The 72,089-nt window shown below is 45.2% G+C and overlaps 2 protein-coding genes and 2 pseudogenes across 2 annotated transcripts; all 4 read right to left on the reverse strand.

Annotated features, from left to right (window-relative positions):
• Positions 1-20,588: 20,588 nt before the first annotated feature.
• Positions 20,589-22,854, reverse strand: LOC136501379 (serine/threonine-protein kinase D6PK-like; annotated as a pseudogene).
• A 4,265-nt stretch (positions 22,855-27,119) lies between these two features.
• On the reverse strand, positions 27,120-44,793 carry LOC136500288 (uncharacterized; annotated as a pseudogene).
• Positions 44,794-65,823: 21,030 nt separating this feature from the next.
• On the reverse strand, positions 65,824-66,546 carry LOC136500998 (histone H2B.1-like). The gene has a single exon (XM_066496488.1). The coding sequence runs from the start codon at positions 66,457-66,459 to the stop codon at positions 66,022-66,024; it is 438 nt and encodes a 145-aa protein (XP_066352585.1). The 5' UTR covers positions 66,460-66,546; the 3' UTR covers positions 65,824-66,021.
• Positions 66,547-68,086: 1,540 nt separating this feature from the next.
• Positions 68,087-68,908, reverse strand: LOC136498983 (uncharacterized). Its single transcript, XM_066494679.1, has one exon. It carries the CDS (start codon positions 68,855-68,857, stop codon positions 68,357-68,359), a length of 501 nt encoding a protein of 166 aa, XP_066350776.1. The 5' UTR covers positions 68,858-68,908; the 3' UTR covers positions 68,087-68,356.
• Positions 68,909-72,089: the final 3,181 nt, after the last annotated feature.

The following is a 72,089-nucleotide window of genomic DNA, read 5'->3' on the forward strand; positions in this document are numbered from 1 at the left end:
TGAAACATGACTATGAAACAAAAGTATCATTTCAATTGTTTTTCATCATTTCAGTACATTCAGTGCTTGATTCTTGTATGACCAATGTGTGGTATGGCTAAATATATTGTTAAACATCTTAGCTATGCTTAGAAAGTCATTAGGAACAATGTTCCTGTTGATCATTTTGCCTAATTAAGTTTCCAAGTCGTGGGTTGACTTGTTTTGACCCTAGGACTCTTTGGTTTGACTGTTCAAAAAGTACCACTTAGAATGTTTGCATGTCTAGGTAACCTAAAACAAAGTTGTAGAAAATTATATAAGGAACAAAAGTTATTTTGTAACCAAGTCATGAAAATGTGCACAACATGCTCTAAATGGTCCCACAAGTCAGAAATTTGGTTGGGTTCAACACTTAGAAATTTTCTAAGTACAAACTCCACTTTTTAGTTTCTTGAACACGATTTTGGTATGATTTTACTCTTTGTCCTTTGCGAATTAGACAGTGATCTCTAAATGAGTTTTGTAGCTGGTATGTAGGTGTACAACTTTTGTTTTGATTTCTTTCGCTAACGATCAACGGATTAAGGGATAGAGCATCATCATTTGGCGCTGTCAGTCAGCCCTTTTGTTCTCTGAATCGCAGCTACAGTACCCGACCGGTTCAGAAGAACACCGCTGCATGGATGCCGCGCGTCGCCGGTCTTCTGCTCATGCAGGCCACACGCCGCGGCCGTTCTGGCACCGCTGGCCTCGCCTTAATCCCCTGCGCGCCTGCCCGACCAGTTCACCCGCTCGTTTTTCGTTTTCATTCGCCTTCTCCACTCGCTTGTAGCTCTGTAGCAGCAGCCGCAGCAACTCTGGCGAGCTCGCTCTTGCTCGCCGTTGCAAAATCGCTCACTACATCTTCATCGTAGTGCCACCGTGTTCTCTTCTACCTCCTCCACCCCTTGGCTGCACCGTTTGAGCTTTGGTAAGGGCGCAGTGATCGTTCCTGCCACCGCCGCCATGTGCGTGTCCTCACCGGAGTTGAGGCCGCCGTGGTCGGGGTAGCTAGGGACTCTTCCGTCCTCTTCTAGTTGCTTGGGTAGCTCTGTAGTAGTCTCGTGAAGCTTGTACCAAGCTTGTTTGGGGCAATGGGAGTTCGCCGTCGCCGAAGTGCCGCAGCGATCTCGCTGCCACCCGCCGTTGCTGACGCCGTCGTTGCTTGGGTATGGTAGAGGTTGAAGTGAAGGTATGGATGGGTGCGCATTGTTGTGGGGAGCATGCTGGTGCCGTCGGGTTCACCAGAGAACTCACCGTCGACAAATTTCGTAGCTGCCGCGCCGTCGTCTCCCTCCGTCCCCTGTTTTCTCTCGCTGACGCGCGGGTCCCATTTTGCCAGTCGCCGCTGCTAAGAGGGAGCCGGAACTGGGCTGCACCGTTCTGGGCTGTGTGCACGCACAGTCGTGGGCTGCCTAAGCCGTTCGGGCTGGCCCAGTAGCTGATTAGGTTTTCCTCTTTGTTTTGTTTATTTTGTTTTTCACAGATTTGTGTGCACGATTCAAAATTTTGTAAATCAAGTTTGGTAGATCCAAATGTTATGGTTCCAATTTTGTTGAGTTCCTGGTAATGTCTAGTATTTAATAAAAATATTATATGAGCACAGGTTTTAGAAATTTTGGATGAATTAAATAGGACTTTGAAATGTGTTTTTGGATGCATGCAAACTTGTTGAAGTTTTATCTTGAGTTTCTGTGGTCCAAAAATTATGAAATTTTGTGGGTATGCTAGTCTTGCTTAGTAGAAGCTCTGGTTAAAATTTTAGAGCTAGTGCATATGTAGTTTTTGAGTTATAGATTTTCCTTTTATCATTGATTAATACTTGTGTGAATTTTCATAATTTTTCTATAGATCCAGTGAAGATAAAATTTGGTGAGTGCTATTCTTATGCTAGAGTGATACTAGGAAAAATGAGAAATCTGTTGCTTGACACTTTTAACTAAGGTTTCCTATTTATGCCTTTTTGAGCACTTATGCCTTGTCATTTTTGTGTAGACTATTTTACTTATCCAAATGCCATGAAAATTTTATGGTAGTCTACTTAGAGTAGTACTATACTACTGTAATTTTCTTAGATTTTTATAAGCACTAGAAATATAAGTTGCTGTTGTAGCCCTAGTTTAAAATGAAATAAAATAATCCTCTTTAATGCAAGTTAGTTAATAATGATAGCTTTGGTGTATCTTTGAAGCATTTGATAGATGTGTTGACTTAAACATATTAGTAGTAGAAGAGAATGCAATAGATGACATGTGCTTGTAGTATATTTTCTTGGATGATGTTGACTACCTTGCATTCAAAATTATCCATTGTATTCATCTCATCCGATGCACCGATTGCATAAGCACTTACGCACATTGCATCATATAGGATCGCAAACCGAGAACCCAATCATCATACCCGAGGAGCCCGAGGAGCAATTTGAGGTGCAGCCGCAGGAAGTGCCAGAAGCCGACGAGGAGGACGTTGAGGAACTTCCGAAGTGCCCCGATCACCGTCCGAGCTCCTTCGAGAGAGGCAAGCTCCAGAGTATTTTTCTCCCAGTTTGCGATTATTTAATTAAATTCTTTACTTTAATTAATGCATTACGTTCAGGAGTTGTTTGCAACCGTTGCTGCATTATACCTTGTCTACCTTTGTTATACTATATCCTTGTTACCTGGGTATCCGCAGTCGAGTCAATGCTTAGCTGGCTTAGACCAGTAGAAGTCGGGTGATTTCCTGTCACCTGCGAGCTATAGGTGGTTACCTGGATCTGCTTGGATGACTATGAAGTCATGGTATAACTAAGTGTTAAATGAAGTTGAGACCGGACGGAGACTTGCAGAGTTTTGGACTATAGTGCTTTCCGTCTGTGTCGATTAAGAACCGACCATTGTTGGGCCTCGAGTCATGTTAAACACATGCCTTACATTTAGCTTGCTGGATAAAGTACCTTCTGACCGTGAAACTGGGAGATTTTTTGGGCTGAGTAGATTGCCCGCAACGCACTGTGCCGGAGCAGGTGTGGTAGGACATGGGGGTGAGATGATAAGACCAAAGTGCAGTCGGTCGGCCCCCGGGTACATGTGGTTCCTGGCAAACTCGAGATACCTGGAAAGTTGACTCGGTGATCAATATCTCACTTTAGTGGGTGAGTGAGGTTTGTGTAAGGAATAAATCACCAGCTGGTTAGGAATCGATTCGAATCGCCATTGCTCCTGGATAGTGAGCACTTGACTTGAGTGACTTTATCGTAGTAATTGTTTAGGGAACACTTGGACAGTTATAATGAATATGATAGTATGGAAGTTGTTTAATGATCATTGGTTATCATTATCTGCTTAATCACATGTTTACTCTAGTATAGGTGCAAATCTAGTCGATAGGTTAATAATAATTAACTTGACAATAATGCTTTTAGAAAGGTTCTTGAAATGCTAAAAATGCTTCTTTTTGCAAATGGGTCAGCTACCCTACTATAAAGCCCTTCATAATCCTTGGTGTCACTTATTTTCGGTTATGTCGGGTAAGTCTAGCTGAGTACCTTCTCGTACTTAGGGTTTTATTCCCACTTGTTGCAGATGGGCAGATGTATTACGGCTACTGTATCAACTGCCTTTATCCTACAATGGGTGATGCTTAGGACCATGGGCATGGTCATTCCTTACGTCTCGTCTGATGCTTTTGTTGGAGATGATCATTCGCTGGCACTATATTTAAACTCCACGTGAGTGTGTGTGTGTGGTTTGAACAAATGACTTCCGCTACTTTTATTTGAATTGGTTTTGTAATAACTATGTTGAAACCCTGATGTATCTGAGATTGCGAACTTTTATGTAATATGTGATGGTGACCGCTAAACTTATTATGATCTTGGCTGGAATGGAAGTTGGTTTTAAATCCTTCGTGATTTCACGGACTACCGGGTTATACGGGCTTAAGTTAGCTAAATCGTCTGCTCTAGCGGATGATTTTCTTACTTAATTTCATATAATTGGTCGGTTCTGTTACAGCTGGTATCAGAGCATGGTTTAGCGTGTTACTGTTCACAAGTGTATTTAAAACAAAAAGGCATTTGAAAAACGTGATTTCCAAACTATAAAGTGTGCCAGTGGTCATATCCTCTATGCCCAGTTAAGGACTCTAGGTGGCTTAATTAAGTACTGACTTGGGGTTTTTGCATCATATTTCTCTTTCATCGCTCATACGATGTGCTATTGTATGAGTGCCACTTGTTTGAGTGGTAATGTATGGATCGATTGCCTCTACGCCTCGGTAAGTGTGAGTTGGGAGAGCATGATCGGATACACCACCGATCTAGGGTAAATGCTTATATGATGCTAGAGTAATTACATGTTCTACGCATGTTTTACAAAGGTATCTCATGTATGGGTCTTCCGTCTGTTGAGGCGATGCCGTCAATAGGACAATGGTTCGGGTAGTTACTATCGTTGTACACGTATCTGGGGATTCATGTAGAGCGTGTAGATAAAACTTTACTGCTTTTATGCATTCATTGGGAATTGGGCTGAAATGAATCTTCTGCAGGTACATAACAACGCTATCGTGTAGAACGTATTAGCTACGTATTTGAGAGATCGTTTGTATACCACCGAATTCATCGTTAGAAATTATTTATTCCTAAGTTTGTGAGAACGTACGGCACGTACATACATCATGTTACTTGTGCATTTCATTCATGTCATGCATTCCTCCCCTTATAAATTGATTATCTCATTTTGATAAAAGTTGTATCACCTAAAATATGTTTCCCCGAGGTAATAAAAGAACTTTTGCTACAGATGGCCCGCACAAAGCAGACCGCCCATAAGTCCACCGGAGGAAGAGCAGCTCGATGTCTGTTGGCCCTGAGGGAGCACCACACCACGGACACCTTCTTGAGCGAGTTTGGCATGCTGACCTTGCTTTGGAGAGTGCTCCATGATGTGGGGTACCCAGAGGGTCAAGAGCCGGTGTACTCTTGGAATGAGAGCCAGTTAGCAGACGATGGACTTGTAGTGGTGGAGATCACGGTTCCTGCTCTCGGTGATGCTCTAGATTGGGATGGTTGGCATTTGGAGTTTGAGGGTCGCACTCCAGCTGAGGGTGCAGAGGGAGCAGCCTTTCGTGTCATCAAGGACATTATGAGCAGATTTCCCAGTGAGCTTGCAGCAGCTCTAGCTAGCACTTTTCCTAGGGATGATCCTCGTGATGCCATTTGGGTTTAGCCTCAGGGAAGTGCATTGGTCAGAGGTCCAGCTGAAGGACAGGCTAGCGACAACCAGGCAATGAGTGCTATGTTCGCCGCCATCAGAGCATATGAGGGTCTCAAGAGTACCTACTGGACTTTGACTGGCTTGCGTGGTGAGGATAAGCTCAAGGGGAGAAAGCAGAAGAAGAGACAGGCACATGCTATAGCTAGCTTGCAGGAGCAGTTGGCTGATATGAACTTACAGTGAGATTAGGCGGTTGAGAGAGGTGATAGAGCTATGTAGCGAGTGCATACATTGACTCAAGCCAACAACAATGCAGACCGCATGATTGGACAGTTGGTTCAGGAAAGGAATGAAGCCTAGAATGAGAGGGACCTTCTGCTGCAGAGGGTCGATGAGCTAGAGGAATACAATGGCAACCTGCACGAGGAGTTTCATGCGCTCTACAATGGGGTTGGCCCATATGCTCCAGCAGACGCCGCTGGCATGGATATCGACGATGATAATGAGGACGAGCCTATAGTTTCACCTGGGGGCGATGGTGACGTCTCCGATCCCGACGATGGCCCCGAGGAGTAGGCTAGTTGCCTTGCGTTAGTATCTAGGTCCTGTCACGATGACCTTTCTTTTGTTGGCATGTAACCTATTGTATGTTGCTTCGAACGTATGAGACTTGGCATGTGATTGGAACTTGATTTTGAATGCGATATCTGAACGCATAAAAAGTCTAGTGTATGTATGCTGGCAGTTTGATTGTATGGACATGATGTTTGCCGTTGAAGTAATTTGATTAAGTGCTGTTGTTTTAATTGAGATGAGATTGTTGTGCCTCTGTTTTATTGTATGAATTTATTCTCTCCAGTAAATTCAGTACGGCATAATTTTTCCTTCACTCACAATTATTACAGCTTCACTCAATCATTACTTGTTGCTAAAATATGCAGATGACAAACACTCACCGAACCACGTATGAGGCTGCTGAGACCGGTGCTATCGGTGCAGGGACTGGTGGCGGTGGTGGAAACCACGGCAACAACAATGAACCTCCCCATGAACCGCATTTGCCACCTCCTCCCCCATTTACCCTCGAGATGTTCCTCACATAGCTGCTCGAGAGTCAGCACAACGCGGAACAATCCCAGAAGAACATGGAGGATTTTCTGCGTACCATCGCCAACAACATTCAACGTGGTAACAATCAAGGCGGTGGCATGGGAGTGAACCAATATAGCAGCTTCAAAGATTTCATGGACACTAGGCCGCCAGTATTCAAGGAAGCAACAGAGCCACTCGATGCTGAGGAATGGATCAACACGATGGAAGATAAATTCTGTGTGTTGAGGATGACTGAGGTTCTGAAAACAGAGTATGCTGCACTTCAATTGCAAGGACCGGCGGGAATGTGGTGGAAGCACCATCACACCACATTCCCTCCAAATGCTCAGATTTCTTAGAGAGAGTTTGCTGAGGCCTTTTGTGGAGTCTACATTCCACCCAGGCTGACTGAGATGAAGTTGGAAGAGTTTCTGGCGTTGAACCAAGGCACCAAGACCGTGATGCAATATCTGCATGCCTTCAACAACTTGTGTCGCTATGCTCCCGACATGGTTGACACAGATGCTAAAAGAATAGCCAGTTTCAAGAGGGGACTCAATCCAAAAATGATGAAGCATGTTGGTACCAACAACCATGTTAGATTTAATGACTTCATCAGCGACTGTCTGAAGCAAGAGAAGAATAACAACGCTAGCACCTGCAGCCAAGACATGCAAGAGAGCCTTTGAAGGTGGTCCATCCCAAGCTAGAGCACCTATGGGAGGTCGTCCTCCATATCACCCATCGGCACCTGGCGCTAGATTCCTGCCACCTCAGCAAAGAAGTTAGAATTTCTGTGGACTTCAGAAGCCATACAAGATGGCAGTACAGCCCAACAAAGCAGCCGCAACTGCGGTACAAGGCAATTCCAAGGGAGCTGTGGGATCTGCTGGGACAGTGAGAGGACCCTGCTATAACTGTGATCAACCCGACCATTTCTCGAGGTTTTGTCCGTACTCGCCCAAGAAGAAGCAGCAGACTTATAATGCTAGAGTACATAGTACAATAGTGGATGAAATTGCTGAGGGAGAGCCCATCACTGCTGGTAAGTTTCCTGTCAACAAAAACCCTATAGTTGTTCTATTTGATTCTGGATCATCGCATTCTTTTATGAGTCAAGCATTTGCACAAAAACATAAACAACTATGCACAAAATTGGGTTATGGTTACCGTATAAGTTCAGCAGGGGCTGATGTTTTGACCAACCAGATGGTTCGAGGGGCAACCCTTGAATTAGGTAGTAGGAAGTTTCGAGTGAACTTAATAGTTATGCCTGGATTAGTTTTGGATGTCATTATAGGGATGAATTGGATGAAGGATTGGGGAACAGTTATAGATACTGGAAGTCGAGTACTTACCCTTAAGGATCCCCTAGGTGAGGGTACTTTCTAAGTACCATTGCCTCGAAGAACAGACCTTATAAGTGTTACATGTGCTACAGCAGTCATTCCTATTCATCAGATTCCGGTAGTGTGTGAATTTCCAGATGTATTCCTAGATGAGCTACCTGGTCTTCCGCCGGATAGGGAGATTGAGTTTAGAATTGAGTTAGTCCCCGGAATAGCTCTGATTTCAAGGAGACCCTATCGGATGCCTCTAGATGAACTAGCTGAGCTGAAGAAGCAGTTAGAAGATTTATCAAAAAAGGGGTTTATACGGCCAAGCAAGTCTGAATAGGGATATCCTACCTTGTTTGTGAAGAAGAAGAAAGAGGGCACGTTGAGAATGTGCATAGATTACAGGCCACTCAACGCTGTAACCATCAAGAATAAGTATCCTTTGCCTCATATTGATGTTCTGTTTGACCAATTATCCAAGGCCAAGGTGTTCTCAAAAATAGATTTGACATTCGGTTATCATCAGATCAAGATTAGGCCACAGGATATACCAAAAACTGTATTTTCCACTAGATACGGGTTGTATGAGTATCTTGTCATGTCCTTTGGCTTGACAAATGCTCCTACATACTTTATGTTTTTGATGAATACAGTTTTCATGCCAGAATTGGATAAGTTTGTGGTAGTGTTCATCGATGACATTCTGGTGTACTCCAAGAACGAGAAAGATCACAAAGAGCATCTGAGAACTATCTTGACTAGACTAAGGGATCATCAACTGTATGCTAAGTTTAGCAAATGTGAATTCTGGTTGAAGGAAGTTCCTTTCCTTGGTCACATTCTATCTGAGAATGGAGTTTCAGTCGATCCAAGTAAGGTGCAAGAAGTTATGAATTGGAAAGCACCGACCACAGTTCCTGAGATTAGAAGTTTCTTAGGACTAGCGGGTTATTACCATCGCTTTATACTAGACTTTTCGAAGATTGCCAAACCGATGACAAGTCTCCTACAGAAAGATCACAAGTTTGTGTGGACAGAGGAGTGTGAAGCAGCTTTTCACACTTTGCAGAAACTGTTGACCACTGCTCCTGTTCTAGCACAACCAGATATCGAGAAACCATTTGATGTGTTTTGCGACGCATCGAAGACTAGATTGGGTTGTGTTCTTATGCAAGAAAGGAGAGTCATTGCTTATGCATCACGTCAATTGAGAAAGCATGAGGTCAACTATCCAACACATGATCTTAAACTTGCTGCAGTTGTGCACACCCTAAAAATTTGGAGACATTACCTACTTGGTAATGTGTGCAACATATTCATAGATCACAAGAGTCTTAAGTATATCTTTACCCAACCAGAGTTAAACATGAGACAGCACAGATGGTTGGAATTGATCAAGGATTACAACTTGAATGTGCAATATCATCCTGGAAAAGCCAATGTAGTGGCAGATGCTTTGAGCAGAAAGTCACATTACTTGAATGTGCAGCCATTACTTGAAGATGGGTTCGATCTAATGCATCCTGCTGTGTTACATAGTATTCAGATTAGTTGCTCTTTGGAGAGTAAGATAATAGAAGGCCAGAAAACCAACAAGGGGATATTCCATATCAAAGAGAAAATAAAAGAAAAGCCGTCTCAACACTTTAAAGTGGATGAACAGGGCGTGTTGTGGTTTGACGACCGTCTTGTGGTTCCCAAGGATCGAGAGCTTAGGAATAAACTCATGGATGAAGCTCACCTTCCTAAGCTATCTATCCATCCCGGAAGTAGTAAGATGTATCAAGAACTAAGATCTCGTTATTGGTGGACCAAAATGAAGAAAGAAATTACAGCATATGTTGTCAGATGTGACACATGTTGTCGAGTGAAGGCCGTTCACATGAAACCTGCTAGTATGTTGCAACCCTTGTCCATCCCTAGTTGGAAGTGGGACGATATAAGTATGGATTTTATCATGGGTTTGCCCACTACTCAAAAAGGACATGATTCGATTTGGGTAATTGTGGACCGTCTTACCAAGACCGCTCATTTCCTACCGGTCAAGACAACTTATCGACCACCTCAATATGCCGAGAAGTATATCACAGAAATTATGAGGTTGCATGGTATACCAAAGACCATAGTATCTGATAGAGGCTCACAGTTCATGGCTCACTTTTGGGAACATTTACACAAAGGCTTAGGAACTAGTTTGATTCGTAGTACCGCTTATCATCCTCAGACAGATGGTCAGACTGAATGAGTGAATGCTATTTTGGAGGATATGTTAAGAGCCTGTGTATTGTCTTCTAAGGGATCATGGGAGTCATGGTTACCATTAGCTGAGTTTTCTTATAATAATAGTTATCAAGAAAGCATCAAGATGGCTCCCTTCGAAGCTTTATATGGCAGAAAATGTAGAACACCATTGAATTGGGTCGAGCCTGGAGATAGAAGGTATTATGGCATTGACTTTGTAGAAGAAGCCGAGAAGAAAGTTCATATTATTCAACAGAATATGAAAGCAGCCCAATCACGTCAGAAAAGCTATGCAGACAGAAGAAGGAGACCCCTTGTGTTTAAAGTTGGTGACTATGTTTGTCTGAAAGTCACGCCAATGAAGAAGAAAAGGTTCAGAGTTCGAAGAAAGCTTGCCGCGAGGTTCGTAGGACCATACAAGATCTTAGAACAAAGAGGTCCGGTAGCCTACAAGTTAGAGTTACCTGAGACAATGAGCACCATTTTCCCAGTTTTCCATGTATCACATCTCAAGAAATGTTTGCGTGTTCCAGAGAAAAGAATAGAACCTCGAGGTATCCAACTCAAATCAGATTTGGTGTATCATGAGCAACCAGTCCGGGTGTTAGACACTAAGGAACATGCTACTCAGAATAGTATGGTGAAAACATACAAGATACAGTGGGATCATCATGATGAGGGAGATGCAACTTGGGAAACAGGATAGTATCCACAAAAAGCTTATGAAGATTTTTATAACAAATGGTTTGTAACCCAAATCTCGGGATGAGATTTTTATAAGGGGGGAGGGCTGTAACACTCCTAGTGTTAGGCTTGCCTAATTGCACTTACATTCCATGAACATGAGCATCATTCATCCATTCATGAGCATATATCACTTGAAACATGTGAAACATGACTATGAAACAAAAGTATCATTTCAATTGTTTTTCATCGTTTCAGTACATTCAGTGCTTGATTCTTGTATGACCAATGTGTGGTATGGCTAAATATATTGTTAAACATCTTAGCTATGCTTATAAAGTCATTAGGAACAATGTTCATGTTGATCATTTTGCCTAATTAAGTTTCCAAGTCGTGGGTTGACTTGTTTTGACCCTAGGACTCTTTGGTTTGACTGTTCAAAAAGTACCACTTAGAATGTTTGCATGTCTGGGCAACCTAAAACAAAGTTGTAGCAAATTATATAAGGAACAAAAGTTATTTTGTAACCAAGTCATGAAAATGTGCACAACATGCTCTAAATGGTCCCATAAGTCAGAAATTTGGTTGGGTTCAACACTTAGAAATTTTCCAAGTACAAACTCCACTTTTCAGTTTCTTGAACACGACTTTGGCATGATTTTACTCTTTGTCCTTTGCGAATTAGACAGTGATCTCTAAATGAGTTTTGTAGCTGGTATGTAGGTGTACAACTTTTGTTTTGATTTCTTTCGCTAACGATCAACGAATTAAGGAATAGAGCATCATCATTTGGCGCTGTCAGTCAGCCCTTTTGTTCTCTGAATCGTAGCTACAGTACCCGACCGGTTCAGAAGAACACCGCCGCATGGATGCCGTGCGTCGCCGGTCTTCTGCTTGTGTAGGCCACGTGCCGTGGCCATTCTGGCAACACTGGCCTCGCCTTAATCCCCTGCGCGCCTGCCCGACCAGTTCACCCGCTCGTTTTTCGTTTTCATTCGCCTTCTCCACTCGCTCGCAGCTCCGCAGCAGCAGCAGCAGCAACTCCGGCGAGCTCGCTCTTGCTTGCCGTTGCAAAATCGCTCATTACATCTTCATCGTAGTGCCGCCGTGTTCTCTTCTACCTCCTCCACCCCTTGGCTGCACCGTTTGAGCTTTGGTAAGGGCGCAGTGATCGTTCCCGCCACCGCCGCCATGCGCGTGTCCTCACCGGAGTTGAGGCTGCCATGGTCGGGGTAGCTAGGGACTCTTCCGTTCTCTTCTAGTTGTTTGGGTAGCTCCGTAGTAGTCTCGTGAAGCTTGTACCAAGCTTGTTTGGGGCAATGGGAGTTCGCCATCGCCGGAGTGCCGTAGCGATCTCGCTGCCGCCCGCCGTTGCTAACGTCGTCATTGCTAGGGTATGGTAGAGGTTGAAGTGAAGGTATGGATGGGTGCGCATCGTTGTGGGGAGCACGCCGGTGCCATCGGGTTCACCGAAGAACTCGCCGTCGGCGAATTTCGCAGCTGCCGCGCCGTCATCCTCCCTCCGTCCCCTGTTTTCTCTCGCTGACACGTGGGTCCCATTTTGCCAGTCGCCACTGCTGAGAGGGAGTCGGAACTAGGCTATGCCGTTCTAGGCTGTGTGCGCGCACAGTCATGGGCCGCCTAAGCCGTTCGGGCTGGCCCAGTAGCTGATTAGGTTTTCCTCTTTGTTTTGTTTATTTTGTTTTTCATAGATTTGTGTGCACGATTCAAAATTTTGTAAATCAAGTTTGGTAGATCCAAATGTTATGGTTCCAATTTTGTTGAGTTCCTAGTAATGTCTAGTATTTAATAAAAATATTATATGGGCACAGGTTTTAGAAATTTTGGATGAATTAAATAGGACTTTGAAATGTGTTTTTAGATGCATGCAAACTTGTTGAAATTTTATCTTGAGTTTCTGTGGTCCAAAAATTATGAAATTTTGTGGGTATGCTAGTCTTGCTTAGTAGAAGCTCTGGTTAAAATTTCAGAGCTAGTGCATGTGTAGTTTTTGAGTTATAGATTTTCCTTTTATCATTGATTAATAATTGTGTGAATTTTCATAATTTTTCTATAGATCCAGTAAAGATAAAATTTGGTGAGTGCTATTCTTATGCTAGAATGATACTAGGAAAAATGAGAAATCTGTTGCTTGACACTTTTAACTAAGGTTTCCTATTTATGCCGTTTTGAGCACTTATGCCTTGTCATTTTTGTGTAGACTATTTACTTATCCAAATGCCATGAAAATTTTATGGTAGTCTACTTAGAGTAGTACTATACTACTGTAATTTTCTTAGATTTTTATAAGCACCAGAAATATTAGTTGCTGTTGTAGCCCTAGTTTAAAATGAAATAAAATAATCCTCTTTAATGCAAGTTAGTTAATAATGATAGCTTTGGTGTATCTTTGAAGCATTTGATAAGATGTGTTGACTTAAACATATTAGTAGTAGAAGGGAATGCAATAGATGACATGTGCTTGTAGTATATTTTCTTAGATGATGTTGACTACCTTGCATTCAAAATTATCCATTGTATTCATCTCATCCGATGCACCGATTGCATAAGCACTTATGAACATTGCATCATACAGGATCGCAAACCGAGAACCTAGTCATCATACCCGAGGAGCCCGAGGAGCAGTTCGAGGTGCAGCCACAGGAAGTGCCAGAAGCCGACGAGGAGGACGTTGAGGAACTTCCGGAGTGCCCCGATCACCGTCCGAGCTCCTTCGAGAGAGGCAAGCTCTGGAGCATTTTTCTCCCGGTTTGCGATTATTTAATTAAATGCTTTACTTTAATTGATGCATTACGTTCAGGAGTTGTTTGCAACCGTTGCTGCATTATACCTTGTCTACCTTTGTTATACTATATCCTTGTTACCCGGGTATCCGCAGTCAAGTCAATGCTTAGCTGGCTTAGACCGGTAGAAGTCGGGTGATTTCCTGTCACCTGCGAGCTATAGGTGGTTACCTGGATCTGCTTGGATGACTATAAAGTCATGGTATAACTAAGTGTTAAATGAAGTTGAGACCGGATGGAGACTTGCAGAGTTTTGGACTGTTGTGCTTTCCGTCTGTGTCAATTAAGGACCGACCGTTGTTGGGCCTCGAGTCATGTTGAACGCATGCCTTACATTTAGCTGGCCGGATAAAGTACCTTCCGATCGTGAAGCTGGGAGATTTTTTGGGCCGAGTAGATTGCCCGCAACGCACTGTGCCGAAGCAGGTGTGGTAGGACACGGGGGCGAGATGATAAGACCAAAGTGCAGTCGGTCGGCCCCCGGGTACATGTGGTTCCTGGCAAACTCGAGATACCTAGAAAGTTGACTCGGTGATCAATATTTTACTTTAGCGGGTGAGTGAGGTTTGTGTAAGGAATAAATCACCAGCTGGTTAGGAATCGATTCGAATCGCCATCGCTCCTGGATAGTAAGCACTTGACTTGAGTGACTTCATCGTAGTAATTGTTTATGGAACACTTGGACAGTTATAATGAAATATGACAATATGGAAGTTGTTTAATGATCATTGGTTATCATTATCTGTTTAATCACATGTTTACTCTAGTATAGGTGCAAATCTAGTCAATAGGTTAATAATAATTAACTTGACAATAATGCTTTTAGAAAGGTTCTTGAAATGCTAAAAATGCTTCTTTTTGCAAATGAGTCAGCTACCCTACTATAAAGCCCTTCATAATCCTTGGTGTCACTTATTTTCGGTTATGTCGGGTAAGTCTAGTTGGGTACCTTCTCGTACTCAGGGTTTTATTCCCACTTGTTGCAGATGGGCAGATGTATTACGGCTACTGTATCAACTGCCTTTATCCTGCGATGGGTGATGCTTAGGACCATGGGCATGGTCATTCCTTACGTCTCGTCTGATGCTTTTGTTGGAGATGATCATTCGCTGGCACTATATTTAAACTCCGCGTGAGTGTGTGTGTGGTTTGAACAAATGACTTCCGCTACTTTTATTCGAACTGGTTTTGTAATAACTATGTTGAAACTTTGATGTATCTGAGATTGTGAACTTTTATGTAATATGTGATGGTGACCGCTAAACTTATTACGATCTTGGCTGGAATGGAAGTTGGTTTTAAATCCTTCGTGATTTCACGGACTACCGGGTTATACGGGCTTAAGTTAGCTAAATCGTCTGCTCTGGCGGATGATTTTCTTACTTAATTTCGTATAATTGGTCAGTTCTATTATAGAGAGAAAGTTTATCAGTAATTAAGGGTAGAACTTGCCGGTGTTGCCAGACAATTTCAAAAGTACGGCTGTGAGAGCCGATATAGAAGAAAATCGGCTAAATAGCCGATCCCAGTATATTCATGAGAATAAGTCAGAGCTTATGAGGTCGTGTGAAGAAGAATCGGTTATCATTTAGAATAAATATCATTTAAGCAAACATTAATCAATGGCAATAAGATGTCGATGATGGTCGGTTTATACTGAGCCAACGATTACAAGTAACCGAACTCTTGTTTATGTAAAGAAACAATTCAACACCACTCAACTATCTAATAAAGATAAATTTAATGAACATGTTAGATCTCATCTATCACCATGACCAGTGGGGCATGAGGCAGAATCATGCAGGTCATAGAAACAACAATAGACTTAACGACCCTAACTCATTACTGATATCAGTGGGGCATGAGTCAGAATCATGCAGGTTGTAATACAATAACAAGATCATGGGGCTAACACATCTTTCAACTTATCTCTACTTCAACGATCTCATGATGTGAGTTGTTCGTGAAAGCATTCGATATCGGCTAAACAGCCGATTTAGGCATAGCGCACAGTTAAGGTCATGCCTTCTCAGGAACAGATCTATCAACTAACGATCCCCACTCCATGGTGCTAACAGTGGGGTGAGAGGCAGAATCCCACAGGCCGTGATAACAGGCCATAGAATGGTTCTCGCTAACCAATAGATTTACTCAAGATTGAACATGCCTTAACCGTACACTATGCACGATTAAGATTGATATAAAACAGCCAATAAAAACATAACTCATCGTTTAAGATGTAGATTAGATCAGTTTAAGATTAGCAAATGATGGGTTAAATAAGATATAAGGTCGATCCAGATCAATCTAAATCGGGCAGAGTGATATTGCTGTAATTAGATAAACAATGAAAGCAATAAGTAATATCGGTAACTTAATGAATCTACCAAAGACTGCCATTCAAAGGTAGAGTCGATAACTTGACCTCGATCTAGTTCAAGCAGTGGGGTATGAGGTAGAATCACACAGGCCATACTTGAACTAGACAAGAGTCAATAACTAGCCTATACTAGAGTCACAGTGGGTGTCGACCGGATCGATGCAGCCATACGAACAGAGGTATAGACCATGACGGTACTTATAGACAAGCAGTGAAGGTCGACCGAATCGGTGCAGCCGTACTCGCTGAAGAACTCGCTGAGATCTACTCTACTCCTACTCCTAAGGGGTGGCCGGAGCCGAAAAAAGTAATTAACTTGTATTTGATTGATTGATTCTCTTTACAATAGCCGGGGTTTGATATTTATACCCGGAGTCTAGACATGAATCCTACTCGAGCATGATTTGTTATAATCTTTGGCATAAAAATGAAAACATTTCTAATTTAAGATAACTTGGACTCTAATCTTTTCCTTTTTGTAGAGTCTAGCATGCCTCGTCCCATCGCTGATCATAGCTCCTGTCATTGTCCGCTGGCGCTATCTGAAGAAAGCCGATTCTAGTGTTGTATCCGAATCAGCTGTTTTCGATCTACATGCAATTGATTCCTTGCTGACGTGGTTTTGGGAGCTTTCAAGCCTCTGAAATCCTTCTTCCAAATTCTGGTGTAAACATTCTCACTCACTCTATCGGTGTCTGTCTCTGTCTGTCTCTCCTTCTCTGCTTGCTCCTACGTCGGGCCGCCGTCATCACGCTGTGCCACCCGCCCTCCCTCTCCTCCAAAATTCATCGTGCACGAAGCACCTCCCTCCAATTCCTTGCACTCTCTGGTGCCCAAGGTCCATAGCTTGCCACTACAGTCGATCACGGGGTAAATTGTCCATCGATGAGCTCGCCCAAACTAGTCTCCTCGCCACCGACCACTATGTCCGCCGATCTAAGCTCCACCATGGTTGCACCCTCCTCGAGCACTTTCTCCTTTCTGTGACCTCAGTTTAGCTTCTCTTTGACGTATCAGCGTCGCACATGAAGCAGGTTCACCGAAGCTCCAGTGGTTCCCTGGGAATGTCGTCTCCGCCGCCATCATGGACTCACCTATCCACCTCGTGCGTGGCCATTCCACCTTGAGCCATTCCTACCCTAACCAACTCCACAGCGTTGTTTGTGGTGAGTCACTATTCCTTCCCAGACTCCCCATTTAACCTCTACCGTAGCCATCTCACCGGAGTGTGCGTGCCATTGCCGCCATCCATGTCTGCACGCGGGTAGACATGCCCTGCATGCCACCATAGGCCATCGTGGTCCTGCGTTGTCGCATGAACCCTACGATGGCCCTACGCCTCTGGTGGTCACCCCTCTGCCGCTGTCGTGCCCTCCCCGGTCGGTCTTGGCCGTCGTCGAATCATCGCCGCCATGGTGCTCTGCTAGAGTAGCTAAAAAGATGGTGGATCGGTGGTATCATCTGGAGTAGCTGAAAAGATAGTGCCAGGGATCATGACACAAAGATGGAATACTAACTTTTGGTTATATTTTACCCAGGCAAGCCCCGGTGCATAACCTCTACTTTTCTGCACTTTAAATTATACTTGTGCATTAAGTTTTAAGGAGTTGAATGAAACCCACTTGCATATATATATATATCTTTATCCTATGAGTCTTACTAGTATGATAGGACCGTGTAGATTGCTATGCTACAAGACTCCGGTAGAAATCGAGTGATTGCATGTCACTCGCGAGAGATAGGAAATATATTACTATATTATTATCACTTGAAATATATAAATGGTGAAAAGAAAAATGGAGGCTGGGCAATGATATGGTTTAGGTATTGGTGGGTGTAAGAGGTTGTGTCCTATGGCCAATGGGGCATAGCGTGGTTACACTATTTTTTCTGTCTATGTCGGTTAAGGACCGGGTGTTGTATTGGACTCTAGGTAAGTCACAGATTTAATATCTTGAGCACATACTTGGGTATGGGCGTAGGGAAGACTTGTTACTCTTTTGTCATAGGTTCTGGCTTTTTTCAGACTGACTTTCAGGGTGGTTTTTGGGTGGAGATCCTTACACCGCACTAAGTCTGGGACTCAGAGACGGGGGCTTGGAGTCTAAGTTTGGACGGGGACCTAGACCCCATAATAGGAGGGTAGTGGGTTGGTCCTGCTTGTGCCTGGGGTACAAGCAGGTCGTGTGTTTCGGGGTACCCAGCTGGTCTCGTTGATTCACGAATCGTCGCCATATCGGTACGACTTGTCTACAATCTAGCACCGCAGTAAGAACTAGAAGATAGAAGATGGTAAAATAATTCTGATTGCTTACCACCTGCTTGAAGGTAGCACATGTTCTTACATAGAATGGTTAGTTAATGAACTAATGATGACTACTAATAAAATTGAATATAAGGACGTACGCTTAGTAATGCTTCATGCAGATGCAATAAACCCACAAGCCAGATAGCCTTACATATCCTTGAAGTCTTTTCTTTTCTCCTATCGGGTAAGTCTTGCTGAGTACAATGAGTACTCAGGGTTTTATTTCTCCCTGTTGCAGGTGATAGGCGGATGCTAGAGCTGACCTTTGTGTGTGGATTCCTTCTAGTGGGCTCAGAGAGGATTCCTTTACGCTGCGATCATAGTTTTAATTATAACTCTTACAAAATGTTTTTATAAACAGAAGTTTTATAATATGTTGTCATAGTTTATTTATCAATGCTTCATCATGCCATGAATAGCTATTTATTTTCGCTGTAACTCTGATCACATGTTTATATTCCGTTGTTAAATTAAATTGTTCATAACTCTGATAACATGATTATATTTTGCTGTTATAACAATAAATATTATACTCTAATGCTACATGTTAAGTGATGTAAGAAATGGTTAATAATGATGTAAGCTTTATTCTCTCATTTATGATCCTGATCGAAAAATGTGGATTTTTGGGTTCTTCCTTGGGGTGTGCCCGATGTAACTGCGTAATTTTGTGTCCTTCCTTGAGTACTTAGTGTCTAATAAAAGACAAGTACTCCTAGGAGACATTAGATTAGGGGTTTTGCCACAAGGAGTGTGGGGCAAGATATAACCTCCGTGTGTGGGTGATGTGGCGTACACCTGAAGGTGTATTTGGTTTTCCAGTCTACCTCTGTCTAAGTTCCAACAATACTGTTTCGGCTATGAATTAATACTTTTTAACAAGCATACACCTAAATAAATCTATAACTAAGGTATACATGATCCAATGAGTATGAAATATTTACTACAGGTCAGTCATACAATCATTAGTCCATCATAAAAATTCCACCATAATTGGATCATAGAAACTGCAGTTGTGAATTAATTATAGAAAAACATAAATCTAAAGCTACAGCAAAAAATTATACTAAAGCATACCATATTATATGTTCACTGTGTAGATTTACTCATGTGAAGTCCAACAAAAATTAGATTTTCTATTTTATGATTTTTTCTGTTATTTACTATGATTTTTTTAAGATTCAGCCGAAATAAATAAAAAAGAAAAAGACAAAACCGCTTATAACCCGTCGCAGAGGTAAAACGAACGATTTTAAAAGTTCAGGGAGGTGGTTTACCCGATTTCAGAGTTCAGGGAGGAAAAATAGATTTTCGTAAAAGTTAAGGGAGGTAATGCATACTTTTTCCAACTGGCGCGCAGGGGATGGAAAGAATTCAGATGCTGCGTTGGGCCATTGGGGCACTACCCCATGGAGGCCCAGCCCGTTTACGCCAAAAAGGAATCCGATCCAGCCGTGATTGAGGAAACAAAATTGGACCGGTTGTCATTTTCATAGTCGGACGAGAAGAAGATATACAACAAAGATGTCGTCATCCTCCACTCAAAAAACAACAAACAACGATGTCGTCATCCCCATCGCCTCCTTCATTTCCAACCAAACAAGCATTTCTCTTCTTGTTGCTCGCTGAAATCTTCAACTATGCCATGATGATGCAATCTTGGTATGCTCTTCTTGTTATACGCAAAGCTGTTTCAATTAGCAGTTTACATTTGCTACCTGCATATTTCGTAGTACAATGTTACGCATAATTATACTTATGTTTGAGAGAATTTTACTTGAACAGCATTACTTGCCCTTGCGCTCGAGTTTCATACTAAAAAAGTGACGGTGTTTCCAGTTTGCAGGGTTTTTTTTTTTTGAAAGAACAATTTGCAGATTCTTGTACAGAGTTGGTTCGTCACCACCTTGTTCAACATAGCTGCTAACCTTTGCATCTGCTCATCAGTACACCTCAACATCTTGCAAACGTTTGTACCATTTTCCTTTCCAGTTTTATACATGCTCCATTTCTCACACATATACCAGTTGCATCAATCAAACACATGGAAATAGACCAATCAAATAGTTGAGTTCAGATGCTGGTTATAATCGCAGCTCTCTCTCATTCCAGCCAATAGACTGCAGCAACCAGACATGCATGATTTGGATTTCACATAAAAGATTACAAGAAACAAGAACTATCAAGTGTCTATGTAGTATCAGACAAGCTCAAGAAAAGAAATTCAGTTGCAATTGATATGCCAAATCAAACAGGATTTACAATGCCAGGGTGAAAGTATTCCCCTGTGTTCTTTAAGCACCACAAGATTTTCTAAAAATTGCAACATTGACCCGGTATAAATTGGGTCATTAGCAGTTCAACGGTGAGGGAAAAAAGAACAAGAGCTACTTGAAATAGAGCTACAGCTTACAACAGAGCATCACCAGTCATCACAGTATACGCCTCCGAACTGATCTTCCTCCTTTCATACACCAGCTTGCATGCACTGACCCACATTACAAAACTGAAAGGAAAACTACTCTAGAAGAATTCAAACTCCAGAAAGTTATCTGGGCCCTTCTGGTTGGCAGGCTGGAGCAACCCTATCGTTAGCTGGGGCCTGGCTTCGGTGGGCGATCCAGCTCGACAGGCTTTGGTACATCTGGAGGGCTTGCACACCGTATCAACGCCCAATTCATCACCCTCGAAGAACGGGTGCTGCTTAATCTCATGTAGTCCCTCGTTTGTAGCCAAGACGATGCTGCGGGTCTTTGACCAGCAATCCCTCTTATCAAGTCCCTAGCTGAGAAACTCACAATTGGGGACTCTGGGAACCGCAGGGGCTGACCAACAACGTTGAAGAGTGTAGCCCGGTTTCCTGACCCCTTGAAAGGGGTCTTACCAAATAGGAGCTCGTAAAGGAATATACCAAAGGTCCACCAATCCACAGCACTGCCATGGCCTTCTCCCTTGATTATTTCTGGCTGCCAAGTACTCATGGGTGCCAACAAATGACATAGAGCGAGCATCGGTCGGCTCCGCGATGAGCTCAGGGCAGCGGGCTAACTTGGTTGACGATCTCAGGCTTCGGCTTTGGCTTCTTCTCCTTCTTGGACTTGGATTTGGAGGAGAAAAAACGGGGACCAAAGCAAGTAGTCGGAGCAACACACGCCGGGCTGGATGCAGGATGGCTCGATACAAGCAGGCTGCACACAGTATGCTTGGTTGCTCCTCTGCAGTGCATCTAGGTCCAGGGTTGGCAGACTTGACAACAGTAGGGCTTACGTCACAACGAAGTGAGAGGTCAAAATCAGAGAGCATGATGTGCCCATCCTCCCGAACAAGGACAGTTCTCCGGCTTCAGATCACGGTATATAATCCCAAGCATATGCAGGTACTCCAGTGCGAGGAGAACTTCAGGCTACATAGAACCTTGAAGAAATGACTATGAGCATATTTATAGTATGATCTGAGGTGTTGGATTATATGTAACAGTAAAAATATACTACAATACAAGCTCAAAGTAAGGGATACATTCAGAGGCGAATGCCAGGATAATTAAATATGATCAACAAGCTACTACACTGGACAGTACTAACAGAAAAGGAGAAAATGGAAGCAGCAAAGAAAAATAATCAATATAGGACTAGTAAACTTCAAAAGAAAATTAATATTTGCAATATATATACAAGTACTGTAATTTTAAGAGTTGAAACATACTTGGCTGCTTGCTCTGAAAAGTATTTTCCAGGCTGCCTTTGTCGAAGGGTGTGCAGGTCCCCTCCTGGACAGAACTCCATCACCAAACATGAGAATTTATCTGTCTCGAAGTGGGTATACAGTGTAGGAAGAAACGGATGGTCCAAAGATTGCAGTATCTCCCGCTCTGTCTGCGCTCGAAGAAGCTTCTTCCGGCTCGCCAATGACCCTTTGTCCATGACCTTCATGGCAAAGTAACTCTTCGTGCCATTCAGTTCAGAGAGGTACACGCTGCCAATATCACCACAGCCCAGCTTCTTAAGCAGCCTAAAGTGGCTCAAACCCAAGATGCCATCCCTAGACCTTATCACTCGGATGGCTTCCCACCTAGAATCACTCCCCTTGTGCGGCTTCGTCAGTGCTGCTGCTCATGCTGCTGCACGAGCTCTCATCGCTGATGTTGCTGCTCGCGCTCGGGCGGCACATGCTACTCTTTCCCACTCTCTGGAAAATCAGCCCGGTCGCTGATCTTAGCACTGCCGCTGGTCTTCCTCAGGCTGTTGGCCCCATCGCTGGCCTTGGCAGAAGCAAAGCTCTCAGCTCATGCTGCTCTTCTGCGACGTATTCTTCTCCTGATTACCACCACCTGCAGTCCAAGCTCTGGATATCCTTCAGCTTCCCCAGAATCGCCGTGCAGGGGTTGGCGGCTCGTCCAGGACACCGCAGTCTGAGCAAACACTGGAAGGACCCTTGTCCAACATTGATGCAGAAGACTCTTGCCGCCGATGGGAGGACTTTTGCTCCTCCAGGACATTCTTAGCAGCAGCAAGCTTCGGCGCACCATCCATTGCTTTCTTGTCCTCCTTTGCAGGAACTGGATCTATTGCATGATCAGCCACTGGTTTAGTAGCCTGGTGCCCAGGCACGTCGTGCTTGGCAACCTCCACGGACATGGTGATCACAAGGAGTTCTAGCAGTGCAGATCAATCAGACTAGTGAAGATCCAATTTTTACTCCACTTCACTTCACTTCATCCAAAATCTAACAAGACTGCTCACTTGTCAATTGAGTTCCCCGGCATCTACAGAAACAATGAAGAACAAAGAACAGTATATTAGAACGTAGTACGCTGATAGGAGCCGTCTAAAAAGCAGAGCTGTTGACAGAGAACTGGTACAGGAATTTAACAGAAAATACAAACACGTTTCAAACACCACAAAATTGCTGGGAGAGACTAGCAGCCCACCCACCGGGTGAGAACTGGGAAACCTAAAGCATTCATAGAAACGCTCAAATAACAAGCTGCTGCAGCTGCACGCAAGATTTGCGGGCAGGGAGCAAGGAGATAGGCGCAAGCAAGCAGCCGCACCTAGAGGAAGCCCGAACCACCGCACAGATCCAGCACCCGGCCCATTGCATCAGCGAAGAAGAAGCAGCAAATGGCACCCGGCACAGCACTATGAACAAGGCCCCAAAGATCACAGAGAGGCGCCAGCGTTTGGCAGGAAAGGAGACGGGGGTGGGGGACGAATGTGGGCGTGGCTCCACGAGTGGCCAGGCCGGAACAGGAGATTAATAAGATTAGCAAGAAAAGCGCTGGCTAGCTGCAACCTGGACCGGAACAGGTGGCGGAATCACGAGCGCCTCCCCGCTTTCTCCCCTCCCCTTGGAAAGGAAAGGAAGTGGATCACACCGGAATCACAGGAGGTAGGCACGGCAGGCAGGCTACGAGCAGCAAGCACATCGACATCGGACATCTGCTAGGCGCTGAACGTGGAGCGGAGGGAGGCCATTAAATGCGTCAAGAAAAGGGGAACAGAGGTACAGAGCAGATGAAGAAAGTGACGGGCGGCGGCGGCGGCGGCATTGCATCGACAGATGAACAAACAAGAAACGCGAGAAAGAAAGAAACCAACGTTGGAGGAAGTGATGGGGGAAGGAGGGACGGACGGCACCCACCCCACCCCCAATCAGTCAAATCAATCAGAGTCAGTCAGGGACGCAAGAAGCAACCATAGCCAGGGCGGGATGGGAAGGAAGGAAGGGCAGCGAGCGTACCTCTGCTAGGGGAAGGCGGCCAGTGGCGGCGGAACGGAATGCGGTCCTGCGTCCTGCCCGGCGGCCGGCCTGCCTCTGCCTCCGCTGATGCGCGAGCGACTCCTATACAGGATTTCGCTGCAGAGTGGTGGTGGTCATGTTGGGGATGGCGAAAGGCAGCAGATTAAATAAAGTGGGGGCGGCATGCTCCTCCAGCGGCGCTGCCACCTGCCGGTGCGCGGTGTGGGGAGGGAGTAGGGCGGTCAGGGTCAGTCAGAGGGGGCAAGGTTGTGCAAAGACGAGAAGGGTCAAAGCTATGGCTTGTTGGGCCTTGGGGTGCCCCTGTAGGCCTATATACAAGTGGCGTCGAATCGATCTGGGCGTGCTCTGCTGACCCACTGTCAGAGACCAGAGAGCACTTGGTGGTGCTTTGTTGTTCTTTTCTCTCTGCTCCCCTTTCTTTTTCCTTTTTTTTACTCACATGTCAGATGTTCACTCACTCACTCACCCTCCTCGAGGCCTGGGCAACCGTCCCAGTTTTCAGTTTTGACCCACCCAACCCAGGGTCACTTTCTGGCAAAAAAAAAAAAAAAAACCAGGGTCACTTTTGGGTGCAGACCCCCAAGGTGATTACTGTATTATCCAACAGTAACTACTGCTACCGTAGTTACTGAGCTACTGGTATAGTGGTACTCTACTTCTAAAAAAAAAAGTAACACGAGGTAGGAGTAGTCCTACTCTTTAGCAATGGCAGGGCTAAAAATTGGTGGAGCTAGAAAAAAATTATGTTCTTTTGGTTGATAAGCTAGTTGATGTTGTTTTATTGTGAGAGAAAACAGTGTACCATGGATGATAAGTCGTGCTGATAAGTTCAAGCGAACAGGGCCTAATCAAAAATGGTTTTGGCTTCGTCGTTTTTTCCTTCAAAAGTCGTTTTTGTGTGCGCATGTTTAGCAAGGCTTTTGATTAAGCCAATAAAGAAGCCCCAACAAAAAATAAACGGCAAATTAAATGGCCGAGATACTACTTCCTCAATCCTAGAAAGAATAAAAATCTGGTTTCTCAAAATTCTAGTAATCTCAAAATTGACCATGTTTATGTGCATGGTAGTATCAACATCTGTAGTACGGAGTATCTTTTAATAAGTAATGTAAACTAGATTCCATATATTTACTGCACATAAAAAATACTAATACTATCTGTATACTCCCTCTGTATTATAATTGACTAAGGGTGTGTTTAGTTGGGTGAATTTTGGGAATTTGGATACTGTAGCATTTTCGTTTTTATTTGGCAATTAGTGTTCAATCATGGACTAATTAGGCTCAAAACGTTCGTCTCGTGATTTCCAATCAAACTGTGCAATTAGTTTTTTTCGTCTACATTTAATGCTCTATGCACGTATCGTAAGATTTGATGTGATGGCTACTGTAACACTTTTTGGGAAAAGTTTTTGGAACTAAATATGGGCTAAACTAGAAATACTTAGCTTTTCATTCTGGGACAGTGATGCCTTGCGTTGGATGTAGTCGGATTCGAATCAATCCACATGTGTTGGGTGGATCGGAGTGAAACTTAAATTCCACTTCAGCATTACTTTTCAGCGAACGAATAATGGCCCCGTTCGCTGGTCTGAAACTTGGCTGAAAAACACTGTTCCAGCTAATTTGTTGTGAGAGAAAAATACTGTTTGGCTGGTTTGGTGAACAGTAACTTGAGAGGGGGGATCAGCCAGCTAGCTAAAATTTTCAGACCAGCAAACAGCCCGAATGTTTTTCTCTAATAACAAATCAACATAAGCAACAGCATAAGCCAAATTTCAGCGAAACGAACAAGACGATTGAGGAAACAAGGCCTGAGTAGTGTTTCTTGTCAGCAGGTGCGTACCGTGCTTATGCTTCATTCAGCTAATGTCCGGTTCGGCTGGCTAGAAAAAACGACTGATGCTAATTTGTTACGAGAGAAAAATACCGTTATTTTGCTGAAACGGTGCGGCCGGTAACTTCAGGCGAACAGGGCATAAACTGCTCGACGTGGCGTATTTCCTGACAGGTACCAGGTCGTTCAACGTTTTTATTACTCCAGTGAGCCGAGAGCTTAAATAAACACGCCAAAGATGTTTGTTGCAGAGCGACACTTGTTCTTTTTTTTTTTCTTTTTCCACGGCACTGGTGTCGTCTTCGTCTCTCCTCTGGAGGGCAAATTCGGAACGCAGGTTTTGGTGGCTCCCAAGCAGCCCAGTGGAAATGGCGGCAGGGAACAGCCTTGAATCACTCGCTGTCCCCTCCTCGCCCTCTCTTCTCTGGATGGATAGTACAGTGGACCTGTACTCGAGCCGCCGCTAATTTTTTTTAGGACAAGCCGCCGCTAATAAACAATGGTAATTTGCACGCTAACCTCGAGGCACAACGCACCGGCCATGCCTCGGGAATTCGTGCCCGCCTGGCCCTATTACCATCTTTTTATTATTTTTGGAAAACAATTAATTAGGGAATATTTTTTCCTATATTCCCCTATTAAATAGGGTTACGGGTGCATTCTATATGAGAAAGTTCCTTAGCTCGGATGGTTACTGCATCGAGTTGTAAGTGCAGCGACTCGAGTTCGAAACTCGATGGACGCCTTTTTTTTTTTTTTTTGCTGCGTGGCGCTTGCGCTTTGGCTGCATGGCTCGTTTTTTCGCGTTTGCGGCTGGGCGTGGTGCTTGCGTTTGGGCAGTTTCTACGCGATTTTGCCGTTCGCACTCGCGGTAGGGAGGCGCTCCGGCGTTCGATTTTCGCCGTTGGCGCGAGTTCAACCGCGATGAGGCGCGTTTAGCCTCGTTAGTTTGGTTCGTTTTTTTTGCGTTTAAGTGCGCTGGCGCTCGTTTTTTCCACTGCGCGCGCTCAGCATGTTGGCTTAGCAGGTCCGACACCTCGTTCCTTGGTTGATCTATTTAAATGCTCAGCAGGTCCGACGCTTCAAGTGCTTCATCCTCCCTTGCCTTCCTTGCTTGCTTGCTTAAACGACATGGCTTACCTCTTCTCCACTGCAATGGCTAATCCATTCGATTTGAACGTTCGTGTAGAAGAAGATGACGACGACAATCTTCCATTCGATCTCAATGAGGCAATATTGGAGGATCACACCACATATGGTAATGTACTCAGTTCGTTTATTCTTTTTTTATATTCAAAGCAACGACGTGTGCTAATGTTTCTCATTTTCTTTCTTCTTTTTTGGACAGGGTTTGATTTGAACTTGCCACTAGACGAGTTTGGTGCGGTTGATTTCGATTATCTACAAAACCTGCCCGGTAAGGTTTATAAATGAGTTTATAAATGAGTTCTACCTATCTCAAAAATCTGAAAACCCCGGCGGCAAGGAATCCAGCACCATCTCCGAGTCCGGCGCGAGCTCCTGCAACTCCAGCGTGATGGAGTCCGGCGCCATCTGTGATTCCGGCACCACCTCCATCTTTGAGTCCGGCGCGACGACCTCCTCCGGCTCCTGCGACTCAGGCGCGACGAGCTCCTGCGACTCAAACGCGACGAGCTCCTGCGACTCTGGTGCGTCTCTTCCAAGTGCGGCACGACGTCCTCCGCGGCAAAAAACAGACGCGACGACAGACTCTGCGGCGAGCAGCACCCGCGCCGCCGGACTACATGGCGAGCAGCACCTGCGCCCCCGGACTCCATGGTGAGGAAGCGAAGGCAAGCCCTAAACCCTAGGCCGCCGGACTCCACGGCGAGCGTTCAGCTGGAGAGGAATGAGTGGCTAGCGTGCTACGGAGAGGAAGGAAGGCGGCGCGTGATTACTGCCTTGACGCGGCGCTATTAACGTGTGGCTGTTCGGGAGCCGGAGCGCAGCGCGGGAGCCGGAGCGCGTGCATGCAGGGGCAGCGGCGTCCAAAACTTTGCATGAGCGGTAGAACGACTTCCTTTCCTCAACTCTGATTATGCGCTAGAACGACTTCTAAAACCTATACGAAGGGAGTATATCATAAACAAAAAAGACATAACTACTCACTCCTATTGGGCACTGGCCGAGAGCTTTGTAGTAGTGCTGCTAACACTAGCCAGTAGCGAGGGCTTCCTTTTTAATTTTAATTTTGCGAGAATGGAAGTCGCCTTCACCGAACAGAGGCGTATTTGTGTCCAGTAGGTAGGCAGGCAAGCTCCGTTTGCGTGGCTCGGAGCGTGCCAAGACATGACACCCATCGCGAACAGTGCCGCCGCACCCGCACAGCAGGTACACTATATATACTAGTACTAGTACTAGTACTATACTCCTACGGAGTAGTAGTTTATCATGCAGCACAGCGTGCACGCTCTGACCGAGCATTCATCAAACTGTAGGCAGCCATGTACCAAGTCCAACGGCTGGTTATTATTGTATAATAGTAGTAGTTCACAAGTGACAGCGAGAGATGCCCTACAAGTACGTGTTCTAATCCAGAAGCCACATGCCCCTCCAGCGTCCACGCTGGACCTGGATTTTTTCCTACAAACACCACCGATTAATCAGTGGTAATGATACAACAGGATCCTAGGTACCAATGTGTCCACTAAACTAGCTGTACGTACGTCCAACTGATCTTTGACCAGGCCGGATCCAAATCCCATGCATGGACCAACCAACAAGGTAGTGCTTGATATCAGTATCATCATGCCAGCAGTGTTTGTGCAGAATGCATGTACCGTAGTAACAGTGGTGAAATGAGCAGCAGAGTATAGATACGGTACCGTGAACCACAGGTTGGGGCGGGAGCTGATGGTCCCCCCCCCCCCCCCCCCCCCCCCCCCCGTTGTCCCTGTGCAAAACAAAATGCTGCCCGAGAGAAAGAGCCGCCAGCCTTTTATTTTTATCATCAGTCACCTGCAAAAGGGAAAGGGAAAGAAGGCTTGGGTTAGTGCAAGGACCTCGGGGGAAAAACACACGCGACGACACCAACAGTACATTCAGATTCAACATCAGATGCCATAGAAGATGCAGTGCAACTGCGCAAGAACAAAAAATATATTGTGACATTACAACTCTGCAAGAAACTAACTCTAGAGACAGCAGTATATGACCACACTCATCAGCACAGAGGGGGTCAAGGGTTGCAATCTTACAAATGCTGATCTAAACAGCAATTTGGTGAATGAAAACTGCAACAAGATATATATATAGTTGGTAGTAATGGTCCTGACAGGATATAGTACGTAGCACTCTGCCAGCCGTTTTCTTGTTCGGGTATCAAGAATTCAAGGTACACATCACATGTGCTGACAGGGTTGCAAGATGGCCTGCCTACTTTCGGGCATCAAATTAAGCACTGAACAGCTTTATCTGCCCGTTACAAAAGGATAGTTCAGTTTAGGTGAATCCTACCACAGGAGATCTTAAAGGTTGAGGTCACTAGTCCTAGGTTTCTTTGTACAGGCAGAAGCCAGAACCTTGGCTCATTTGGTTTCTTTGGACAAAGTTTCCCCTGGGTGCCCAAACACATTAGGCACACAGCTTATTTTTTCTCAGCAATAACACATTTTTGGTCTCCTGCTATAAAAATGAGCAAAAGCAAGGCCAGTTATGCTACACTAATACTGGCTAAAATCTAACAGCATGCTCATCAACTAAAATTTTAGACATGATTTATTTGCACCTAGGGATATTGCATCACAGAAGGTTGTTATTCTACTTAACTAAAGTCATACAATGTACTACAGTGATGGAGTACAGTTAGGATCTGCAGCCGTGAAACACAGTAATTGTTCTCAATGCATTACTCTGAAGATAACTAGCAGTGAGAGAGGGAGGGAGGAGATTTGCCTGTACATTTTGTTGCAGAAGAAAGAATTCAGCGATGCAGGAGAAAGCATTATTATTTTAACAGAATCACAATAGTTGTTAATGCCCAGCTAATTGAATGGCTGATGAGGAATGCCAGGCGTAAGAACTGCACCAAAAGTAGGGCTGCAAATTCAGTCACAGCAATAACGAAAAATAGTGTTACTCCTAATAGTGTGGTACATTGGAGCTTACCATCAGATGAAATGGCAGAACACTCACGAGCAAAAACTTCTCTGGGGTCTAAAGCCAGATTGGATACCAAGATTTTATCCAAGTTTTCTTCCCTGAAAATATGAGCAAACAAAATGCAGTTAGCAGGATCAATATGAATTCAGCACTGGAACATAGAGTAGCGCAGGATCCCTAGTTTCTATATTAGCATGGCAGGAAATTCTCAGTTTCTATAAGGAATAACTTTTCCATGTCTGCTTCAAAAGAGGAGCATTTGGTCACAGAAAATGTTATAAGGAAATTCACATTAAGTTAGGATGACAAAATAAAAATAAAAACAGAAGCAATTTCAACTAGAGCACCGCTGTCCTATAATAAGTTTGATAGTGTGCCCAGTGTATTATCTAATGTACTCGACTTTTTTTGGAAACAGAATTGGTCATGGATAGCTATGACTTATAGGTATAGAGTACTTACTGAGCCCATGATGGAATCAATTTACATCTACGCCTTATTTCCCTTTGATGCTCCAAGATTTCGAAATCCTTTGCATCAGAATCTTCATAAGGTGTCATTCCATAGGACTGCGATATGTTTACAGAATGAATGTTAAGCAGAATACTTCTCAAACCATAATGTCTACAAAGTTCTGGTAAATGAAAGAAAACCACAAGGAAAGCCACTAGATTCTGGTAATCAATATAATGCATTGTGCGAAACTGCGAATCAAAGGATCCCACTGCTTTCACCCTGTATTTTTTGTCAGCATCTCAACTGTTTCAAGTTTTGGTACCAGATGTACATCTGGACTGTGTGTGATATTTTGATGTGTACAGTCATGATGTGTTCTCCTTGCAAGAGAATGACTAGATAATGTAACAACTATGCTTATATTTAAAACTTCAGTTGTATTTTTTGTATAATTCTAATAGGCACTATAGAGAATTGAATTGAAATTATTAGAAAATTGTTGTTGGCGGGTCTAGCTAGAACCTGTCATAGGGGAACCTTCCCAGTAGTTTGCAAAAAATACAATAGAATGTAATAATTGTAGCATGCACTGTCCGTCACAGCTTATAGCATAGGTCCACACCTGACAACTGCAATAGCTCTCACATCTAGATTCCAAGTTAATTATATGTCATAACAATCTTGCCCTACCAAAAAATATTTTGTTAACACTTTTCTTACTCCCTCATTAATGAGAAGAGCACTAGTTCTCCTTTCCTGTTTCAGGATTAATCTGGGACTTTATAGCCCTTGAAGAAAACGAAAAGGTACCTTCGATCCTAAGGATTGTTAAAATTTCATATAGATAAATCAACTAAAAGAGTATACCTTATCCACATTGTCTGACAAGTTTTCCGGAACCTGAAGCCCAGAACCTGCTGATTTCCAATCTGCATACATGGCCTTCACACTGTTGCTTTCAGATGCTAAAAGTCTCTGAACAGATTCCATCCTTTCATCAGATAATAATTGATTTCCTACCCTTTCGACTAAATTCTCCACAAGATCCTTGCCATCCTGAAATGATTAAAATGACTTAAAAAGATAGTTCATATAGTAATTTGAAAAGCGATGTTAGTTTCAGTATTTACTAACAGTATCTTTTGGACAGGCATCTTTCACGGTATTTGTAGAATGTATTATTTCCTCCAGCTGCTTTTTATGTTTCGGTGCCTCTTCAGCACATTTCTTTTTTCTGTCATTCTCCCTCTTTCCATCACCTTCTCTCTGCCTCTTCGTAGTAATAAAGTCTGCTCCTGTTTTCTTCTCGTGCTCCACTTGTTTTTGTCTGTGCTCTTTCTCTTGCTTTAATCTTTGAAGCTCTAGTTTCACAGCTGCTTTGTGCATTTCACGCTCGGTTTGCTTCTTCTCTTCAAGACGCTTTGCAGCTGCCACCACCTTAAGTGCCCTCACTCTAACATCTCTTTTTGCTGCAAGTGAAAAGTTTCATTTATTGGATTGTCTGATGTGCCCATTCAGGAAAAGAATGTAAGCATTCTGTACAGCATCAAGCATATGAATTATGATCATAGCATCATGCATGACTACATTAGAACACTTGCATTAAATTAAATTTCGAACTAAAAATAGTTGTAAACAGATTAGACTTACCACATGATTTTGATGCCTGCTGATTTTGTTTTGCAAGTGGTATAATTGATGTCAGTTTTGATACTGTATTCCGAGGCCTGCAACCTTTCTTAAGATTTGTTTCCCATCTTTTCCTTTCACTTTTGCTACATGACGTTTCTGTCTTACTTAATCTGTCATGGAGTGAATAAGTAATTTTTCCAGCATTTGTAATCGAAAGAGCACGAACCTCCTTCGGGTTCTTTATGTCCTGATTAACTCTGATATGCACATTCTGATCAGGCTCCCTTATATAAGATTTCCCAGCTATCAAGTCTAGGCTGCTTGTTCCTTTGCTTTGATATATATTAGTAGCATACCCAAGCAGCCTTTTGCCACCGAAGCATTGCCTTGAATAATTTCTACCAATAGAATGAGATGGTTTCGCTTGGTTCTCATTTCCCCCTAGAATGGTGCTATCTTCATCAATTTTAGAGCAACCAAATCCTGATATAGAGCCAAGATAATCCAAACTAGATCCAATCGTTGCAGGGAGCTTTTCCAGGTCATACTTCTCAAATGAAAGGGTCAAAGGAACATCACTATCCTCTTGTACACTATAAACATTTGATGAACCAGAAGTCTGACCATTGGACATCATTGTTGTAAAGAATAAGCATGTCGTGTTTAGCATAGGATGCTAGTTTTCTATTTCTGGTACATCCTAGTTTTCAGCTAGAGTTTGGCTTGGTCACGGTGACCATGCCGAGTCGTGTGCGTCTGGGCGTTTTTCATGGCGCACGTCGCCCACGTTCTGTGGCCGTGGGATGGCACGGTGAATCCGCAGGGCGTGGGCGCGGGCGATCGTTGAAGACCGCTCATCTTGTATCCGTGTGCAAATAAAGGAAAGAAAACAAGAAAAGGCAGTAAGTTGAGTTGCGCTGCGCCAATCCTGTGTCTCGACCCTTGAACGCGAGTTCATCCGTTTCATCCTGAGTTCGTCGAGAGCCTGAGAGGAAAGAGCGAGCGTCCCAACGACAATTGAGATCGATCCTAGTACAACAACTGGTATCAGAGCCCGATTTCGTCGCTGGGATCGTCATCAAGCGATCACCGCAGCGTTCATGCCGAGGAATTCGCGGAATTCCCGATCGCCGGGGCGCCGGCGGTCTTGGAGTCCACCCGGCGGCCGCGCAGGAGGCAGCGGCGGGGGTGACCGTGGGCTTGGTGCTTCACCGCACGGTCAAGGACATCGGCAATGCTGGGTGGCCTATGTTGACGAGAACAAACTACACCGACTGGGCGGCGCTGATGAAGGTGATGCTGCAGGGCCGGTACCTGTGGGACGCCATCAACGTCGGCACCAACGATTTCACCGACGACCGCAATGCGCTGGAGGCATTGTGCAAGTCGGTGCCGGAGGAGCTCCGAGGGAGCATGGCCAACAAGACCACGGCGAAGGCCGCGTGGGACGCGTTGAAGACGCGGCACATCGGCGTGGATCGTGTGAGGAAGGCCAGGGCGCAGTCGCTGCGTCAGGAGTTCGGCGACCTCGTCTTCAAGGAGGGCGAGTCCATCGACGACTTCGCGTATCGCATCACCAAGATCACCGATCAGCTCGCCGTCTTGGGTGACGTGATGGAGGAGGAGACGATCGTCCGCAAGTTCTTGCAGGTCGTCCCCGATCGGTTCGGTCAGATCGCGGCGTCGATCGAGACCCTCCTCGATCTCGAGGCGGTCTCACTGGAGGAGCTGGTGGGGCGGCTCAAGGCAGTTGAGGAGCGCCTAGATCGAAGGAGAGGCCGAGGCGGCGGCGGTTCAGGCGCTGGCGGCGCTTCCGGCAACGGCGGCGCCGGAAAGGAGATCGACGGCAAGCTCTACTTCACCGAAGAGCAGATGCTGGCCCGGTTTGCGTCCCGCCTCAACCTCAACAACTGACGGGCCGGGCACGCATGGCAGGGCGCAATCTGGCTCGGGCGCGCGCCGTGGCGGAGGTGGCCGCGGCAGGGGGCGCAGGCAGGGGGCAGCCGCGCTCGGGGCCGTCCAAGGGCGGCAACAGTGGCAACGGCGACGACGACGCATGCCACTACTGCGGCAAGTCCGGGCACTGGAAGCGGGAGTGCCGTAAGAAGAAGCGTGACAAGGAGAAGGCGGCAGCAAGCCAGCCGCAAGCCAACCTTGCCCAGGCGGAGGAGGAGTCGCCCTCCCTATACATGGCAGTGGTGACCCCGGCGGAGGACAACGTCCGCCGCATGCACCACGTCGAACACGTCTTCCTCAACGAGCGCAAGCTCATGCCAGACATGGAGGAGGGTACCGTGCACGGGGAGATGAAGTGGTACCTCGACACCGGGGCATCAAACCACATGACGGGCGATGCAAGCATCTTCTCCGAGCTGAACCATGGCGTCATCGGATCCGTGAAATTCGGTGATGGTTCACTGGTGGAGATCGCGGGGCGTGGGACTGTGTTGTTCGAGTCGAAGGACGGCGGTCACCGGGCGTTCCACGACGTCTATCACATCCCGCGGCTCCGGAGCAGCATCCTCAGCATCGGCCAGCTGGACGAGAACGGCTGCAAGATCGACATTGACGACGGCGTTCTTCGGATGTGGGATCGTGGGAGCCGGGAGCTGTTGGCCAAGGTGAGGCGCACAACGAACCGCCTCTACATCCTTCCACTCAAGCCCACCAGGCCAGTGTGCCTGGCCGCGAGCTACAACGACGACGAGTGGAGGTGGCACGCCCGTTTCGGCCACCTGGGGTTCCAAGCCCTGCAGAAGATGAGCAGCAGTGGCATGGTGCGCGGACTACCCTCCATCGAGCATGTCGAGCACGTATGCGACGCGTGCCTGGCGGGGAAGCAGCGTCGAGCATCATTCCCGCAGGCGGCCAAGTATCGCGCCACGAAGCCCCTTGAGCTGCTCCATGGCGACCTGTGCGGCGCGGTGACACCTCCAACACCTGGTGGTAAGAAGTACATCATGCTCGTCGTGGATGACATGTCCAGGTTCATGTGGGCGACCTTGCTCGCCAACAAGTCCGACGCCGAGGCAGCAGTTCAAGCGTCTGCGCGCCGGCGTCGAGAACGAAGCAGGTCGGCGGATCCAGGCGTTCTGCACTGATCGTGGGGGGGAGTTCGTGTCGGCGAGCTTCCTCGAGTACTGCTCCGAGCACGGCATCAAGCGACACCTGACCGCGCCGTATACTCCACAACAAAACGGCGTGGTCGAACGGAGGAACCAGACCGTGCTCGCCATGGCGCGGAGCATGATGAAGGCCAAGAACATTCTAGCGTGGCTTTGGGGGGAGGCTGTAATGACGGCCGTGTTCCTCCTCAATCGCGCCCCCACGCGGAGCCAGGTGGGGCGGACGCCATATGAGGCATGGTACGGTACCAAGCCAGCAGTTCACTTCCTGCGCGTGTTCGGCTGCGTCGCCCATGTCAAGATCACGAAGCCGAACGCCGGGAAGCTGGATGACCGAAGCAAGAAGATGGTGATGATCGGCTACAAGGAAGGCTCTAAGGCGTACAGGGTGTTTGACCCTACCGCGAGCCGCGTGCACAGTCACAGCGCGACGCGGTGTTCGAAGAGGGCGCAGCCTGGGACTGGAGCTCGCCCAACAACAGTAACAACGGAGCGACGGGCTACAGTACCGAGCAAGGTGAGTTCGAGGTGGAGGACGAATGGGAGATTCCTGGCGAGGAGGAGATCGTCGCTGCCACACCGGCGGGACACGGATCCGCAGGGACATCACCACGAAGCGGCACTGCATCACCTGCGGCCCCTGCGCCATCGGCCCCACCTCCATCACCACTGGCAACCACGGCACCGGGACCTGCATCAACGACGTCCTCGGCCACCACATCGCCACGCACGCCGTGGGTACAGGGTGGCCCCATACCCTGGCAAGGAGAGTTGCCGCAGAAGAGTCAGGTCCCTGTCGAGTTCGTGTCTCCGACCTCTGGAGCCCTGGAGACACTGGACGCTGACGACGATAGCAACGCCACCCATCGCTTCAGGGTCGTCGACAACCTGCTGTACGACGACGACGAGCTTGTGGCGGACGGTGATCTGCTCCTTGCTGTGGACCATGAGCCTGCCACCTATGATGAGGCTGCAGGCGCGAAGGAGTGGCAACAGGCGATGGTGGAAGAGCTCAAGTCGATCACTGACAACAAGACTTGGACGCTCACTATGCGCCGCGCGGTACAAAACCCATTGGGCTCAAATGGGTATTCAAGATTAAGCGCGACGCAGAAGGGAACATCACTAGGCACAAGGCTCGCTTGGTGGCCAAGGGATATGTGCAACGCGCAGGCGTGGATTTCGATGAGGTATTCAGCGTCCGGTAGCTCGCCTCGAGTCGGTGCGGTTCCTCCTTGCCATCGCAGCACATCATGGGTGGACAGTGCACCACCTCGACGTCAAGTCCGCATTCTTGAATGGTGATCTGGCAGAAGAGGTTTACGTTGAGCAGCCGCCGGGTTTCAGCATCCGAGGGAAGGAGCGGAAGGTCTACAGGCTGCACAAAGCGCTGTATGGACTCCGGCAAGCCCCACGAGCCTGGAACGCCAAGTTGGACAGCTCACTGCAGAAGCTTGGGTTCAGGTGCAGCACGGCGGAGCACGCCGTGTATGTACGGGAAGCCGGCAACAGCTTACTGCTAGTGGGAGTCTATGTTGATGATCTCGTCGTGGTCGGTGCAAACCAGGCGGAGGTCGATCGGTTCAAGAAGGAGATGGCCACACTATTCAGCATGAGTGATCTCGGTCCTCTCCATTACTATCTGGGGATTGAAGTTCAGCAGAGCACAAACGGGATTACTCTCTGTCAGAGTGCATACGCAGAGAAGATCATCGAGAGGGCTGGACTCAAGGGGTGCAACCCATGCAGCACTCCCATGGAGCCAAGACTGAAACTGAGCAAGTCTAGTTCCAATCCACCAGTTGATGCTACTCTGTACCGCAGTGTCGTCGGGAGTTTGCGGTACCTGGTACATACACGGCCAGACATTGCCTTCGCGGTGGGCATGGTGAGCAGGTACATGGAAGCGCCAACAACGGAGCACTGGAGCGCCGTCAAACATCTTCTCCGGTACATTGCAGGGTCGCGCTCTCATGGCTGTGTCTACAGACGCGGTGAGGGTGCGCTGGAGTTGATTGGCTACAGCGACGCTGATCTGGCCGGTGACTGCGATGATCGGAAGAGTACTTCAGGGGCTCTCTTCTTCCTCGGACAGAGCCCTGTGAGCTGGCAGTCACAGAAACAACGAGTGGTGGCGCTGTCATCATGCGAGGCGGAGTACATCGCCGGAGCTACCGCTGGCATGTCAGGGAGTCTGGCTCTCACGCCTGCTGGCAGACCTGACAAACAAAGCAGCCGTGGCACCGCTACTGTACATCGACAACAAATCCGCTCTAGCGCTAGCAAGGAATCCGGTGTTCCACGATCGAAGTAAGCACATTGGCATCCGTTTTCACTTCATTTGTGATTGCATCAATTCCGGGGCCATCAAAACGGATTACATTAGGACTGGTGAGCAATTGGCGGATCTGCTCACAAAGCCGCTTCCACGAGAACGCCTTTAGGAGCTGCGCGTCAGGAGCGGCATCGTCAATGTCTTCATCGGCATGACATGATTAGGGGGGAGTTTGTTGTAAAGAATAAGCATGTCGTGTTTAGCATAGGATGCTAGTTTTCTATTTCTAGTACATCCTAGTTTTCAGCTAGAGTTTGGCTTGGTCACGGTGACCATGCCGAGTCGTGTGCATCTAGGCATTTTTCATGGCGCACATTGCCCATGTTCTATGGCCGTGGGATGGCACGGTGAATCCGCAGGGCGTGGGCGTGTGTGATCGTTGAAGACCGCTCATCTTGTATCCATGTGCAAATAAAAGGAAAGAAAAACAAGAAAAGGCAGTAAGTTGAGTTGCGCTACGCCAATCCTGTGTCTCGACCCTTGAACATGAGTTCATCTGTTTCATCCTAAGTTCGTCGAGAGCCTGAGAGGAAAGAGCGAGCGTCCCAACGACAATTGAGATCGATCCTAGTACAACAACCATAAAAGCACCATCAAAATCCAAACTACATTTGCTAGCATAACTTGCGTTGCGCTCTGGTCATCACCTGGCTAGGAGGTCCTAGGGATGGCGGGTTAGAGCTCATACGTGCCACGATCGCCCTTAGGTTTGAGATCGATGAAACTTGACTAACCCTACATCCCTGGGGTCCATCCAGTTTCCTCTTGATCTTGCCTAATGTGGAACTTGCTGGCATTGTCTACAATGGAGGTCGCCCCATCGTCACCACCTCTGCCCGGCTGCATGTCATGCGATGGACGGGGTTTATCCAGGCCTCGGCAGCGAGCCTTCTAGTGGCTGTAGAAGTTGAGCTCGTGGGCATCCCTGCCCATGCCTGGAATTTGGCGACCGCTGAAGTTCTTTTGGATGAGCTCTGCTAGATTAATGGACTGCACCCGGGCAATGCTGATCGACGCAATGTGTTCATGGTGAAGGCTTGGTGCTCCGATCCTGCTCTCTTCCCCCTGAGATGACGCTGGAGATCGTGGAGCCCCCTCTGGCACGTGGTTCCAAGTGCAGATGTTAACCTACCCCATCAAGGTCACGGTTTGTCCCCCCATCGAGTCTGGTGCATACCATGATCCCCGCTCCCCCCTGAAGATGAAGATGAAGATCGTGATCATCACCGAAGTCGTAGGACTCATTCTTCTTTGTCTTCTCCGGCTCAGGCCATGGCACCGAGCGATGCTAAGTCCTTTGGCTAGGCTGGTAGGGCCTCGGTCCATGAAAGGTTGGGCTCTCAAGTCCCTGAGGTAGCTAGGGATCCCTCCTCAACTGTCGTGCTCAACATTGATGATCGGTCGGCCATGTCTGCTAAGGCCTCACGATGTGATGTCGCTTCATGTGGTTCCGATGCAGACTGAACTGGAACCAAGGAGACCATGATTATGGACGATGTCGTTATCGGGGGGCTATTGCTCGAGGGCTCCTACACGTGTGCAGATGTGTTTAAGGAGAGTGTTGCCACTGATACGGCGGTGGAAGGCAAAAGAGACACTGATGTCGGGCGGATTGATGATAGGCCACAAATTGAGATCCCTCTGGAACTCTCCTGTGGGCCTTCGACGCGTCCTGCTGAACGAGGAGAATCTGATGGGCCTTGGGCTGATGATCTCTCTAGGGGACCTTAGTTGGAGGCATCTAGGCCACCTCCCCTCTCCTCCCTGGATGGACTGAACGAGGCCCATGTGGTGGTTGAGTCTAACGCCCCCACCTCTGCTAGCCCAGATATGCTGGTCGAGCCTCATGTTGTCTCTGTGCCTTCGGACAAGACTTTGCCTCCCTCCCCACGGTCGTCGTCCTCTGATTGCTCCTCCCTATGACCACGGCCAGCTAGCTCGGCACAAACTTCCACTACAGCTCCCTCTTCCTCAAAATCGCCACACCCCACCACTGCTGCTACTTCCTCCTTGAACTTGCCACTCTCGGCCACTATCGCTCCTACCCCCTTGAACTCCTCATCTGTGGCTCAGCTGGTGGCTGCGGCTTTGCAGCAGACCTTACAGGTCTACTCGCGTCGCCACCCTCATAGAAGAGAGAGGGCGGTAGATTCAACTGTTGCTGTCTAAGCTTCCTCGAGTGCGCCTCCCAGCCTAGCAACAGAGTTCATCAACGCTCTGACAAAAATTTCGGGGGTATCATGCCAATTCCTCATGTCAATAAACGAAGGAAGAAGAAGCTAGAGCCACCTAGCAAGGAGCCTCGATGGAGTCATCGGATTGTGGGCTTCCCCACGACAACATTGAAGGTATGCCCCTCACATCTGAAGAAACAAGTCATGCGTGCACTAGATATGAATGTCGATGAAGAGAGGGAACGCATTAGCCAACAACCCTGGATGATTATGCACAACGCTTTAAGCAGCCTATGCCAACTTCTCACACTATGGCCCTAGCTGCTCTTTTCGGATGGGCACTCCCTGAGGCAGTTTCTGATGCTGACTTGGTAGAGTGTATTGTTTGATTGCTCCAGGTCGCTTTTGTTCTTCAGTATCATTATGGATCCGGCACACACCCTAAATTGGAATGTATGAGGTTTGAACTCAGTAGCGAGACAGGATGTTGTTAGAGTCATGGTGGATGCCTCTAAGATTGATGTTGTTTGCCTACAAGAAACTAAAATGAATACGGTTTCTAGGCGTCTAGTCCTGTCCATGTTAGGAAGTGAATTTGATAATAATTTCATTTACCTTCCTTCTGATGGAGCCAGTGGTGGAATTTTGGTGGCTTGGCGGATTCAACTAGGCACTATTGGAGCTACTAGGGTGGATGCTCACAGTGTCTCGATTCAATTCTACTCATGTGATGGTAGTGTGTGGTGGTTGACCTATGTATATGGCCCCCAACAAGATCAAGACAAGATCCAATTTCTTTAAGAACTGAGGGATGTCAGAGTTCAGTGCTCTGGGCCATGGTTGGTAGTCGGAGACTTCAATCTTATTTATAAGGAGGAGGACAAAAACAATTCCAATCTTAATAGAGCAATGATGGGAAGGTTCAGAAGATGGATAAATGATTTAGGGGTCTCTAAAATTCCTCTTCACGGTCGTAAATATACATGGACCAACTCCTTCACTAATGCTTCCCCTACTCTTGTTCAGTTGGACAGAATGTTCTGTACACTAGATTGGGAAGATCAGTTTCTAGGTTGTCTCTTGCAGTGTGCTGCTTCTAATCACTCTGACCACTATCCCCTGATCCTTGGGTTGCAGGATATCATTGGCTGCAAGAAAAGATTTCATTTCGAAGCTCTCTGGCCTTCTCTGGATGGTTTTCTAGAAGTAGTGAAAGATGCTTGAGACACTGTACAGCCTAGAACCTATCCACTTGATACCCTTGCTTTGAAACTCAAGGCAACTGTCAGAGGGTTATAGAGCTGGAGTTAGAAGAAATTTGGCCACTTCAAGTCCCAATTGCTTCTGGCAAAAGAAATCGTCCACCAACTTGATATTGCTCAAGAAAGTAGGCCTCTTCAACCTAATGAATTATGGCTATGTAATAATCTCAAGAAGCATTCACTGACGCTATCTTCCCTGCTAAGAACAATATCAAGACTCAGGTCCAGGATAAATTGGCTAAAGGATGGGGATGCCAACACAAGGCTTTTTCATCAACATGCAAGATATAGAAAAAAGAAGAATTTCATCCCCAAATTGCATGTTGGAGATCAGGTTATCATAATGCATGAGGATAAGGCAGCGGCTGTTCTAGATTTTTATGACAGTCTCATCGGGACTGAGTGTGCTAGAGGGAGAACTATCAATCTGGACACCCTTGGCAGCCCCGGCTTTGATCTTAAAGCTTTGGATTTGCCTTTTTCAGAAGAAGAAGTGTGGGACACCATAAAGGAGATGGCACCAGATAAGGCTCCTGGACCGGATGGGTTCATTGGGCATATTTTATAAAAGTTGCTAGACAGTTATCAAGAATGATGTGATGGCAGTAGTTCATTTTCTTTGGACTGGAAATTTTAGAAACCTCTAGAAACTAAATTCTGCATACATTACTCTGATTCCAAAAAAAGACTCATGCTGTTCAAGTCAAGGATTATAGGCCAATTAGCTTGGTTCACAGCTTCGCCAAACTTGTGGCCAAAATCCTAGCTAATAGGCTTGCAGGTCGGCTGGATGAGATGGTGTCCTCCAATCAAAGTGCTTTCATCAAAAAAGGTTCATTCAAGATAATTTCATGATGGTCTAGCAGACAGTTAAATTCCTACACTCTAAAAAGCAGCCCAGAATTCTCCTGAAGCTTGACATTACCAAAGCTTTTGACTCAGTGTCTTGGGCCTTCCTTTTGGAGGTGCTTAGAAAATTGGGTTTTGGTTCTCGCTGGTGTGACATGTTTTGTGGCCTCTTATCATCTTTGTCCACCCAAGTTCTCTTGAATGGCATCCCAGGAGAAGGTATTTTGTACAGAAGGGGACTGAGACAGGGAGATCCGCTATCTCCTATGCTCTTTATTCTTGTTATGGTTGTGTTAAATTAGATGTTCACAAGGGCTTCTGAAGTTGGGCTACTACAGCCTTTGACTAGTAGGCCTATCCAGCACAGAATCTCCTTATATGCTGACGATGTAGCCATTTTCCTTTAGCCAAATGCAGCAGATATCAATTTGTCTTTACAGCTACTGGATTTATTTGGTGAAGCATCTAGCCTTAGGACAATTGTTCAAAATAGTAATGTGCTACCAATCCATTGTGCTAAGGAAAATCTAGCCCTCATTTAGAATCTGTTGCCCTATGAGATGCTGGATTTCCCTTGCAAATATTTGGGTCTGCCCCTGACCATCAAGAAGCTGACTAAGGAGAAGGTATAACCCATCATTGATAGAATTGCAGATCAGCTTCCTGGGTGGAAGGCTGATTTGATGACCCGAGCTGGTAGAGTTATTCAAGTGCAGTATGTTCTCACAGGAATCCTGATTTATGTGGCCATGGCAACAGATCTCCCACCTTGGGCTCTCAAAGCCATTGACAAGATTAGAATGGCCTTTCTGTGGAGAGGTCGAAAAGAGGCAAAGGGTGGTCACTGTCTCATTGCCTGGCCTAAAGTGTGCCGGTCCTGAGAATTAGGTGGTCTTAGGATTGCTGATCTGAAGGCTTTGAGTATCACCTTAAAAACACAATGGACATGGCTCAAGTGGAGTGAGCCCAGCAAACCATGGGCAAATCTACCTATCCAAGTCAGTAGAGAAGTAGCTGGCCTCATTTCTGTGGCTATAATAACTGAAGTTGGAAATGGATCTAATACACTCTTTTGGGAGGACAAATGGTTAGATGGCAAAAGAATCCAGGACATCGCACCTCTGGTATATGCACTGGTTCCTAAAAGAAGATCTAGTAGACATACTGTGTTGGAAGCACTAACTAGGGGAAAATGGATAGAGGACATACAGGGTGAGATCGGTTCAACTGCCTTGATTCAGTATCTTGACCTTTGGGATATCCTGAATGGTGTGGAGCTAAATGAGGAAATTCCTGATACGCACATCTGGAGGCTATCTACTTCAGGAAAATATACAACAAAGAGTGCTATGATACACTTTTTTAGGGTGCAATCTTCTTTTAACCTTATGAGAGAATCTAGAAATTGGAAATCCTCCCCCCTGCCCCCCAAATGCAAATTTTTTTCATGTGGCTTGTCGCTCATAATATATGTTGGACAGCGGATAGATTGGTAAAGAGGGGGCTCCCTCATCTAGATTAGTGCCTTCTATGTGATCAAGAGGAGGAGGACATTCAACATCTTCTTGTGGGCTGTGTATTCTCAAGAGACTTTTGGTTCTCCCTCCTATCGCGCTTTGGTTTTGTAGCACTTGCTCCTCAACCTTCTGACCAATCCTTTGATAATTGGTGGAGAAAAGTTGATAGTGCTGCTAGTGGAGATTATAGGTTGGGTCTGAATTCCCTAGTCATTTTGGGAGCCTAGAGCATCTGGTGGCATAGAAATGATTGTGTTTTTAATGGGGCAACCCCAAATGTTAACTTGGCTCTGGCTCTGGCTAGGGAAGAGGCTCATTGGTGGAGCCTAGCAGGAGCCAAGGGAATTTCCCTGCTCTCTGCTGAAGGATCAGTCTAATGGACTGTTGTAGGGTCGTCTTTTTGTCTTTCTTAACCGGTGATCCAGTGTCTATGCAGTGGTGGGTGGGTGTGTGGGGTTCAGGTCTATATATGACTCTCTTTTTCTTCTATTAATACAATGATACGCAAAAAAGTGTCTACGGAATAGGAAAGGGATCGATTCATGAGATTCTCGAACCTAGATGGTAGTGACTGATACATACTGTCTAGAGGTTTTATCTTATACTTTACAGAAAGGCTGGAACAAAAGTTAACAAGCTTTTTAGACTCACAGGATCCCTGAAGTGCCCTCTCAGTAATGGTCGGGCTGTCAGATGGAACAGGGATGCTAAAGCTCTGGCATTCTAGCATTAGCACACTTTTGTCCGATGACATTACACTATTCCTTTCTAAAATGTGTGATACTCTTGCCCTCTTAGATGAAGCAGCACTCAGAGCTTCTGGCCTTGCAGATATATTTATGTTATTCTAGACACAGACATCATGCACCTCAGTAGTATCAGCCAGGTGAGAAAGCTGCAGAGCAGATTCATTGATTAGAGCACATAGCACATGACATCCTGAGCTTTGCTGTATAATAGTTCTAGAGCTTCCATTGTCACACCTATCTAAAAGACTGCTTCTTTTTCTTAATTTTCCAGTCTGTTCGATTATGTGCAAGAGATCCTTTTTCAATCTTTGGACTCACCAAACAAAAATGCCTTTCATGAGAGGTGGTTTCAGAACTGTGTCCCACTTCCTTATCAAGCAGTACAATGGGGATAGAATAAGTTTCTTTAGGGACAACAGTTGGAGGCCAGCCCTGAGATACTTCAGTAGAAATATTATCAATAATATCAATTGCACCATTTTCGGGAAGTGGACAGGATACACAGTCAAGCCCTTCTAGAAAATTAGATTTAGTTGAGTGCAATGAACCATTTTTGAGCGATGGCCTGGCCATAGAATTTGATGCTTCAAAGGTTTGAAACCTTGGTCTTTCAAGAGTGTTTTGTTTGACCTAATGGTTGATTTCAGACAATTCATGTAGCACATGATCTGCATTTTTGCCTAATAACATTATACTATTCCTTTCTAAAGTGTGCGATACACTTACCCTCTTAGATGAAGCAGCACTCAGAGCTTCTGGCCTTGTAGCTATATCTATGTTATTCTAGACAAAGACATCATGCGCCTCAGTAGTATCAGCAAGGTGATAAAGCTGTAGAGCAGATTCATTGATTGGAGCAGATAGTACATGACATCCTGAGCTTTGCTGTTCAAGAGTTTTGGAGCTTTCATTGTCACATCTATCCAAAAGACTGCTTCTTTTTCTTGATTTTCCACTCTTTTCGATTGTGTGCAAAAGATCATTTTCCATCTTTGGACTGACCAAACAAAAAGGCCCTTCAAGAGAAGTGGTTTTAGAACTGTATCCTCCTTCCTTATCAAGCAGTACAATGGGCATAGAATAAGGGCTTGTTTGGATCGTGGCCTCGCCTGGAGAGCCCCGCCCAGGCAGGTCGATCCAGCCCTAGGCGTTGGAAATCGACGACCTAGGGAAGCTGCCTGGCCCAGGCGTCGTTTTTAGGTACCGATCCAAATAGGCCCTAAGTCTCTTCAAGAACATCAATTTGAGGCCAGCCCTGAGATGCTTCAATAGAAACATTATCAATAATATCAATTGCACCATTTTTGGGAAGTGGACAGGATACACAATCAAGCCCTTCCAGAAATTAGATTTAGTTGAGTGCGATAAACCATTTTCAAGCGGTGGGCTGGCCATAGAATTTGATGCTTCAAAGGTTTGAAACCTTGGTGCTTCAAGAGTGTTTTGTTTGACCTGATGGTTGATTTCAGACAATTCATGTAGCACATGATCTACACTTTGGGGGTCAGTGAGATAAACTGATGCCTTCCTTATAGTATTTCCTGCAAAAGAATATCCAAAGTTGACATCCTTGTGTTCTCAGGAAGACAGGAGCCATCAATGGACAAGTTCACATTCACATAAATGGGAAGAGTAATGACAAAGTATTCTAGTCCAAACTATAAAAACAAAATCACAGCACGTTATGTTTTTTCAGCACACGGAAACAGGCAAGACTATAGTGAAAAGATTTAAAAGAACAACAAAATGGAAATCTCAGTGGCCACTAAATACATCATCTCTAAATCACAACCTAAATACATCATCTCCGCTGCGTCCCGGCGCTCGATGGCACGCATGAACAGTGTCTCCATGGCGGTGGCCGATCGGTTCTATTAGGGTTTGATCATGCGGTAGCACAGCGCGGGGCGGTGGTCGGTGGGGTGGGGTGGGGTGCGCAGCTCGGAACGGTTGGACTGAATTCGAATTCAAATTCGAATTTTGTTGAAGCGAGAAACGGCGAGAGGGAGAACGGTGATGGAGTACACCATTCAGTGCTACAAGCCTACATACAACAAGCTCATAACGCTTTAATCGCAAAGTTGATGAAAACTAGTATATAATAACTTGAATTTGAGCGCTACTACAGATAAAATTATACTAGTAGATATAAAGGTCTTAAATTTTATTAAAATAAAAAGACGCAAAACAAAAAAGGATAAACGAGAATTTTGGTCTATTAAACTTTGACAAGACATAGGATTTGTTGCGTAGCGCAACATTTGGGGATTAAAAGTGTCCATTGTAACACCCTAGGTGTTTGGCTTCCACTAATTGCATTTCATCTCATAAACATATGCATCATCTGTGTCATCATGCCATTATCATTGAAACATACATATGCAACATTCGCATATTCTGTTTGTTTCGTACTTTATTGCTTATGAATGGTGGTAGTGCAACATGTGAATGCAACATGAATTTCTCATACCTTGAAACATGGCAATATGGTAGTAATGTGACAAGTATAAAATGACAACAAGGTCATGAAACATGTGAAACATTGCATTGCAACATTGGGTGAATTGCTTGTTTTGTTGTTTCATCACATGTGATCAATTGAAATGGTATGACAATTGTGTAAAGTGGTTGATCATGGTCTAATACACCTTAACTACACTTAAGGTAATTGTTTGGACATTGTTCATGTAGATCAAAATGATAAAATTGCCCTTTGGGAGAGGTTTGACTTGAATTGACCCTTTGAGTGCCACTGTTTGACTATTTCAAAAGACCAGATTAGAGACCTTGCATGGCTATGCACTCTTTACCAAAGTTGTAGCTAATTTATTAAGGAACAAACGTTGTTTTATGATCATTTCATGAAAATGGCTAGAACATGCTCAAACATGGCCCACAAGTTAGAATTTCAGGCTGATTTCAACACTGAAAAATATGCTAAGTCTTAACTACAATTTCAGTTGGATCAAGCCCACTTTGGCTTGATGTAACTGCTGATCCATGGCGAATTAGATCATGGTCCTTGAAAAGAAATTGTAGATGGATGGTACACCTACATTTTTCATGTACATAGTTTTTGCAAAGGAGCAATGGATTAGCCGTGTTGACACGTCGAAATGTCGCTGACAGTCATTGTCATCGTACACTGAATCGCCGTTTTTAGAAAACCGTCAGTGACTGTCATGGCCGACCGGCGTAGGAGCTTCTCACCGCATGGCGTGCATGCTCGGCCAAAGCCACCACGTCGTGTGTCCGCGCTCCAGAAGAGGGCCAGTGCTTGCCCAAACGCACCGCCTGCCCTATTTGCTTCCCTCTCGCCTTCTCCGCGCGCAGCACCGAGTCCACAGCCGTCCGCCATTCCCGACCGAGCGTCGCCATCATCATGCACACTCGCCACTATGAAAACGAGTTGCCCAGTCTGTCAGTAGCCTCGCCATGATCTTCTCTACCTTCTCCACCCCACCGTCGATCCAATTGGCCTTGGTAAGGGCGAATCGTCGTTTTCTTCCATCGCCACCGTGACTGATCTCGCCGGAGATGGCGCTCCATGCAGCCAGTCGCCACCATGGCCTTCCTGTCCTATCTCTTTCTCGCGCTAGGTCCTAGGAGCGCTGCTGAAGCTCGTAGGGTCACCATTTAGGGCTGCGACGCCGTCATCTCGCCAGAGCCGGCCGTGCGCCGCCATGCTCGTCGCCAACCCCGGTAGCTGCAACAATAGCATCGATTGAGGACACTGCTAGATGCGCATGGGCAAGGCGAATGTCGTAGCACCACTGACCTCGCCGGAGGAGCCACCGGCGATGAACTACGCCGCCGTCTCCTTCTCCTCCCCTATCTGTCTCTCTGTCGGGCGGGCCCCGATTGTCAGCCGCTGAGGCTGAGGTGGGAGCCTAGCTGGGCCACGCCATTTCTGGGCCACGCCTACGTCTACTTCGTGGGCCGCCGTTCCTTCGGGCCGGCCCAACAGTGGCTGAGATTTGTTTTCTTATTTTGTTTTGTTTTATTATTTCACAGATTTGTGTACATATTCAAAAATGTGTAGCTCTTAGATGGTAGATCCAAATGATGTTGTTCTAATTTTGTTGAGTTCATGATAATGTCTAGCTTCTATTAAAAATATAATCCATGCCATGTTCTGTTATGAAAATGAGAGTTTCTATTTATCTCTTTTAATCATGCAAGAAATAGGGTTAATTATATCTTTTTCTAGGTAGCTCCAAATAGCATGAAATTTTTATGGTGTACTGCTCATATCATGAATAGCTTGTAGTTAAATTTTCATAAATTTTGGACACTGTTTGTAGGAGATAGAAAATTATCTTGTTTGCATGGATGGATCTTGTGTGAATTTTTATAATTTTTCTATAGATCCAGTAAAGGTAAAAATTAGTGAGTGATATTCTTATGGTAGAATGAGGCTAGGAAAAATTAGAAATCTGTTGCTTGACACTTTTCAATAGGGTTTCCTAATTATGCTAAAAATAGATATGCCACCTGTTATTTTGGGTACAGCAAGTTTTGCTTGCTCAAGGGCTTTGAAATTTTTATGGTAGTCTATGTGAAGTATGAGATAGCTACTGCAATTTTTGTAGATTTTTATGAACAGTTTTACTATATATTGCTTTAATCACCTATTTGACTAAATAAATTTGAAAAGGATATTAAATAATTTATTTAGAAGTTAGCACTATACTTTCTAGTATTCCTCTAGTATGTGCAACAAGTTGGTTAACTTGGTTTGGTCAAATTATGCTTTTGCATCATCATTAAATAATTAAGTTAGTAACCCTGTCATTTCGGGACAAATTTTAGGTTTATTGGAATTTGATTTGGTTAACGTAAGAATCATGCTTTGATGTTTACAATTGATTTGTAGAGATTTTCATAAGCTTTCCAGAATGTCCTCATGCAAGTCATTTGGAGTTGTAGAACTCTGGTTGTGATTGAATTAAGGGACTACTTGTGTGCATATGAAACTTTAAATGATGATTTATGTATGCCTTTACTATTTCTAAGTTTGTGGTAATGTTTCTAGGTGTTAGGCCTTTAGCTAAAGATGAGCATTTTTATCTTAGGTTATGCAAGTTAGGTAAGTTGATCTTGTTCTTTAAGTTAAGTTAGATACATGCTTAAAGTGATTTGAATGGAGTTATTTTACTCGGTAAACGAGTGTCCAGTAATGCTTTCGTAAACACTTACTGTGATTCATTTATCATGAGCATCATGTCATTCCTTATGCATCCATGATATTTATCTCGTGCATCAGCATGCAATAGGTGTACCGGAGGGAGTAACACTACTGGAATTCGAGGAACCGAGCGAGCAGCAGCAGCCGACACCGGAGGTTCAGGAGGTGTAGCCTTCAGGAGAAGTGCCAGACGAGGTCGCCGTTGAGTGCCCGGATCACCGTCCTTGCAACTTTGTGAAAGGCAAGCCCCGGAGCATATTAAGCCTCCTAATTTCTGAAATGCAGTTACTGTATTATTGTTATATATATATTGTTGCATTAAGTTTAGGTGTTGGATGCAAACATTTGCTGCATTGGTTATCCGATCCTTGTCCAGATATTGTTACCCTAAATCCTATGTAGCTCAGGCTCGTGTAGTGCTTAGCCCTACTTTAACATGGTAGAAGTCAGGTGATTTCCTGTCACCTGCGAGACATAGGAAGATACATATGGCACGGTTGGCTATATTTACTATCGTGGAAAAGAACCAGTCTTAATATGAAGTGAAGACCGGACGGAGGCTTGCCGGTTTGTAGTGACTCTGTCTGTGTCGATTAAGGACTGAATCTTGGAGCCTTTCCTGTTCATGTTGAACACATGCCTCTCTCTTAGTTGGGCATGTCTGAAGACTGACCGCGAAGCCAAGTAGCTCACCTCAGGCCAGGAGTCGATAACTATAAAGTGCGCCTCAGAAGGGAGCCGTAGGCGTGAGTCTAAGGGCAGGTGATTTAAAAGTCCTGATCATCCTGGCAGAAGGATAATCCCTGAGAGTGTTAGCGCTGATCGAACCCGCGAAGTTGGTTCCTGAGTTGTCCCAATGGTGACCCATGGCTACCCTTGCTAAGTATGCCAGGGTGAGAGTTAGGAATACCCCCTCAGCTGAGTTGTAATTCGATTCGAGTTGCCGTCTCTCCCGGTTAGTGAGAACTTGACAGGCTTATCTTCAAAGTAGATACACTAAATAACCTAATGGTTCGGAAATGATGATATGAGGATGACAGCCTTATTATACCTGCCATGGTTAATATTGTTTGCTCCTAATAAGTGAGTGCTCTAGTACAGGTGCTAATCTAGTGGACAGGTAAATGATGTTAAGCTTGATGCTAAGTTTAAATTGGTTACTATAATCATAAGCTCTTTTATGCAACTACGTCAAGCTAGCCCACCTGAAAAGCCGTGCATAATCCTTGGTGTCTTTTATTTCTGGTTTTGACGGGTAAGTCTAGCTGAGTACCTTCTCGTACTCAGGGTTTATCTCCCTCCTGTTGTAGATGACCAGTTCTACTTTGGTTGCTGCAAGTACTGCCTTCTCCCAGCTGGGGATGAAGACTAGACCATTGGGCGCGGTCTCTACTAGTTCTCGTACTTGATAATGCTTTTATGGGACATGACTCAGACTTAGCAATGTATTTGAAAACTATGATGTTTTGTACTAAACTATGTTGCTTCCGCACACTCAAACTTGGTTTGTAATATGTTATCTGGACTCTAATGGATGTAATTCGAATGCTACTTATGAAATGTTGTAACGAATGATGTGTTGTGTTGAATCACTATGATCTTGGTTTGTATGTTGAGAGTTGGTTGAAATCCTTCATGATTTCTGGACTACCGGGATTATGGGAGCTTAAGTATAGGAATTTGATCGCTTCGGTGATTGTTTTGTACTTACGTTCTTATGATTTGGTCAGTTCTATTACAGCTAGCATCTGAGCAAGATTCAACACTAAACATGTCATTTGTGTATTTAAAACAAAAGTATTTGTGAAAATCCTAAATTAAATACTAAGTATTGCCAGTGGTCATATCCCTTATGTCCAAATAAGGACTCTTAGGTGGCTTATTAAAGTACTAACTTGGGGGTTCCTACCTATTTCTGTTTCATTGTCCATACGGCGTGCTATTGTATGGATGCCATCCGCTTGGGTGGTAATGTATGGATCAAAATACCTCTACGCTCTAGAAAGTGGGAGTTGTGAGAGCATGACCGTCCAACCGTCGGTCTAGGGGAGAGTAGTTGTGGTTGCTCACATACTTACATATTCAATCATGTATCTATGAGAGTACTTAAATATGGGTATCTCTAACGGGTAGCTGTGATACTAGAGTATATGCATCAGGGGATGCATGTATAAAAGTATTTAGTTTACTGCTTGCTTTTTATGCATTTTGGGAAATTACTGGGCTAAAATAAAATTTTCTGCAGGTACACTAACAACGTATCATTGTAGATCGACTAGCTACCGTATATGAGAGAACGTATGTATGCCACCGTATATTTCGCTAGCCTTTAAATTTTTCTAGGTTGTGAGGACGTACGGATCATGCATGCATCATGTTCAAGCATACATGGCATTTCTTGCATTACTCCCTCCTTTTAAAATATGATTGTCCCGACTAATTAAATTTCGTATCCCTTAAATGATTCTCCCCTTACGTTGCAACTTTTTGCTACAGATGGCATGCATGAAACTTACTGCTCACAAGTCCGCTGGAGGCAGGGCGCCTCATCACCGGTTAGCTCCTCGTGAGCCCCGTCCTGAGCCTATTGAGGCGGAAAGGCTGAGGACAGAGCTGGCCCGGGTGACTGCTGAGAGGAATGCGGCTCAACACCGTTTGGAGCAAGTAACACAAGAACGGGATCAAGAGACCCTTGAGGTTCAGAGGTTGACAGTTGCTCACCATAACTGTGAACGTATGTTGATTCACATGATGAACCAATGGAATGAAGCCTGGCACAAAGAGAATGTGTTGAGAGCGTGACAGGTGGAGCTAGAGCAGCAAGTGGTAGTTGCCGAAGAGTACAATGACCATCTCCATGAGGAGGTTCACCTGTTACACAATCAACTTCACCCTCTCCTGCCACCTGATGATGAGGATGAGATGGGCTCTAGTGTCATCATGGCTGAAGGTGATGATGGCATTGAGGTCAATGGACCTGAGGACGTTCCACCTGATGAGGAGGAAGATGAGGAGTTAGAGCCTGCTAGTGATGAAGATGGAGGGGAGATCTTCGACACTGACTCCGAGGACGATGCATAGTTTAGCTTACTACTTAGCTAATGCGCTAGAGCTAGTCTTTTGTTGATCCTCATGCATGAACAAGTAGCTTTGTATCAAGTTAATCGTTGGGATGTAATATCGAACCCTATGTTACCCTTGATGTAAGTTTGGAACCTCTATGGCTTTGATGTAACTTATCAAATGTGTTATGCTCCACGTATGTGTGCCTTTGATGTATTCCATCTTTGCGGTCTATAGATCTCGTTGTTGGTTAAGTTCATCGCATTTATGTGTCAATTGATGCGCTTGAGGAGTTGTGTGATTGTGATGAATGATTGTGCCTCTATTGATTATAAATGCATTTTCTCCGATGGAATCAGTTTGGCATAATTATACAATTCATCTACAAAAGTTTCCACATTGTTAGTGCTCATTGGCTATACCTTTTGTAGATGGCTTATAACCTTCGTCGCAATCGTAGCATGGGAGATGAGGAACAACCACCTCCTCCACCGCCCACACCAGCTGAGCTAATACAGACAGTCGTGGAAAGTCAGCGCATGCTAGCTAAGGCTATGCGCCACATGGCTAACCATGAGGATCGGCATATCCGCCAGGGACCCGAGCCGAACCAGTACAATAGCTTTAAGGACTTCATGGACACAAAGCCTCCTATCTTTCATGAGGCAGAAGAACCATTACAAGCTGATGAATGGTTGAGTATGATAGAGCAAAGGTTTGGATTGCTCCGTTTGACAGAAGGCATGAAGGCTTCGTATGCAGGACACCAGCTCCAAGGCCCTGTAGGCATCTAGTGGACCCATCACAGGACCACCTTCCCTGCTAACGTTGAGATCATTTGGGACCAGTTCTAAATAGCTTTCCGGGGACACTTTATCCCTCCTAGTCTCATGGCCATTAAGCATACCGAGTTTATGAAGCTAACCCAAGGCAACAAGAGTCTTAATGAATACCTCCAGGCATTCAACAACCTAGCGAGGTATGCTCCCGAGTTCATGGATACTGACGCCAAGAGAATAGCTAGCTTCAAGAGGGGACTTTCCCCTAAACTGATGAAGTCTATGGGCAACTGCAAGTGTGTCACCTTCAATAAGTTTATCAGTGACACCCTAACTCAGGAGAATAATGACAAGATATATGCTGCTTCTAAGACCCATAAAAGAAACTTTGAGGTTGGTGCTTCTCAGTCTAAGGCTCCAATGGTATCTAAGACCCAGTACCGTCCACCCAATGCTAATGTTCGGTACCGCCCACCTCAGAAAAAGAATCAAGCTAAAACTAGTTTCCGCAAGGGGTACACAATTTCCTTGCCAAAGAATACCTCTAGGCAGGGTAGCTCCAATGCCCCACCAGCTAACAGGCCGTGCTGGAACTATAACCAGCTAGATCATTGGGCAAATAAGTGTCCCTATCCTTTCAAGCAGAATGCTCAAGGAAACGTCCATCAGGGGCATGTTCACTACACGACTGTGGAGGAAATTCCTGCTGGTGAAGTAGTCACCGCTGGTAAGTTCCTTGTTAATGATCACCCTGTAGTTGTGCTCTTTGATTTGGGTGCTTTGTATTCCTTTATGAGTTCTACTTTTGCATCTAAGCATAAGATGAATGTGATTACAATTATCAAGGGTGGTTATTGTATTAGTGCTACTGGAAATAATATCCTGACTAACCAAGTAGTTAAAGATATAAAGATTGAGATTGGGGATCAAGATTTCCTTACAAATCTTGTAGTTCTACCAGGGGTAGGAATCGATGTAATCCTAGGAATGAAGTAGATGAGCGGGAATGGAGTGTTGATCGATACATCAACCCGTGTGGTAATGTTGAGGGATCCTATGGATAAGAAGGGTTTTCTAGTGCAGTTACCTCGTGATATCTCTATCCACAATACAACCAATGCTACCCTAGCCAAAGCCATTGAGGATCTATCAGTTGTCTGTGAGTTTCTAGATGTCTTCCCTAATGACTTGCCTGGATTACCTCCAGACCGTGATGTAGAATTCAAGATAGAACTCATTCTAGGTATGGCTCCTATTTCTCAAAGGCCCTATAGAATGCCGCCTAATGAGTTGGCTGAGCTAAAGAGTCAGTTGAATGAGCTATTGAAGAAAGGTTTGATTCGGCCTAGTTCTTTTCCTTGGGGTTGTCCGGCTATATTTGTGAAGAAGAAGGACGAGTCTCTGCGCATGTGCGTGGATTATCGCCCCCTTAATGCTATTACTATCAAGAACAAATACCCTCTTCCTCGCATTGATATTCTATTTGATCAGCTCTCCAAAGCTAAGGTATTTTCCAAGATCGATTTGAGGTCTGGCTACCATCAGATCAAAATTCGTCCTAAAGATATACCTAAGATAGCTTTCTCTACTCGTTATGGCTTGTTCGAATACCTCATCATGTCCTTTGGGTTGATAAATGCTCCGGCACACTTTATGTACCTGATGAATTCTGTATTCATGCCAGAATTGGACAAGTTTGTCATCGTGTTCATTGATGATATCCTTGTATATTCTCAGAATGAAGAAGAGTATGCTGAACATCTGAGAATTGTTTTAACTCGGTTACGTGACAACCAGTTTTATGCTAAGTTCAGCAAATGTGAATTCTGGTTGAACAAGATACCTTTTCTAGGTCATGTGTTATCTGGTGATGGAATTTTGGTTGACCCTACTAAGGTGCAAGAAGTCCTAGAGTGGAAGGCACCTACTACGGTCATAGAAGTCTGAAGTTTCCTAGGTTTGGCTGGCTACTATCATTGCTTTATCCCGGATTTCTCAAAAATCGCCAAGCCCATGACTCGACTACTTCAAAAAGATGAGAAGTTTGTGTGGACTCCAAAGTGTGAAGAGGCTTTCCACACTTTGCGGACCTTACTAACCTCTACTCCTGTATTAGCACAACCTGACATCGAGAAGCCTTTTGATGTCTACTGTGACGCATGTGGCATCGGTTTGGGGTGTGTTCTTATGCAGGAGGGCCGAGTAATTGCTTATGCTTCGCGCCAGCTTCAAAAACATGAAGTCAACTATCCTACCCATGACTTAGAGCTAGTCGCGATTGTTCATGCCCTGAAGATTTGGAGACATTACTTGCTGGGTAATGTGTGCAACATCTATACTGACCATAAAAGCCTCAAGTACATCTTTACTTAACCTGAGTTGAACATGCATCAACGGCGATGGTTAGAATTAATCAAAGACTACAACCTTCAAGTGCACTACCATCCTGGTAAGGCAAATATGGTTGCTGATGCCTTAAGCAGAAAGGCCCATTGCAATTCCTTAGTTAGTGAAGACTTTCATCTGGCACACCTCCTTCATCCTGTAGTGCTCCATAATATCACTGTGGATTGCTCTCTTAGAAGTCGAATTATCGAACTCCAAAAGACTGATGTGGGTGTGTTTCATATCAAGTGGAAGATGAAAGATCAAGAGACCAAGCACTTTAGGGTCGATGATAAAGGAATTCTCTGGTTTAATGATAGGCTTGTGGTACCCAAAGACAAAGAACTTAGAAATCAAATTATGGCTGAAGCCCATTCTTCTAAATTGTCCATCCATTCTGGTAGCAGTAAAATGTATCAAGATCTCAAGCTGTATTATTGGTGGACCAAGATGAAGAAAGAAATCACAGCTTACGTGGCAAGGTGTGATAACTGTTGCAGAGTCAAGGCTATTCACATAAGGCCTAGATTATTGCAGCCACTCTCTATTTATGGCTGGAAGTGGGAAGAAATTAGCATGGATTTCATTGTTGGATTACCCACTTCCAAAAAGGGCTATGATTCCATCTGGGTTATCGTAGATCGTCTAACTAAATCCACTCACTTTATTCTGGTCAAGTCTACCCATCACCCTCACAATTATGTTGAGATTTACTTTCAATAAATGGTACGTCTCCATGGTGTACCCAAATCTATTGTTTCAGATAGAGGACCGCAATTCACGGCTCGCTTTTGGGAGTGCTTACATCAGAATCATGGCACTCATCTAATCCACAGTTCTGCCTATCATCCACAAACATCAGGATAGACTGAGCGTATTAATCAAATTCTTGAAGACATGCTTAGAGCTTGTCTTATCTCTTGCAAAGGCTCTTGGGAGGACTGGTTGTCTCTCGCTAAATTCTCTTATAACAACAGTTATCAAGAGAGTATCAAAATGGCTCCTTTTGAAGCTCTTTATGGCCGCAAGTGTAGAACTCCTTTGAACTGGGTGGATGAAAGCTCTAGTTTGGTTTTGGTTAATTGATGAAACCCTAAGTGCTAACCTAGTTTATCAAGATGATTATGAGATAGGTAGCACTACTCCAAGTGATGAAGCAATGGTGAAGATCATGACAATGGTGATGGCATGGTGATGGTCAAATGCTTAAACTTAGAAAAGAAGAAAGAGAAAAACAAAAGGCTCAAGGCAAAGGTATAAAATGTAGGAGCCATTTTGTTTTAGTGATCAAGACACTTAGTGAGTGTGATCACATTTAGGATAGATAGCCGTACTATTAAGAGGAATGAAACTCGTATCGGAATGCGGTTATCAAAGTGCCACTAGATGCTCTAACTCATTGCATATGCATTTAGGATCTAGTGGAGTGCTAACACCCTTGATAATATTTGTGAAAATATGCTAACACATATGCACAAGGTGTTTGCAGGGTTGAGATGCGCTTTTGGAAAAATAAAATGTCTATTTTCTATTGCGTCGGATGCAAAATTCTTGGTGGTTGGCACATTTGAGCAAGGGTGAAGAAGTTAGAGTTGAAATGGAGCTGGTCGAAATGATGCTGGCGTCGGTCTACTGATCGGACGCTGGGTCACTTAGCGACCGGACGCTGAAAGGCTGCGTCCGGTCGAGCTGGCAGAGAGGTCACCAGTTTCGGTGTTGCACCGGACACTGGACCTGAGATGCACCGGACGCTGGTTTCTGCGTCCGGTCAAACTGATCGGTCTGCACAGTGGCTAAGGGTTGAGCATCGGACGCTGGCTGTGTCCGGTCAAGGTGGACCGGACGCGTCCGATCAGAAAAATATGCCTTGGGGAGCTTACTGGAAATGACCGGACGCTGGGGCTTCAGCGTCCGATCAGTTTTGACCAGAGCGTCCGGTCAACTTCGTAGCCATTGAAATCTGACGAACAGCGTTTGAAGCTGGTGACGCGTGGCGTCCATCGGGTGACCGAACGCTAAGGGCCAGCGTCCGGTCAGTATGACTGGAGCGTCCAGTCAGAGCGTGTTTTGCCCAGTAAAGGGGTATAATGGCTCTATTTGATGGGGGCTCTATTTATAGCCCATGGCTGGCTCAAGGAAGCACTCTTGCACATTTTCATTGACATAACAACCTTGTGAGCTTAGCCAAAGCCCTCCCACTCATCTCCATCATTGATCCATCATCATTGTGAGATTGGGAGAGAATCCAAGTGCATTACTTGAGTGATTGCATCTAGAGGCACTTGGTATTCGTGTTGCGCTGTGGATTTTGCTTGTTTCTCTTGGTGGTTGCCACCACCTAGACGGTTGGAGCAGCGGTGGAGGATCGGCACGAGTTGGTGATTGTTCGTGGCCATCTCCGGTGATTGTAAGGGGAGTTGTACCTTCCCCGGCGGAGTGCCAAAAGGTAACTCTAGTAAATTGCTCGTGTCATTGAGTTACCTCACTTGTGGGTTGGTTCTTGCGGTGTCCTATCGTGTGGACGAGGTTTGTGAAACACCTCTTAGCCGTCGAACCACCAAGTGTTGGTCGACACAACGGGGACTAGCGTGTTGGCAAGCACGTGAACCTCGGGAGAAAAATCGGTTGTCTCTTGTCATTTGCATTCTCCTAGTGATTGGCTTGATCTTCATCTTGTGATTGGTTCATCCCCTACACGGCGGTATAATCACCCTACTTACTTGTTTACATTCTTGCAAACTAGTTGATACAAGCTCTTTAGTGTAATTAGAATTGAGAGCTTGCTTTATTATTTACATTCATCTAGTTGAGCTCTTTGGAGTAGCAAGTTTGTGTGCCTAAGTAATCATTGCAACTAGAATTGTTGGATAGGTGGCTTGCAACCCTTGTAGAGCTAGAGCAAGTTTGCATTACGCTATTTGTCATACTAATCAAATTGCTCTAGTTAATTTGTAGATTTTTAAATAGGCTATTCACCCCCCCCCCTCTAGCCATATTAGGACCTTTCAGTGGAACCCGGAGAAAGAAGATTCTATAGTATTAATTTTGTAAAAGAAGCCGAAGAGCAAGTCCGAACTATATAGAAGAATATGACTGCCGCTCAGGCTAGACAAAAGAGCTATGCTGACAAGAGAAGAAAACCTATTGAGTTTGAAGTAGGTGATCACGTTTATCTGAAGGTATCCCCTATGAAAGGAGTAAAACGTTTTGGAATTAAAAGGAAGCTTGAGCCTCGATATGTTGGACCTTACCGCATTATCAAGAAAAGTGGAAGAGTAGCATATAAGCTCGATCTACCACGTGAGATGGGAGCTATATTTCTGGTATTCCATGTGTCCCAGCTGAAGAAGTGTCTTCGTATTCCCGAGGAAAGAATAGCAACAAGGAAAGTCAACTTGAAATATGATCTTTCTTATGAGGAGAAGCCCATGCGAGTTCTGGATACTCAAGAAAGAGTGACTCGTACACGAGTAGTTAAGTTATACAAGGTAGTTTGGAGTAATCATAGCAAACAGGATGCAACCTAGGAGCGGGAAGATTATTTAAAGGAAAATTATCCGGCTTTCTATATTAAATGGGACGCTTTCCAAATCTTGGGACGAGATTTTTCTAAGGGGGGAGGGCTATAACACCCTAGGTGTTTGGCTTCCACTAATTGCATTTCATCTCATAAACATATGCATCATCTATGTCATCATGCCATTATCATTGAAACATACATATGCAATATTCGCATATTCTGTTTGTTTCGTACTTTATTGCTTATGAATGGTGGTAGTGCAACATGTGAATGCAACATGAATTTCTCATACCTTGAAACATGGCAATATGGTAGTAATGTGACAAGTATAAAATGACAACAAGGTCATGAAACATGTGAAACATTGCATTGCAACATTGGGTGAATTGCTTGTTTTGTTGTTTCATCACATGTGATCAATTGAAATGGTATGACAATTGTGTAAAGTGGTTGATCATGGTCTAATACACCTTAACTACACTTAGGGTAATTGTTTGGACATTGTTCATGTAGATCAAAATGACAAAATTGCCCTTTGGGAGAGGTTTGACTTGAATTGACCCTTTGAGTGCCACTGTTTGACTGTTTCAAAAGACCAGCTTAGAGACCTTGCATGGCTGTGCACTCTTTACCAAAGTTGTAGCTAATTTATTAAGGAACAAAAGTTGCTTTATGATCATTTCATGAAAATGGCTAGAACATGCTCAAACATGGCCCACAAGTCAGAATTTTAGGCTGATTTCAACACTGAAAAATATGCTAAGTCTTAACTGCAATTTCAGTTGGATCAAGCCCACTTTGGCTTGATGTAACTATTGATCCATGGCAAATTAGATCATGGTCCTTGAAAAGAAATTATAGATGGATGGTACACCTACATTTTTCATCTACATAGTTTTTGCAAAGGAGCAATGGATTAGCCGTGTTGACATGTCGAAATGTCGCTGACAGTCATTGTCATCGTACACTGAATCGCCGTTTTTAGAAAACCGTCAGTGACTGTCATGGCCGACCGGCGTAGGAGCTTCTCGCCGCATGGCGTGCATGCTCGGCCGAAGCCACCACGTCACGCGTCCGCGCTCTAGAAGAGGGCCAGTGCCTGCCCGAACGCATCGCCTGCCCCATTCGCTTCCCTCTCGCCTTCTCCACGCGCAGCACCGAGCCCATAGCTGTTTGCCATTCCTGACCGAGCATTGCCATCATCGTGCGCGCTCGCCACCGTGAAAACGAGTTGCCCAGTCCATCAGTAGCCTCGCCGTGATCTTCTCTACCTTCTCCACCCCACCGTCGATCCAATTGTGCCTTGGTAAGGGCGAATCGTCGTTTTCTTCCATCGCCGCCATGACTGATCTCGCCGGAGATGGCGCTCCACGTGGCTAGTCGCCACCATGGCCTTCTCGTCCTATCTCTTTCTCGCGCTAGGTCCTAGGAGCGCTACTGAAGCTCATAGGGTCACCATTTAGGGCTACGACGTCGTCATCTCGCCGGAGACGGCCATGCCACGGCCGTGCGCCGCCATCCTCGTTGCCAACCCCGGTAGCTATGACAACAGCATCGATTGAGGACACCGCTAGATGCGCACGGGCAAGGCAAACGTCATAGCTCCGCTGACCTCGCCGGAGGAGCCACCGGCGACGAACTACACCGCCGTCTCCTTCTCCTCCCCTGTCTGTCTCTCTGTCGGGCGGGCCCCGGTTGTCAGCCACTGAGGCTGAGGCGGGAGCCTGGCTGGGCCGCGCCATTTCTAGGCCACGCCTACGTCTGCTTCGCGGGCCGTCGTTCCTTCGGGCCGGCCCAACAGTGGCTGAGATTTGTTTTCTTATTTTGTTTTGTTTTATTATTTCACAGATTTGTGTACATATTAAAAAATATGTAGCTCTTAGATGGTAGATCCAAATGATGTCGTTCTAATTTTGTTGAGTTCATGATAATGTCTAGTTTCTATTAAAAATATAATCCATGCCATGTTCTGTTATGAAAATGGGAGTTTCTATTTATCTCTTTTAATCATGCAAGAAATAAGGTTAATTATATCTTTTTCTAGGTAGCTCCAAATAAAATGAAATTTTTATGGTGTACTGCTCATATCATGAATAGCTTGTAGTTAAATTTTTATAAATTTTGGACACTGTTTGTAGGAGATAGAAAAATTATCTTGTTTGCATGGATGGATCTTATGTGAATTTTTATAATTTTTCTATAGATCCAGTAAAGGTAAAAATTGGTGAGTGATATTCTTATGCTAGAATGAGGCTAGGAAAAATGAGAAATCTGTTGCTTGACACTTTTCAATAGGGTTTCCTAATTATGCTAAAAATAGACATGCCACCTGTTATTTTGGGTACAGCAAGTTCTGCTTGCTCAATGGCTTTGAAATTTTTATGGTAGTCTATGTGAAGCATGAGATAGCTACTATAATTTTTGTAGATTTGTATGAATAGTTTTACTATATATTGCTTTAATCACCTAATTGACTAAATAAATTTGAAAAGGATATTAAATAATTTATTTAGAAGTTAGCACTATACTTTCTAGTATTCCTCTAGTATGTGCAACAAGTTGGCTAACTTGGTTTGGTTAAATTATGCTTTTGCATCATCATTAAATAATTAAGTTAGTAATCCTGTTATTTCGGGACAAATTCTAGGTTTACTGGAATTCGATTTGGTTAATGTAAGAATCATGCTTTGATGTTTACAATTGATTTGTAGAGATTTTTATAAGCTTTCCAGAATGTCCTCATGCAAGTCATTTGGAGTTGTAGAACTCTGATTGTGATTAAATTGAGGGACTACTTGTGTGCATATGAAACTTTAAATGTTGATTTATGTATGCCTTTACTATTTCTAAGTTTGTGGTAATGTTCCTAGGTGTTAGGCCTTTAACTAAAGATGAGCATCTTTATCTTAGGTTATGCAAGTTAGGTAAGTTGATCTTGTTCTTTAAGTTAAGTTAGATACATGCTTAAAGTGATTTGAATGGAGTTATTTTACTCGGTAAACGAGTGTCCAGTAATGCTTTCGTAAACACTTACTGTGATTCATTTATTATGAGCATCATGTCATTTCTTATGCATCCATGATATTTATCTTGTGCATCGGCATGCAATAGGTATACCGAAGGGAGTAACACTGCTGGAATTCGAGGAACCGAGCGAGCAGCAGCAGCCGACACCGGAGGTTCAGGAGGTGTAGCCTTCAGGAGAAGTGCCAGACAAGGTCGCCGTTGAGTGCCTGGATCACTGTCCTTGCAACTTTGTGAAAGGCAAGCCCCGGAGCATATTAAGCCTCCTAATTTCCGAAATGCAGTTACAGTATTATTGTTATATATATATATATTGTTGCATTAAGTTTAGGTGTTGGATGCAAACATTTGCTGCATTGGTTATCCGATCCTTGTCCAGATATTGTTACCCTGAATCCTATGTAGCTTAGGCTCGTGTAGTGCTTAGCCCTGCTTTAACACAGTAGAAATCAGGTGATTTCCTGTCACCTGCGAGACATAGGAAGATACATATGGCACGGTTGGCTATATTTGCTATCGTGGAAAAGAACCAGTCTTAATTTGAAATGAAGACTGGATGGAGGCATGCCGGTTTGCAGTGACTCCGTCTGTGTCGATTAAGGACTGAATCTTGGAGCCTTTCCTGTTCATGTTGAACGCATACCTCTCTCTTAGTTGGTCGTGTCTGAAGACCGACCGCGAAGCCGAGTAGCTCACCTTAGGCCAGGAGTCGATAAGTATAAAGTGCGCCTCGGAAGGGAGCCGTAGGCGTGAGTCCAAGGGCAGGTGATTTAAAAGTCCTGATCGTCCTGGCAGAAGGGTAATCCCTGAGAGTGTTGGCGCTGATCGAACCCGCGAAGTTGGTTCCTGAGTTGTCCCAAAGGTGACCCATGGCTACCCTTGCTAAGTATGCCAGGGTGAGAGTTAGGAATACCCCCTCAGCTGAGTTGTAATTCGATTCGAGTCGCCGTCTCTCCCGGTTAGTGAGAACTTGACGGGCTTATCTCCAAAGTAGATACACTAAATAACCTAATGGTTCGGAAATGATGATATGAGGATGACAGCCTTATTATGCCTGCTATGGTTAATATTGTTTGCTCCTAATAAGTGAGTGCTCTAGTACAGGTGCTAATCTAGTAGACAGGTAAATGATGTTAAGCTTGATGCTAAGTTTAAATTGGTTACTATAATCATAAGCTCTTTTATGCAACTACGTCAAGCTAGCCCACCTGAAAAGCCGTGCATGATCCTTGGTGTCTTTTATTTCTGGTTTTGACGGGTAAGTCTAGCTGAGTACCTTCTCGTACTCAGGGTTTATCTCCCACCTGTTGCAGATGACCAGTTCTACTTTGGTTGCTGCAAGTACTGCCTTCTCCCAGCTGGGGATGAAGACTAGACCATTGGGCGCGGTCTCTACTAGTTCTTGTACCTGATAATGCTTTTGTGGGACATGACTCAGACTTGACAATGTATTTGAAAACTATGATGTTTTGTACTAAACTATGTTGCTTCCGCACACTCAAACTTGGTTTGTAATATGTTATATGAACTCTGATGGATGTAATTCGAATGCTACTTGTGAAATGTTGTAACAAATGATGTGTTGTGTTGAATCACTATGATCTTGGTTTGTATGTCGAGAGTTGGTTGAAATCCTTCGTGATTTCCGGACTACCGGGATTATGGGAGCTTAAGTATAGGAATTTGATCGCTTCGATGATTGTTTTTGTACTTACGTTCTTATGATTTGGTCGGTTCCATTACATCCATGATCCTTTCATACTTGAAATGGTGTATTTCAGCCTCGCTGAGTTTTGTTGGAATGAATGTCGTGTTGATTGCTTTAGGCAAACGCGGACGTGCATTTGGTTCAATGGTAATGTTGGTAAGCAGTGTCATCATTGCTAATCCAAAGATTTTTTTAAATCTTTCTAAGGCGCTCAAATGGGTATGCAGTGTCATAGGTCTACAAAGATAGTAATACTTTATGTAGGGCGTCCGTCCATGTGGCCGCGAGCCCAACAACTCCCCCTGTCGTATTATATCATATTCCTGCTCGTTCATTCATTTCTCCATCCTATTCTATCAATCAGTCGTTTCTCCAGAACCAGTCACACAGAAATCATCGCAGCACTGTGACCGTGCTCCGTCGTGCCACCTCCGGCGTCCGCACGCTCGCCAACCGGCATCTCCACTGCAGTCGTCCGCCTTCCTTTCTCTCCATCGCGCCTCCTGCCCGCCACGACCGCTCGCCTTGCTCTGGTCCCAGATGTGGCTGTCTCTCCGACCGCTTCCTACGCCATCCCATGGCACAACCCTCTGCTGGCGCACATGTAGTAGATGAACTCCTCTGCCACAGGCGTACGCAGCCGCGCAGCCCTCCTATTTGTTATGATGTCGTGTTGTGCCAGCTGCCTTGATGCGCCTCCGCGCCCCTCCTCGCGTAGATGTCTTTCATGTCACCTGTGCTAATGGTCAGCCTGTTAATGGATGATCTTGGACGGCAGCGCCATGGTGGCTTGGTGTAGCAGGGCTGTGCGCGTAGCTACGTTCCCTACGTGCGTCAAGCAGCAAGGAGATTTTGCGCGAAAACACATGTTGCAAGCATATGTTTCAGGTGTTTCAAAGTTATTTTGTAAATGTTTCGTTTTAATGTTGCAAAATTAGATCGTCATGTTTCATATGTTGTAATGGCTATGCATGTTGCAAGAGTTTGTTCCAAATGTTTCGTTTGTTTTTCAGGCGTATGTTGCAAGCGTTTTATCTTAATGTTACATGTGTTTCACCATATGTTGAAAGTATTTTATCTAAATGTTGCATATGCTTGCAACGACTTTTAAGTGTTTTCATACGTATGTTGCAAGTGCTTCAGTTGTTTTTGGACCTATGTTGCAAGTGTTTCATTGCAAAAGTAGATCGAGTGTTGCATATGTTGCAAAGGGACCCACCTATCACTGTCGCCTGCTGTAGCTGCTAGGGCGTCGTGCATATGATTCCCGTGTGAAGCGAGCGTGAGAAGCAGCAGGCGTAGGCACAGACAGTCCCGTGTGCTCGATACGGAGCAGGGTGCAGGCAGTCCCCACGTGCGCACGGAAAACGGAGCTGAAGCGGGCGATTCCCATGTGCAAGCGGATGGTGCGGACAGACGCCCAGCCTAGGAAACGAAGGTGGCGCGGGAAAGGGAGACGCACGCCGGCGTGGACGTCAGGACACACGCGTCTATGTCATGGTCCGAACGCTAGCATCTCCCAGATAAAGATGAACAAGGTAATCGTCTAGTACGTATATTTCGGATGGCTCTGTTTAAAGCTTGAGCTTCTGAAATGCAGACATACAGTGTACAGTAATACAGTATGCTCGTACCAGTGGGCCTATATAACATATAAAATGGGCCAGACTGCAATTAAGCACCTGAGGGTGGTTGGGCCAAGCAGAATTTGTTAACAGGTCCAGTTCTAAACTCGGCGCCAAAGCAAAAATTTAGCGTGGCTTCCGAAACTCCCGCCAAGATTTTGGGCTTTCGACATTCTGAGGACATCGCGCCCAGGCAGTTGAAAAGAACCAAGACGCTCGAAACTGAAGCCATGTTGATGTTTCCAGCACAGTGAGGAACCGCAGAACGGCTCGCATTTTGCTGCGTGCCAAATCTCATCTCCCACCAAGGCAACCTCAAGTTCGGAAACTGGAAATTAAAGCCAAACAGAATGCAGAGAACTTTGTATTTGGAGAAATTGAAAGCGAAGCTGTCAATATGCTTGAAACTGAAGCGAAGTGGGGACGAAGTTTTGAAGGCTACAGTGAACAAATCACTCACAAGAAGCCATGTTTACAACACAGCGAAGAACAACGGGCGTTTTGCTGTACCAAATCTCAGTCTCCCAGCGAGGCACCTCAACTTCAGAAACTGGAAATTGACCACAGGACGCAGGAAATGATAACAGAACACGAAATTTCCAAGACTGCGGCAAATACAAGTTCAGAACGAAAGCGAAATTCAGTTAAATATACCAGGATACATTTCCCATATATTTGCAATCAGAAATTGCAAAGATCAACAGCCACAGCACCACAACAGGTTACTTCTTACATAAATCTGACGACTAGAGATGAACAAAGAGCAGACGCAGGGGCTACTACCGCCGCTGCAACACGACCGCACTACTACTTCATGAACGGAACTGAGGCAGATCCCATCGCTCCCCTAGGAGCTGGTGAACTTGGTGACGGCCTTGGTGCCCTCGGAGACGGCGTGCTTGGCGAGCTCGCCAGGGAGGACGAGGCGGACGGAGGTCTGGATCTCGCGGGACGTGATGGTGGGCTTCTTGTTGTACCGCGCCAGCTTGGCCGCCTCCGCCGCCAGCTTCTCGAAGATGTCGTTGATGAAGGAGTTCATGATGGACATGGCCTTGGACGAGATGCCGATGTCCGGGTGCACCTGCTTCAGCACCTTGAAGATGTAGATCTTGTACGTCTCCACCGACTTCTTCGCCTTCTTCTTCCCTTTCTTCTCTCCGCCTTCCTTGCCGGCCGGGAGTCGCTTCTCGGCCTTGGGCTTCTTCCCCGCCGGGGCCTTCTCCGTCGCCGGCTCCTCTTCCGCCGGCTTCTTCGCCGCGGGCTTCTTCTCGGCCTTGGGCGCCATGGGGATCGGGCGGTGGGTTCGGGATTGAGCTTCTCCTCGACGGTATCGGGGAGGCGGGGGCAGCTTTGTGGAATGGTTGCTGGAATGCTGGGTGAGGAAGCTGGCTGCTGGGGGCGCGGCTTTATAGGGGGTCGGAGGTGGGTTCCGGTGGACGGATGGGATGCGGATCGCTGTCGTGGGGGCTGGGAGCAGCGCGGATCGGTGACGTGGAGGGTGAGGGTGAGGGCCCAGACGTTGCTAGGAGGTTTCGACTGTTCGTTCGCCTGGCGGGAGTATTTTTTTTTTCTTTTTGGCGCCAATGATTCCGGGTCCGGTTGTCAGTGCGAGGACCCAATGCGAAAAATCGGGAGGCCAATCGGCGAGGATTCGGAATTCGGAGGACTGGCAGGCTTACTTTCGGTGTGTGTTCGAAATATTCTGTAAAGAAAAATACTCCCTGCGTTTTCTTAAATATATGTGGAGATAATTCATTCAAACATAAAATTAAACATAGTACATATGCACTAAAAATAAGCTCATTAGTTTGTCATATACGTTATATATTTAAAAATGATAAAATATAACGTTGACATGCCATGCAACCCATATATATATATATATATATATATATATATATATATATATATATATATATATATATATATATATATATATATATATATATATATATATATATATATATATATATATATATATTTTGTGGCATTGTGACGCCCACGAACCCTACCCAAATACCCACAGGACAATACCATACAAGAGGGCCTCCGTTTAGTCAAATTGAGTATTAACTTTGAATCATAAACATACTCTAAATATGTGCGTAAAGCTGAGCCATCCTCACAGACACTGTAGGTAGGACAAACGGGAGCAGCTGAACAAATAGCAACCAAAAATTAACACCCAGACTTTGCGGGGTAAGCAAAGTGACTTGTTATCATAGACCACGAACACGAAAATCATAGATCCAAAATTGTTTCTCGACCTTTTGAATTGAATTTTTGCATGTGAATTGTGCACAAGGTACTTCCAACCACTAGTTAGCCGATCCTTCGATTCCCACCACATATCATCAACCGTCAAAGAACACATATGCATTGTATGTCAACACAACAATATGCCAGCTACCATGAGCAAATTTATCCAATCTTCAACAAACGACACCGGTAGAAAGCAAGATCAGAACCAATCAGCTCATATCGTAAGAGGAATACCGAATCACATGTAGATGCAACGATTTACTTGGGAATCTCTTGTGGGAAAAAACCACAGGCAATGCCAAGCAAGCAATCCACTGTAATATGGAGATACAAGAGATGAGAGCCAACAAGGTTTGGGAAGCTCGAAATCCCCACCAATTTCACTCTCTAATGGATAGATTTGGTAGATTAAAGTCTCACCCCTCAAATCTTTCATATCCCTCTCTTGACCCCAGGAGGGGAAGAACAAGCACCATAAGATGCAGAGGGAGCTCGTGATGCCCTTTTTGGGCTGGTTGGGACACTTTGGAAAATGTCCTCAAAACTGTATATTATCACAAATAAGTCCCTAGACACCTAACCAAACATATAAGCAACATTTTGCATAAATGTAATTGCTCAAATAAGCCTCAAATGGTGTCAATAGGAGCTGCATCATCATAGACACCAAGGCTTAGCAACCAGCAAATCACACCATATAAAATCAATAGGAAAAGGCATAATTGAGCCTTCTCTTTATATGTACTAGTAAAATAAAACATGGAATTAATTAATTGTGTGCAATGTAATCATGGTGCAAATATTCCTAATCCTATTCAAACACTCTCAACATACTAGAGAAGCTAAACTAAATGTAATATAGAAACATTCAAAATATTCCATATTCTTGCCTTAATATTTGGTCGGTCATAGTTGCTTTTTTAGGTCATGCTACCTTCTGGAGTCGGGTCAATGGGGAGGCCATCACTTGATGGTGGTGTGGTTTTCAAGAAGGGGTTTTTGATGACCATTTCAACGAACTCAGGCCCCCCATCCGGCCATGACATGGGTGCTCCAGGCCCTTTTGCAGCAGCCCCTTTAGCATTTGCTTTGGGGACCTTGGCAGACCCCTTGGTGGCTGCCTCATAAGTCTTGGCGGGCGCATCCCCCTTAGCGTCTGCTTTGTGGTCCTTGGATGACCCTTTGGTGGCTGCATCAGGCATCTTGACGGGCGCATCCCCCTTAGTGCCTGCTTTGTTGTCCTTAGCAGACCCCTTGGTGGCGGCTTCAGGCGCCTTGGCGGGTGCATCCCCTTCTTTGGTTGCTTCATGTCCCTTGGCTGTTGTGCTCGTCGGAGATTTGGTCGCATAAACAAATGGTGTCGCCATCACGGAGACATAGACCGCTAGAATGAACAATGTGACGGCGAGGTTGTGCGCCATTGTCTATTGAGGTATTTTCTATTAGCAGATCACTCAGTGGTATGAAAGACAAGTCTGGTGTGTTTTTTTATTTAGATTTAGAAAAAGTGGTGCCTCGCTAACAGAATTTAAGAAGGTGAGCAAGACCGCGAGAATGGTGGCACGCCACAATTGACATAATTTCATTTGTGGTTATGCACGCCGTGCGTGAGGGTTGAGGTTATTTTTGGTGAATCCACACTTCACGCTCGTCTATTGGGAACGTAGTCTATAGTAAATTTGGTTGGTTCTTCTAACCTCGTGCATGTATGCTAGAATGTTCATGCAAATACATGTTGTGTCATTTAGCATAGCAGATATAAAAATAGATGAACTGTTTGAGTGGCATCAAGATTACTGTTTTCATGTGTTACAAAATAGCCCAAGATATGGATGTGTTCAGGTTTGTGGGTGATGCCATATTTTGGCCAAGGACAAGCTAGTATTTTCATTGGAATTGAGGCATGCCTGTGTCCAACATTTGGTTTTGCATTTTGGCGCTTAAAGCAAAGCTGAAAATGGCATGTCCAATTCTTGTGATCTTTTTTCATAATACAAAATGCTTTCGGTGTCGCTAGAATATGCAACATGGTCTATAAGTGAGTGCTGTATGTGTTAATAAGGAATGATCCATCTGATAAATACAAGATGTTTGGATGTAACAGATGGCAGAAGGTGGAGATTCGCAAATAGCAAAGTGCTATAAATTTCAATAACAATGTACATATTATTATGACTTCGCACTATGAAAACTAGAAGGATACACCAGACGTTGCTAGGAAACTTTCTTAGAAATAAAATTGTTGCATGTATGATTTAAACCTACTTATTTTTACACTCATCCTTATCAAAATTGGGCAAGACAGTGAAATAATCTAATAAAAAAACTAACATAATTAGATTGAATTATGAGATGTTGGAACGACAAATTAAACAAATAGCAATATATGGATGCCTTCTATATTTCTTATAATAAAAAACTAACAAAATTGGATCGAATTATAAGATGATTGGAGACAAAAACAAATAGCAATACCTTCAGCCCCAGAGCACTAAGATGGCAATTAGCATTGCTGAGGTTTCACTTTCATTTTAGAATTATCTGATATTCGGAAGCTTGATTTCAGTTATCAACACTTTCTTTTTATTTGCGTCTCTAAATCCTGTATGCCCTATGTACTATTTAATCTCATGGCAACAATTGGCACCGCATAGCATTGGCTATCTTGTACGTGTATGCTCGGCATAAGTTTTAAGCATTGCTGGTTCGTGGGTTTGGCAGCCAACTTATGTTTGGGTAGTTTGTTGTAGTAGTGGGCAGCGGTGGTTTTAAGTTGTGGTGCCTTGTGGTACGTGGTGCATGTTGTTGTTTACCAGACCGGATGTTGAGTTAAAGTTGCTATTGTAATTTTTTTTTCTATAGATAGCCTCTAAGGATTACCTGCTTGCATTTCTTTTATATCAATAAATACAGAAGCATTGTGGTGGTGTTTTTAAGGAAACAACTATAATCCGACCTGAAGAACTCATGTACCCCATAAGAACTTGCAAACAAATCCCAACAAAGAGAATGCCTGTTAGATTTGTATACAGATTGATTAGTATCAAAGGCTGGTTATACAAGCTGTTCAATTGCAGAATGACCGTTACATTACTGTACAAGTTGCTTAGTTTCAGAAATCCGATGTCGATATACATCCAGATACAAATTGATTACACATAACGCGTGGCATTGCTCATTCAAAACAGAAAAAATGATGTCATCACCACAAAATTAAAGGGCGTAGCACGCAATATATTGGGTGACCCATATTGTTTCATACATGAACAAAATTATTAAAATAGGAGAGAGAGGAAAGAAAAACAAAATAACAATTAGGCAAGCACATTCCATGCATTTGCCGCGCGCACCCATGCACACGTAGCATCAGGGTGCAGCACATTATTCCAAAGAATCAAAAGGGAACTCGATCGCCGTAGAGACGGAGCGAGATCTCTGCCGCGCCGGGCAGCTAGTCGGAAGAGCTGCTGCTGGAGGGTGCCTCCGACGACGACTCCGGGGACGAGGCGGAGTCGGGGCCGGGAGCGGGAGCGGGCGCGTCGGAGGACTCCATGGACCTGCCCTCGACGACGTCGACGCGGGCCGCGTCCGCGGACGGCGCCACCGCGACGGCGACCAGGAGGAGCACGACGAGGAACACGCAAGCGCGGGCCATTATTGCTAGCTGCTGCCTTGGCGAATGGCGGCTTGGTGGCGGTGCGTCGGACCGAGTGGCCGGTGCAGTGGCTGCTTTCTTGCTTGGTTTGCTTGCTTGCTGTGTGTTGCGATTGCGATGACGGTACCGGGGTGGGGCGGGGCGGGGCGCGGTGTTTATATACGAGACCGGCCGTGTGTGTGGCTATTTTTAGGGGAGGGGAGGCCGTTCCCTGCAGCTCCAGGCGCGACAAGCGTTTGGTGGCCTGTAGCTCCGCGTATCGTGTGGTCGCGCACGACTCGGGAGCGGTCACGGATGCACAAGTCTCGGCCATCTGCCACACGCCCAAAATGGACTCGTGAGAAGAAACAGAGAAGCCGCATGCGGCACGCCATAGCTACGGAATTGGCAAGCAGAGGACCTGGACACGCTCTCCAGGCTGCCCCTATCGCAGCAGGCTTGGGAAGAACTCCAAGAGCTGCAAAACCAGCTGGATTTTTTTTTGAATGCCTTGGGTACAGCTGTTCGTACACACGCACACCCACTCAACACACGCACACAACTCATACCACCTGTATACAAAAAAACCTATAACTACACCCAGATCTGAAGACCGCGTCCTTCTTGAGATCACCGAAATCCACTGATTCCGTAGGCGACGGGCACGTCACGATCCTACTGTGGCATCACGCGCGAGAGGTAGAAATCCCGGGAAAATCTCGAGCAACGGTGAGGCACGCGAGTCGATCAGGGATCGAACTCGGGTGGGCTGCTCGCACGCTGGCGCAGCTAGCCAACCGAGCCTCAGCTCGGTCCTCAACCAGCTGGAATTGATACCCTATGATGAAAATAGCAGAGATTGTTGGTCGCTTATGCGGGGGTGGAAGCTATTCATCAAATAAACTTTACGATAAGGTGTTCATTACTCTGGAGGTACATCCACTGTTCTCTTGGGTTTGGAAGTCAAAATCTACGCCGAGAGTGAAATTTTTTGCTTGGCTAATACCGGTTCAACACCA

This window comes from Miscanthus floridulus, chromosome 13, assembly GCF_019320115.1.
Source record: "Miscanthus floridulus cultivar M001 chromosome 13, ASM1932011v1, whole genome shotgun sequence".
Classification (NCBI taxonomy): Eukaryota; Viridiplantae; Streptophyta; class Magnoliopsida; order Poales; family Poaceae; genus Miscanthus; species Miscanthus floridulus.

What these genes read in the sequence shown, in the direction of transcription:
- LOC136500998 (XM_066496488.1), bottom strand. Translation starts at nt 66,459, where the DNA reads ATGGCGCCCAAGGCCGAGAAGAAGCCCGCGGCGAAGAAGCCGGCGGAA.
- LOC136498983 (XM_066494679.1), bottom strand. Translation starts at nt 68,857, where the DNA reads ATGGCGCACAACCTCGCCGTCACATTGTTCATTCTAGCGGTCTATGTC.